We start from the raw sequence: 72,089 nt of genomic DNA on the forward strand, positions 1-72,089 counted from the left end.
GTGCTTTTCACTGGAAAATTTGTCGGACGCCGAAACGCGTCTTCTTCAGATCCAAATTCCCAGAAAAAGACCCTCTTCCCAGTTTCAGAAACGAAAACAAAAAAAAAACCCTTCACCACAGACAAGTGAACTGTAAGAAATGAAGCTTGACATCCAGCGAATAGATGCGCCAACAAAAACTAAATATCGAAACAAGCGACCCGTAACAAATGGAGCCTGGCATCCCTGGCATCTAGCAAATAGATGGCGCCAATACTAAGAAATTCAAATAAAAATAGATTTCCAAATTCAACTTTACCAAAGGAAATAAAAAATGCTACAGTCTGATTATACGATTTATTAACGTTTTGGATATTTGTAAGGAAATAAAAAACTAAATATTTTAGAGGATCTGGATATCTATATACTTACATCTTTACCTCTGTTAAATATGATTTAATTCTAATCTGACTCTGTGAAAACTAGGCTCTAAAATTAGTTTATGATTTGAAATAGTCTTTAATTTATGATTTCAAATTCTCTTTGTTTGCTAATTATTAATTGGAGCAACATGATGTAATTAGGTATTATAGGGAAACAAAATGTAGATTTTATTTTTTCATTATACTTTTATTGGATTACTTGAATTCTATTCGGAATATAACAAAAAATTAATTTTGAAAAATCAATAAATATTATTATAACGGAATTGACATAAAATACTTGAACGCGAAATAAAAACAAAATCATATCCAGCCGCATTATGTATTCAATAATAATTATTTTAGTATAATGCACAAAAAAATAAAAAGGAAATAGGTAAAAATTATTATATGCTAAACGTCCATTTAAATTTTTTATATAAAATCCATATTTTATGTTGAAAACTTTAAATATTATAATTATCAAAAATACTAAACCGTAAATACCATACGAAATAATAATTAATTAAATTTTTAATAAATAATAAATTTAATTTTAAATATTTTTTGTGTGGGTTAGTTAATTAAAAGGATACAGTTGGGATTGTAACTTTTTTTGTTACAATAGCAAAATAAAATATTAATTCACCACAATAAACCAAATCACTTTACCTAAAAACATTAAACGCGCGTTTTACAATAGTTCATGTTGGCTTCATCAACCGAAAGAACATTTGTTATATACCCATAATTAACTATTAATTGAATATTTATATACTATTTTCAAAGTTATTAAATAAAGAAATATAACTTATGCTGTAATTAGATCTTGCTACATGGATTTTTTTGTAAGTGATTAAAAAATCGTCTTTTTAAGTATTACGATAGTCTGTTCAATATTTATGAACAACAATTTTCTAAGTATATAAGTACCTATATTTTTTAACACGTGGCGTACTATTTTTTTAGTACACGTTTTATCTTACATTGAAATATGCAGCATATAGATTTTATAATCTTAAGATAACTGATACCGTTAAAAATGATGCATGATGAATCCTCATTAAATTTAAATTTGTCATTTATTTGATCTGAATGTCCTCCAAGACCGTAATCAATTCTATAGTTTAATTATTATTTTAAATGTATTAATAGTTAAAATATATCATATAATAAATACGCTCTTTAAAGAAATTCGTATTAATAACTAACATTCTGATATCTGTATTTATATGTTATTTAAATCACATGAAATGAAATAATTCCGTAAAGATACACTGTGGCTTTAAATTTAATAAATTATTTGGTAAGTATTGGTGAAAATAAACTAAAAAATTAAAGCAGTAAATATGGAATAATAAAAAAACTGATAATAATTAACATTTATAAATGTATGTTATATCAAGCATAAGCAATTCAACTTTATTTGGCGGCATTTCATTAGGTATTTTAATTCTTATTATAATATTACAAGAAACAGAGAGAGAATTTATTATGGTCATCGAATAATAGATATCATAAAAATACGAAAAAATATACATATGTAATAAGTTTCAGCAGATATTTTTAGGCTAACAAGAGAAAATTTTTTTATGATATTTCATAACTTTTATATTTACCCCGGTATACTAACATCTATCTTTCTCTTTCAGCATCCGTTCTCACCCCTTCGAACTTCCGCATTCTGTCGCCAGAGCGCGCCATCTCCCAGCGTCACCCTGTTTCAGCCGCTACAAAAACCACCTCCCGCAGCTACGTGCATTTGTCCACATGAATCTTAAACGTCGAGCTTCGACTATGCGCCGCTAGATGTCTAACGTCCTGTTGCCACGCTCGGAATATTTGCCCCCACCGCCGCGGCGTATTCCCCTCGAAGAGGCGGGGCAATAACCCCGCGCGCTATTAGGCGTGTCATAGAGGGGTATCGTTTCTGTCGGAAGAGAGGGGGAGAGGGAAATGGTGTGTGTGCGCGCCAAAAACAACGGAAGTGGACGACGACGGCAAAAGTGGTTACTGTCAAGTTGAATGTAGTTGCTACGAAGCTTTTCGTGGACTGTAAAGTTTTTTATGAGGATTTAAAAATGGAAATAGGTCTCTTTGATGGAACAGGTGCTAAGGTGATGTGCGAGTGTGGAAACGTCGAACCAAGGTAATTATTTTATGATGTCATTCTTAATTATTGCGTTCGTGTGCCGGCATTTGTTGGACGAGCTGGATTTTATTAAAAGGAATTTATTTTGACATTTTGAAATTCTTGTTGTGCGATACCTCTTGATATTATGCAATGTTTTAAACTGCGAATTTTTACTACTGGATAGAGGTATAATGCAGCAAAATAAAACACCACAATGCGCCTAAACACTTTACTTTTGCACTGGACGCGTGTTTTGCTAATCATGTTAGCATCATCAGCCAGGTGATTAAAACTAAAGTTCTATTTTAAATTAATGAATTTTAATCATGTGCTAATGATGATGCTAAACATGGTTGGCGAAATGCGCATCCAGTACAAAAGTAAAATATTTTGGTGTATTGTGGTGAATTAGCGTTTTATTTTGCTGTTGTAACACCAAAGGTGCCAACACCCAACTGTAAAATAATGCATCTTTATTATTATTATTTTAAATTTATTACTGTAATTGATTTCTCAAGAAATTTAATAAAAATAAAAAAAAATAAAAAGAGTTACTAAAAAAATTAACTGATATTATATTTAGGTATAGTTATTGTTATAATAAAATTTTTGTGTGTTTAAATAGATTATTATATTTAAAATTGGGTAATTATTACAATAAAAATAAAACAAAATGCCAAGTATTTAAAAACATATATATACACATATTAGGAAAAATTATAAAACATATAGTATAACACATTAGTAAGTTATGAAAATAATGCTAATTCCTAAGTGAGAGAAAGTTCGAATGAAAAGACCGCCTTGACTCTTAATCTTATAAGTAATATATATTTTTTAAATGCCTTACTAGTATCGAAGACAGTTCCTCATTATCATCAAATTTAGCCAAGCATAAGGAATAAATTTATGATTATATTTCGTTAGTTATTAAACAAATAACAAATAGAAAAAGGAATAAATCGTTTATCTTTTTTATGCCTCTAACTAACTGTTTCTTTTAACTTAATTGCCAACTCTAGTACGGTATATTCTTACCACTGTTTGCAATGGCATTAATCTGAAAAGCCGGATCTAGATATTGCATATCATCGGTTTCGAATTATAAGAAAGACAATTAATTTCATAATTATCATTTACATTTACAGCTGTAAACAGTGATATCAGATTAAGGTATTTTATTAACTTTTTTTGCTATAACTTTGAGATAACTATCAGATAAATATGGAATCTAGGTAAAACTATTCCCTAAAAGTACTTGAAAAAACATGTGTCGTGTTTTGGATTGGAGAAAGAATTATAAATATATACCTATAGAATTTAATAGTTACAGTGTATTTGTAATTAATAATTTAGACTTTTTTAAAAACCTTTTAATATTTAGGAAACGAGTTTCAAATAAATATGTGTCTTAAACTTAAAAACCGTTTATTTAAGAAACATGTTTTTGTAATATAAAGACGGCATATAGTACAATAAGTGCTAGTTTATTTTCTTATAAATTTATAACCGAAACTTTAGATGTTACTTCACTAATTCTCGAACAAAAAAGAAATATCTATAACGTCTAATTAACACGACTAAATAAACAAAAGACGGTCCTGAAACAATGTGTCGACGTGACACACCAGCCTGTGAAAACAACTGACAAAAGTTTAAAGATGGTCTCCCTCCGCTTTGACGCATATGACAGAAACCGCCGAAGCTTTAATTTAACGTGCTGAAAAAAGACAACATTATTATTAAACACACATGGTGGCTATATGATGTAGTGTCATTGTCCCCATACGTATGCAAATGAGAAGATGAGGGACCGGTATTCCATACTAAAATTTCGGTTACACCGTGTCTTGAAATATTGATTTACAAAATTGGATAAATAGTTGTGAATTTATAACAAATCTTAGCTACGTTTGTTTAATTGTAATACTTTTGGTTTAGACTATTTTTTTTATAAATATATTTCTTTTGGTTATATTGCTGGGGCTTCTTTAGAAATAATATGCTTATCATACTGATTTCCTTTTCCTCTTTATTACTTTGAGATTATTAAGGCAGCTTTAAGATTTTGATGGTTTGAATACGGAATATTTCTTTTTAAAAGCAGATATTTTTAACACATAATTATAGGCATATTTAACGTTCCAATTTTGATTTAAATTTTTATGTCCATTTTGGTAGACACTTGTAATTATTTTAAATTATCGGATTAAGAGTGAGAATGTCAGTCATGTCGGTTTATAATTTTAAAAACTTTCTTTAGTATTTTAGGGCAGGAAGTGGGTAATAGATGTTTAAAAAAAAACTTATTTATCAATAGCTGTAATAAAGAATTCTAATAGTTTTATTACCTGCATCGAATGGCGGTTATCACAGGAAAAACTGGTTTGATTCATCCGCATTTTTCGCTATGGCTCTATCTATATCATATCTACCTATACTGCCATTATATATAGTAATTGGTTTGTCTTATGCAGATGTATCAAATGTGTGGCTCCATATATTTTTTATCAAGTTTTCGAAGATGAATTAAAATTAATATTCCGTTGAACTTAATGATAATTATTGTAAATTAAATAAATTCCTATAATTATTTCAAAGCACAAATTTGGATATTTTTTACGAAAATGTTAATAGCAAATAATAGCCTAACGGGTTAATTATACGGATGAAAAGTAAGTTAGACGCAACTATTTAACAGGATAATAATATTTTATAATACCTATTTTAAAATTAAAAGAGGTCTTATAATATGTGAAATTATGAAAAATATAACTAATAAGTTATATAATATGTTGTATAACATAGTATCGAAAAAAAAAAACGGCGATCAAGCCAACGGAGGTTAAGCCCTTAGGTGAAACGTCATTAACTAGCCACGTACTCTTCTTTATATTGTAATGGCGCTTACTGCCAGTTGGCATTAAAAAGGTTTTAATTTAATTTTAGGTTTGAGTAAAAATGATTTTTAAATGGTGTACATTAAAATTCTTTTGACAAGCTTAAAATTGTAATGAACCCCAAAATTGTATAACACGCTGCTGCGTTTTGCGTCTAAAATGGTACTGGCATCATGCTGTATCTTTTATTGCTATCAATTCGTAGATCTTCAAAATAGATGCTTCATTTTATACGAAAATAGAGAACAAGTGTGGTGGTAATTGTTACAATTTGTGTCAGAAAATATTCAGATTTTACTCGTTGAAAGTTAAATTAGTTCATTATTACAAATTGTACCTCTACTAGCTATATTTTTTGATACAATTTGTTGTTACTAGACACCGAGTTGGGGAAGAATAATAAATTAGCTAATACAACAGTTGCGTGTCATATATTTACAAAAATCTAAGTACAGTGTTGTAGATTTTCCTATTAATAAGTTTTTTTCAGTGTAAGAATATACCTACACACCAACCCTCCTCCTCTCCGAAACAACAAAAGAAAAGAAGGGAGGGTTTTCTTTCTTTTGCTCTCACATGCACGTTCTCCAAACAGCACACTCACTCACACACACATCCAGCCAGCTTTCCCGTCCTTTCCATGCGTCGACCACTATACAAAACTCCTCAAGATATTTCCCCCTACGACAAACCGTTTTCTGATATACCGTTGTTCGTTTCCTTACAGATCTGCCCCCCTCGCCGCCACGCCGCCCCCACTCTCTTATCGGTAGATGGCGCAGCACGCAAGCCCGTTCTCCCGCCGCCGCCAACTTGGACGAAACTGTTTGCCAGTGCCCGTTCTCAGTCGCACGACGCAGTCCCACTGGAGCATGGCTCGCTCCACGGAGAAGGTCTTTGATCTTGCAGTTGGATTGATGGCCATGTGCTCCAACACACACAGACAGAACTTGGCACTTGTTCCCTCAGCCAGATGTACTTGTCGTTGACATCGACGATCCGGATGACAGTGATGATGCAGTGCGTGATCGTGTTTTTATTTCATTTAATTTCGTACATGTGGAAATCGACTGGATTGTATTCGTAATTTTAGTGCAACGCTTTGACTCTGCTGTTGCGCGCGTGGTGTTCAACAGGGCATCGTAATTATCTAAAATGTAAGTAATATTTTTTATAGCTATTTAAATTTAACCGCTATACTTGTTTTCGCTGCACTTTGTTACACACAAGTACCACTCGTTTGACCGCGGGCGTAAAAATAGAATGTGCTGACCTTGAGGTTCTTATCAATTTTCAAAGGCTTGTAATAATTCGTTTTTATTGGGAGAATGACGTAACGGATTTTAAAATTTCCCTTGCAAATTGTTCGTCAAAAGTTTGATTTCCAAAAAATATTCGGTAAAGCCAAATTAATTTCTTTTCGGCGTTTATACTTTAATGAAAAATTTGATTATGCTCATATCCTTTGAGCTCTTTTAATTTTTTATCATATTTGGACAGAATTTTCTTTCACGGTATATTTTTCTGCTACAAGTACTGAAATTTATAACACAGACATATTGTTTTATAAACAATAAAGTTGGAAAATAGGAATTGGAAATCAGGCATTTAACCAATATAATAACGTATTGACCATTGAAAATCGTGAATCGAAAATATATGTATATGTTGGGACAGCCCTGTTGATAAATATATCAATCATGATAAGCATGTAGAAACTCTACTTAAAAATGAGTCATTAAACTAATGTGTGATACAGTGAAGATATCATTACAAAGATACAGATAATGGCAAAGTTATCCCTCTAGAAACTAGTTAAAAATGATGATTAGGTTTCGAAGAACGTTAGTATTAATTCCAGGAAAAAGAATTTTACTAACCGAAAGTAAAATCACTTTATGGATCAATAAATACTATTAAAAACTATACCTAAAAACTAAAATTGCTATACCTAGGTAGTTGAAAACAAATAATTCAAAGCTTGGGTCAATATGACACGAGTTAAATTTTGGCACCCTTAATCATAAAGGTGACGATCCTCACCACTACTCGATTTCAGTAGCTGTTAGTTAGTTGCTTGTCATTCATTGAGTGTGGTAGAATAGGAGAATATCAAAGATGTAGAAATAGATAATACCAAAATGCATTAAAGCCGACATCGCCCGTGTACTTACAATAAACTTAAGGAATACTTAAGGGAATCTACATAATCCGCTTCGACATTACCTAAACAAAAACGATGTTATCTCTGTCCAGCCAAAAAGGATATAATGTCTATGGAAAATGTACCGACCCATAGGTACTGATTGCTCCAAAATATTGGTACAAATTGTTTATAATGCAGTTAAAACACCATAAGGAGGGTAAAAACAAAAGGCAGAAAAGTGAGTTGTCAGTTTTTATATTTTTGAGACTACATTTGATCATTTCTCGTTTTTTAGTACCTTTAGAGTGCATAAGTTTAAATCAGAAGCATGAAATATGAGTTTTAAAATAACAATATTTTTTTCTATACAGGTATATATTTTAAGACCGACATTGAAGTTTTTTGCTTTGAATAGTTTTAAGAAACTGTTCGCGTACACTTTCTGCAGTTAATAAAAAAATACACTAAAATGAAAGATCCTTTACGATTTATTTCTTAAAATTCATTATAAATTTTAAAAAAATCTATATGGATCAATCTGGTCAGGTACCACGTACGTAAAACTACGCTCAGTAATTCAAGTGTTAACATCCAATTAACCTGTGCTACTCATCATTTAGCTTGTACCTGTTGAGTCGTACTTACCGCACAATAAAAGTCTACAAGACTCCGTATCGCTTTTGTGGCAAATTGTACTGTGGTACCTGTCATCCCGCAACGAAATGTGAAAAGATCTGTCAATTGCGAGAGCGATTTAACACAGATTCGAGGGGATTTCAATAGAAAAAAGGCAAAGTGGGCAAATTCGTCGATAATCTAGGTAGAAAATATCGGATAATCGTTTGGGTGTAGTGGATGCTATTGAAAAGGAGCGCTGAATAGAATTGCTAGCGGAATTTGGATCTTGAATAGAGCCCGGCACACCCGTAGGTTGTGTAATAATGGGATGTGGCTTTGAAAAATGCGTTTTTGTACATTTCGTGCCCATTGTGACCGTATATTTGGGGTTTTGTCACGCACACAATGCCGTTTGTTAGTTCTGAATGGATATAAACAGATATCGGCACTCGATTATATCATAAACACGCTCACAGACCCAAATGATAATTTAATAAGCCTTTTCAGATATTAAATTGCATTAATGAATCAATCAACAACTTTATTTAATTTATGAAACTTGTTAAAAAGTGTCATCTTCATTACATTCATTGCGCATGAAATAGTGACGCGGTAAGGAAGTTATTAAAAAACAAATTGATCTTCGTCGTGGGTAAGAGAGAGTCAAAGAGATCTCGAGGGAAAATTTAGTTCAGATTGATGATGGTAACGACTCTTTACAGGAAATCCGGTGAATTGATCAATTTAAATTTAATGACGAATGAAGACGTTAACAAAAAAACGAAACACACTTTTAGTTTTTTGTCTACACAGATTAATAAGTTAACTGCTCGTTTTACAGTAAGTTTTTATTGCTGAATACCCTTCGACAGTCACTAAATCTAATTAAGAGGGAAAGTCAAAAAAAAATTATTTTCATATTGGAGGTACCGTTTATCGAAAAAAGAACTGGCGTCTAGTTGGCATGGAACGACGATCGTCAGACCTGGAGTGAATGGTTGTACCAGAAACAGACAAAAATCATTTTTTACACTGTTTACAAGGCGTTACCCTCTTCCATTTTATCATTATATATTACATAAAAAATGACAACGATCTTCATTTCATAACCATCGCCGACGCCGTTTGTAATAGGTTACCTCCTACGATAGGCGGCCAACAAATCTCTTGAATGGGGGAGAAACTCACCAGGATAGAGACAGGCGAAAAAAAGTTTATTTTTTTAAAGAATATTCGTCAAAATTCACGGCAGACCTGATAAGCAATGACAAAAAGACAGTTAAAGCTGTAGTGAGTCTACTAACAGGACATTGTACGCTAAATAGGCACCTAAAGCTAATGGGATTGACGGATGAACTCATGTGCAGGTTCTGTCAATCTGAAGAAGAAATGACAGAACATGTTTTATGATGGTGCGAAAGCCTGGCAAATGTTGATCGGCCATTGACAGAGAGTTCACTCTCCAAGTTGCTAGACATTTTGAAAAGGATAGGGCTGGTGACTGTAACATAAGGATCGAAACAGGACCACAATATATCTGAAAAGATCGCAGTGGATCAGGCCGGTGTCACCTCGAAGAATTTAATCTAATCTAATCTATATAGAGGCACATTATTATTATTTTTAAAGTATATGCAGATATCACTTTTCATTGCAAAATCCATTATTGATAACGTTTTATTTAAATTTATTCAAGAACTCTCAAAGTTATTCTTTAACGATTAAATATATATTATTCATTATTCATAATTTATATTCATATAGATTGTATAGTACTTCAGAACGAGTGAAGTAATGAAATTGCATTAAAAATATTAGATAAATTAGTAATTGACAAAAAATTGAAAACAATACTCTTTTCAAATAACGACTTCTAGGTAATGAGCGTCATGTCATTTATTTTCATACATCATTTATTTTAACCGAAAACTTTGTTAATAAGATCATTGTTTTACCCAAAAACAATTAGGCGTAGATGATATATTGAGAACTCCTTATCAAATATAAGCGAAAACAATAATTTAATGTCACAAATCGTTGTTTAAAGGAACATTGTGACCGAGGTCAATTCCCAATCTAAGTTGACATCACATTTAATAGTCGCAAGTAAAAAATCATCACGTTAACTATATGAAATGTCAAAGGTAATTGTCTACATGCCTCACGTCTAATCTGTCACGAATTTTACTCTGCAAAATTCTCGGAAGAGTGTCATCATTATTTTTAAAATGAGAGATGCAAAGTTTATTATGCAGGCACGGAGATTAAAAGCGATATTAACTGAGCGAGACCTATTTATAGGTATGACTCGACAGCTAGTATTTTAAAACTGATTAGAAACCACGTTATGCTTCCCATATGTACAAAACTTTTTTGACTGCAACTTGGATTATTTGTGACGTGATATATTATTCGTTAAAGTACAATAGTATGGTAATTTTAATAAACTCAACGAGATGATTTACCAAAATAAAGTAAAGTTAGGTGTAACTTAAGTATATTAATTAAAATTTTCATAAATATAATCATTTCATAAATAATAAAATAAATGTACTAGAAAGAAATTTTAAAGTTCATTCTTGCTTGTTTACGTACTCATTGCCGTTTGAAGGTTTAAATCTATACAGATTTATAATATGTAAAAATTGAAAATGCATAAAATATAAGTAATATACATTACTTATATTACCTTTGTCGTCTGTCTTATAAACTCCATCAGAGAGAGACCTTGGTGCTCGGTCAAAAAAACAAGTTTTACTGTTTTATCTCATGACTTATATTATCCTCAGGAGATAATTCTCAATGAGCACCTGTAGATTAAAGCTAAAAAATAACAGCGAATGCAGATTTTGTGGGGAAAATGGGGAAACACCAGAATACCTCAACACTGAGTACATCCAGATGACAACCATTCGTGCCATAAACGTTGGTACGACTGGTATTGAAGAGGGAGAACTAACCTCTGTAAAACTGTCTCAGATATTGGCTTTTGGCAAAGCCCTCAGACTGTATGATGAGTTATAACACAAGAAAGGGGGACACAATTGACACAATAGATCTGTAATGTCGCGATGATTAATTCCCCTCCCATATATTCTAGATTATATAAGGAGATAATACCGGTCAGTAGACTGATAGAAAGCATTTTCTTTACTCTAAGTTGCATTCTAGAATTGACTAAAGTAAAATAACTCTAGTACTGTTATAAGTCCTTATTTATAATCAATTTTGATAGTCTTTTTATCATAATATCGGTGAACTTTGGCTTTAAATTAAATCAGTGCACGCCGCTGCATTTCCTTGGTTGCATTTCAAGGTCTTTACTCTTGCTTGATATTTATTAGGCGGTTCGAAGAAAAGACGACAAGTTAAGCGGGCAGCTGTGTAATGCGGTTGCCAGCGACATTACATCAGGTCGATTTATCAGCCGATCTGACTAAAAACAAATTAATTTGGGTTATGTACGAGTTGGGCCGAGCGGAATCAAATGGCTATATGTACGGCTACAAAAGCCACATGAAATATTTAATTTCTATGAATAGCGTTTGTTTGTTTTTACTGTAGAAGGTAAGATTAGGTATATGCTAGTAGGTATATTTTTTTAAAATTGGTTTGTTAGAGTCTAGATTATACGATAAGTTAATTTGATGAATTGAACTGATAAGGTATTCTCCAAATAGTTACAATTTTATCTATAGTATTTTTTGCTTCTGACGATGGGAGGAGATAGCTACCATTTCCGATGTATTGTGATCCTCTTATGATCTTTAGGTGACATTCTCTAGCCTAGCCTTTCCAAAAAGTCTAGCAACTTGGACACTGAACTCTCTCATGTAGCTCTCTGTCAATGGCCTCTCTATCATTACCTAGGACGAAGAACCGTACATTTGCCAGGATGTCGCACCGACATAATGTGTCCTGTCGTTTCTTCTTCAGATTGACAGAACCTGCACATGGCTTCATCTGTCAATTCCATTAGCTTTAGATGCTTATTCAGCCTAATACTGAATGCTCTGAGATAACGCCTAAAACACTAGCTGGTACTATATAGATACTAGCTGATACCGAAAGGGCTGTGGTCAAACGGTCACTTTATACGAAATGTCGCTTAACTTCTATGATCGAGCCGAACTCAATGGCAAGTTTGCTGCAGTTGTATATGATATATCCATGGCAATATAGGATATTATTGCTATATATCTTAAGCCGGTCCTACACGATGCGTCCCACGTTGGTCCCATCGTTGTAACTAACATTTGGCAGAAATTTTGGCAATATTGCAATTGAGAAGTGTGCCTCCTACACAACGTAGTAACTATTAATGTGTCCAACGTTGGAAGGTGTTTGCCATATCGTGTGAGACCGGCTTTAGAAGGTACTAAATGTTAAGGTACTAATGCATTTTATAGTTGGAGGTGTATTTATTAGCCTGATAATAAGAAAATATTGTTTCTACATTAAGTCGCGTTTTATTTATTTAATCATTCCATGAATATACTAATTTTAACTGTAAATACATCTTAGTAGGTATTCAAGTTATTTTTAACTTTTTGTTGATCATTGCCTCACAAGCTTTAGAAAAAGTTTTTTAAGTACGCGTTACCAGATAATATTCTATACACACCTGATAAAGTTGCCGCTATTTGTATACACAACCACACACTAGCGTCAGACAACCCATATTTAGCCTTATTTATTTAGGGTAACGTTCCTTTTTTAAAAGTAAGAAAAGATAAGTGGGAGACATGTTGACGAGCAGACCCTATTAACGAATTTTTAAGCTTCAGTTGCTTTTACTTTTTAGATTATTACGTTGAATTTATCTTAATTGACGAATGTATTTTTGTTTCTAAATTAAGTAAAAAATCCCGAAATATTTATGGTTTTATTTAGAAGTGCCGATATACCGTTCAGGTCATTGAAACTGCGTCGTCTGGATTTTAAAGTGTAAGATAGTGATGCAGACCGCTTAATGATTCTTAAACAACCTATGGTTATCTTAACCAGATATGTTATCTTCGTTTATTATTTTGTTTCTCGTATGAACCGGCAACACTGCATGCTGCTTTTTATGTTGTCTCTCTGTCTGTCAACTGTTCGGATATTTTTATCTCTGTCGTATGCATTAAAGTACAGACCATGGAAATAAAGTGACTAGGACTAGTATATTACGAATATAAGGAAACATGCAAAAGAAAAACTGGTATTAAGTGAAGAAAATATATGTTAACAACGTATATAACTTAAATTGTTTGAATCGCTTTGCAATGTGTTATAATAGTACCTACTTATTTGAATTAATACGATTAATATAAAATATATTTCATATTAAATTCCGTTTTTCATTGATCAATAATTAATGAATAATAGTTAATTAGTTTTTAAAAGTAATACAAATCAAAAACCACCACTTATAGCACCAAATTTCTAATGCAATTAGAGGGCTAATAACAAATTTTGGCCAAGCTTGCCAAAATTTTAGGTCACTGTCTTTTGTGAATGTGTTAAAAATACAGACATAATTAATAATCAGGCGATTATCACTAAAGTATTTTTATCATAATGTGTTGAATTATGATACACATCTTCTTAATTGCTCTAAGTTGAACAATCGTCACAATACAATGATGAATTTACAGTTTATAACGTAGATAATTCAAACTGTGAAGTCTAAAATGTAAGAAAAATATTAGATAAATAAATAAACATTAATTAAGTAATAATATAACTAATTAATAATTAAGTATATAATAAACATAAGTATATATACTAATATATAAAATCCTTAAGTGACTGACATACTGATTAATCCTGCTCAAACCACTCAACGTAAGAAGCTCAATTTTGGCATACAGGTTGATTCTAGGGTGTAGAGGTTCGATAAGAAGGGATTTCAAGTTACAAGAGGGTGAAACCACCCCTCAAATATTACAATATTTTTTATTTAAAAAACGGTCAAGTTTACGAAAAAAACTCTTAAAACGTATATTTTATTTTGTTTTTTTACATATTTTTTAAAAATGTATACAGGGTGTTTCGAAAAAGCTGGTCATTGATTAATCACAATCCTGCTTAAAGCGCTTGACGTAAAAAGCTGATTTTTGGAAAACAGATTGACTTTAGGGTGTAGAGGTTTGATAACAAGGGATTTTTCGAAACTCGAATTCTAAGGGGGTGAAACTATCCCTCAAATATTAAAATATTTGTTATTTAAAAACCGGTGAGTTTTTCGGAAAAACTCTTAAACACGTATATTTTATTTTGTTGTTTTACATATTTTAAGATTTTTTATAAATTTATACAGGGTGTTTCATAAAATATGACCATTGAGTGATTACGATTCTGCTTAAACTGCTAGACGTTTAAAGCTGATTTTTGGCAAACGGATTGACTGTGGGGTGTAGAGAGGTTCGATAAGGAGGGGTTTTTCGAATCTCAAATTCCAAAAGGGTGAAAACGCCCCTCTAATATTAAAATATTTGTTATTTAAAAAAATATTATTTGGTTTTTTACATATTTTGAATTTTTTTAAAAAATCATACAGGGTGTTCCAAAAAGTTGGGTAATTTCTTAACCGCGATTCTGCTTAAACTGCTTGACGTAAAAAGCTTATATTTGGCAAACGGACTTTTCGAAAGTCAAATTCCAACGAGATGAAACTACCCTTCAAATATTACCAAGTTATATAATAACATCGCCATATTGTTTTTCTCATGCTGACATAAATATGAGAAAATTTTATTCAGTTTGTATGATAATGGAAATTCTTGCTTTGCTTTATCATCACCATTACAAATTATTAATTCGACGCGAACACGTAAATTGAAGTCGCTGGTACACGCTAGTTATTTATAAAATTTTAAAATGCTGTTTTTTGTAACCCGATTCTATTTTAATATTAATACAAGATTCACATTATTTTCTTCTACTACAGATGTGTTGCTGTATTAAAATTACTTCCCATAGCTACAGATGCCAGCAACCCTTCTAATATCCTCAGCGTTGGTCTTTTGAAGTAAAAATGCCGCCAGTATCTATGGTAGAATATTATCCAAACTAACCGCCCGGTTCAATGGTTAAGAATAAAAAACACCCGTTATTTTACCATAAATTTCGTATATATCATGTTTGCGCTATTATGTGCCTCGATGAAAAATTGATAAAATTTTCGGCGCAAAGGTATGGAGATTGGTAAGGGACCGGGCCATGGGAAAATTTGAATATACCCCGTGGGGTACGTCTGCTTGCATTAATTTACCCCTTGCATAATACGCCGCACAAAAGAGTTAAGAAAATATGTATATATACATTACAGGTATAAAAGGTGCGTGTGAAGGAATGGTTAGGCTCCATGCGGTCTTTGGGAGCCCTATTTTTTTTTCTTTCTTAATATGAAGCTGCGGTATTTATTAGGATTTTAATATATATTAAGATATAATGGCAAAATTTTATCATTTGCTAAGTGATGTTTTATTTAAAATTAATTTTTATATTTCATTCCATCGCAATACACCAAAATACTTCACTTTTAAACACTGGGCGCGCGTTTCACTAACCATATAAACATCATCACCAAGTGATTAAAACTAAACTAATATCTACAAATTTAGCTTTAATTTAGGCGCTCAGTTGGCACTGACCAAGCGTGGCAAAACTGAGTGTAATAATTAATTACCGAGCCTAGAGCAACAGGGAACAGAGAACTGGTAGGAATTGGACCATTGTCTCTGTTCATATTATCTTTACATTTATTTATTTTTACGCTCTTATGCATCTAATTGCCTGTAATTTGGGATTCGTTTGATTAATTTTAAATCAAAATCAAAAATATGATCTTTATCAACAATATGTTGAGAAATGCAAGATTTATCCGGCCTAACCGTATCTTATCTGAGCCATATATGTTCTTTAAATCTAGTTAATATTATTGATCTTCTAGTTTGCGTATATATTTCTGATTACAATCTTTATTTGAAATTTTATAAACATCCGACCTTTCTAGTAGAGGTGTTTTATCTTTAGGATTACTTGGAACTCTCTATCTTTAGAAATATAGTTTGACGTATCTTTTAGATAGAGTCCTTATAAAAATGGCAGTTGTTTTAACTAAGCGCAACTTCTAAACTTTTTTGAATTATGTGGAAGAAATATATGTATATACTATAAATTTTATATAAACTTTATTATTCTTTCAAGAATACCTTACTCTCTATTCTAATAATATCGATTCCCTAGTATCTGTATCTGAAAAGAGTTAAGATTACCATCTATAGTAATAACTGGCTAATATTTGAACACTGGTGATTGGTCACCTATTTTAGTTAAGGGTCCAGTGGAAAACCATAAGTGCTAATTTCTTAATTTTCACTCACCTATTTGACACACACTCTGACTATTTGTAGAGCTCAGATTTAGAATACATAGTCCACATATCTTGTTAAAAGATATAAATATAAAAAATAAAAATAAAAAAAAATATTTTTTTTATGAGAAAATTTTTTTTTTATGAGAAAATTCTTTGAACCGTTTAATGAAATTTTCTGTTATTTTTTATCAAACCTGTTTGATTGTTGACTCCATAATACTGCAACATCTCCACTTTGTCGTGGAACACAACAACTATAACCCTTAAGCTAGAAAAAAACTTTATATAAAAGTTGTTTAAAAAAAATAAATATGAAAGAAATATGTTCTTGGAATTATAAAAAGAACCGGACAAGTGCGAGTCTGACTCGCCCACCGAGGATTCCGTACAGATTTGTAGCTACATATTATTCAGATTTTTCTGTATGTATAAATTAGTAAAACTTAAAAAAAACTACGAAAAAAATGAGTCACCCATACAGTTATGACCGCGCATATCGTTGCTTAACCTCGATGATTGATTACATCAGTAGTTTGATTTTTTCACAGCTTCAAGGGACTGGAGACCTAAGTACATGGTTTTAATTTCAACTCGATACCTCCAGGCGTTTCCAAGATAAAGAGTCTTGATAGACAGATAACATAGTGATCCCTCAAGGGTTCCGTTTTTTCTTTTTGAGGAACCGAACCCTAGAAATCAGTTTAACCTACAAAATCCTCTCTTTAACTTTTGTCGCAGCACGAGAAGATCCAAAACATGTAACAAATCTCGCAATTGCATTCTTAAGCTCGGTACACACCCCCGAAACGGCAATTATTCGTCCAATTTGCATGATTTCGCAGGAAATTTAGTCGTTTGACTTAATTTGGCTTGCTCGGCTGGGGGTCTGAAATTAAGCGGGCCCCCCTCCGCTCTGTCGTCGCTTACCATTTGCATATTAGAGTGGGAATTAGGTAAACGACCCGAAATCAACAATTTAATTGACTGCACGAGGTTTGCAAATCGGCGCGCGTCCTTGTCTAGAGGTCGAGGTGAGCTGTTCAGGTAGCGAATATTGCGCATTTCGGTGCATACGGTACACGGTTGACTAATACATAGTGCTAAAATGTAAATTCCAAAAAAATTCTCAATCTATTTTGTTAACTATGTACAATATGCCCAAGAACATTGAATATATGGACCGTTTATTTTGAAAGTGGTGTAAGTCCATTTAAAAAAAAAAGATATGGCTAGTAATTTAAGCTTAATTTAGTGTAAAATTTTTGTTTAAAATGGAAATGCTTTGTTCAATTTAAAATTGGCCTGTGAAAGATTATGAAAGTGGTGTAAGTCCAAATTCCATAGCCAGGTGGCGGGGTTAGTGGTCATTGGCGGCTTCATAATAGAGTGCCCGGATTAACAAAATAAATCATTTTAAATCTACCGTCATTTCGTTATGTTTATTGGCCAAAATCGAAGCTTACAAATGGCGTTGATCTGGTTGAGGGTTATCAAGTCTTAAAATGGAAAATATCATTGAGGTAATTGATCATAAATTTTTACTCTCCGGACATTCGTATCTTCCAAACGATACAGATTTTGGGAATGGAGAAAAAGCAAATTGGTTGCAAATATGTTGAATGACATAAATGATATCATTATATATCGTTGACTAATTATGAAAGTGGTGTAAGTGCATTTGCAGCCTGGAAATTATATTATTTTGGTTAAATTCGCCTACAATAAATTTATACAGTCAAACTACATATTGATAAATTAATATGAACATTCATAAACTTCACAAAAATATTTTTTAATTGTCAGATCTGCTAACATTTATTTTTCTCAAAACAAAAGAAAATGGACTTGCACCACTTTCAAAATAAACGGTCCATATATTTGTACCCCAGAAGCAAACTAGTCACAAAACATAATTTTGGGAAAAAAACGAATTTAAACTTCTTTTATGAAGTTATTTTCTAATTACTCGTTTGTTTTAAACCTACAATAATTGTAATATTTGGTAAATGGACAACTTATTTTGAACTTAAATGAAATGCAAAACAGTTTTTTTAAATAAATTACAAATACCAACAGTCACTGAGTGACTTAACATAATTTGTATATTAAAAAAATATTTACAAGACTTAACTTATATTAAACTGATCTTATATTAAGTCCCTATTTATTCCGAAATGAATAAAGCTAAACCCTTTTAAGGCCAAATAAAAGTATATTACTGATATAATAAGAAAACATTTAACAGAAAATTGTAAAGCAGGTATGTATGTTGCAATTTGGAACCAATTTACTATCTTTATTAAGTTTATATTGACTAGCCTATAATAGCAAAACGACGAAAATCAGTTTTCGTCACTGTGGGTCCGTGGACATAACATACTAAATTAACCAAAGATGTTCGAACCAAACTGCGTTTACGTGACTTAACCTTATTTAGCCAAGGGTTGTCATCGGACTTAATTTGATTTTAAACCGACTATTTTATTTATTGGTACAGATAAGTAACTTGACATAAATATGCTAATTTTGGACTTAACATAGTTTGCTTCTATGGTACAGATATGGAAAAAAATACTTTTATTATTAAAAGTCCGTGCATTCTTTCAAACTCCATATATACTAGTTAAAATGTTCTTTTTGTATACTAGGAATCTTCAAAAATATAGAAATGACTCGAGAGTAATGTGGTTTAATTTTCCAAAGTATGTCTAACAGTTGTTAATTACGCAGAACAGATAATGAGGAATAAAAGATGTCATATTTAAAGTAATAGCCACCTACTAAAAAAAATGACATAGAAATTTAATTTCAATCATTAACCAAATGAAAAATTAAACTAATTGAATAGATAACTCAAATAGAAATGTTTTGTTCGTTGTAGATAAATATAACCATTGCATTGGATGCAGAGACTTTTATTAAGAATAAGAAGGAAAGTTATAAAATAATTGTTGTTTTCTTATAAGTAAATCTCTTATCTTCGTCAAAAAGAAATATTGAAATTTTATGAAAGAATATTAGCCCACGGCCACAAGCGTTTTTTGCGTTTTTAGCGTGAAGCGTCTTTAGCGACTAAAACAAAATAACAGGATTATATAGGAGTGGCCACACCAAAAGCATGTAACGTTCGACATGTCTCGCAAAAAACGCAAATGAAAACAAATCAGTTTGTTTTCTGTAGCGCCTTTAGCGTTTTCTAAGATGAGACCCCATCATAGGCGGACGTTGTATTTAATAATACAATAAAAACAAATTCAATGGTATGCATTTTTTTTCATCTTAGGGTATTATCTAAAAATATTTTTATCAAGAACATCTACTGTTTAGGAAGATTCTATTAAATTCAAAAATTTGAAGGAAATGTTTGAAAAAGTGTAGCTTGAAATCTTGAAAAAGTAATAAATTAAATATTTTCTTACGCGTAAAAAATCGTTTTTTATGCGTAAAAAGTGTTTTTTCTACGTAAAAAAGTTTTTTTAACAGAAACAAATAGTTTTTGACGCGTGACGCGTTTTTTACGTGTCACAAATAGTTTTTAAACGTAAATTTCTTTTTTACCAGAAAAAAAGTTTGACAGGTAAAATTAGTTTTTACGTGTAACAAATAGTTTTTTACACGTAAAAAATTTTTTTTGCCTAACAAGTTTTTTTTACCAGAAACAATAAGTTCTTGACGCGTAAAAATTAGTTTTTTACGTGTAACAAATAGTTTTTTACACGTAAAAATATTTTTTTTTGCGTAAGAAAGTTTTTCTACCAGACACAATAAGTTTTTGACGCGTAAAAAAATAGTTTTTTACGCATATATTTTTACACGTAACAAATAGTTTTATATGCGAAAAAAAATGTTTTCTACCAGTAACAAATAGTTTTATACGCGTAAAAAATAGTTTATTACGTGTAACAGTTTTATTCGCGTAAAATAATAAAAATAGTTTTTTACGTGTAACAAATGTTTTTTACACGTAATTTTGATTCACTTTTACAAAATTTGTATTATATTTTTGATAAACACGTGTACTGATCACAAATACACGTCGCGTCACTACGTATTTCTAAGCCGTTAACACGTTTCGTTACAACGAGCTCGTGTGTCAAAGCCGTCTCACTAGCTCGTATGCCACGGCCTTGAATTTTTACTCCCAGAGAGCGTAAAGAAGTTTTACTCCAAAATGTTTCATAAATCATGTCCTAAAATTGCATTAGCTACTAGAAATATTTACTATTCTATTATATAATTATAATTATTTATTATATTATAATTATGACAAGTACTAACCACAACACTACAATATAAAAAAACTATACACATATAAACTAAAATTCGTAATATAAATGGTAAATAATAATTATTATTTTTACACACACCACTGGCACTAGCAGTAGATTGTGTTTGTCTACGAATATATGCCCCTGCCCGTCCACAATTCAATCCCAGCATCTTCTATCTTCGTCTTTTCAACGCTAACGGCGCCGATCTCGCCTATCTCTTTCTCACAGGATTGATTGTAGGACGGGCCGGGAATCCACGAGCTTGCGACGTTACTAATTGACATCTTGATAGAAACTGCAAACCTGCCGCGTCTTTTGCGTGTTTTTAATGGACACAAATCGATAAAAACGCTTAAAACGGTAAAATCGCAAAAAGCGCTTGAGACGCAAAACACGCAAAACGCTAAAAACGCTTTCTGTGTGGCCGTGGGCTTAAGCAGAATCTATGAGACGACTTTTTTTTGAAACTGTTGTAATTTTTATGTTATTTACTCTAGTGATTTTAGAATTTAGAATTTAGAATGAGTGGGAGGGGGGTTAATCACTTCGACCTTACAGATCGATTGTGTCCCCCTTTCTTGAATCATAACTCATCATACAGTCCCAGGGCTTTGACAAAAGCCAGTATCTGGGACGGTTTTATAGAGGGTAGTTCTCCATCTCCAATATCAGTCGTACCAAAATTCATGGCACGAATGGTTGTCGTCTCGGCGCACTCAGTGATGAGGTGTACTGGTGTTTCACCATCTTCCCCACAGAATCTGCATTCGCCGTTTCTTTCGTTCTTAGTTTCAATCTACTGAGGTGTTCATTGAGGAGACAGTGTCCTGTTAAACCCCGTGACAATCCGAAGATTGTTCTTACTCAGACCCAGGAAGATCTGTGATTTTTCTTGATCATAAGCCCTCAGAAACTTCTTCGAGTGTCTTAGGCCATTGCAAGATTTCCATTCCAGGTTGCGGATGGAATATTCCAAGTTCTTGAGTTCCGCCTTGAGTTGGTTACCACTTGGAAAGCAGAACGGTTCTGGTCCAGTTAGTGGAGTGTTCGCTCCTTTCCTAGCTAGATTATTTGCTTTTTCATTGCCTTCTATCCCTTGGTGAGCAGGCACCCAGTGTAGGAGGACTTTGTTACTCTAGTGATAGAATTTGTTTATGGAGTCTCCTGAGAAAAAAAAATCGAATGATTAGTGTAAAATATATGTTTTTATCGGCTGTTGAGCTTTTAAACTTAGAGACGCATTAGATAAAGAACGCGTTCTACTTACATTGATTTATATATTTTTATTTTCAGAACCATGATATAGAAATAAAAATAAAAATCAATACTTCAAATAAAAATATTTTGTAGCAACAAATAATTATATATATAGAAGGGGCATTAAAAATGTCAAAGTAAAATATTAAATTAAACGAGGAATTTAATTTTGCCAGACATTTTTTGTGCAAGAAAACCTAAAAACAAAGATTTTAAGACAAAAAAATTATGGCTGAGGACATATGGACATTGTTGATGGTTGTTTTCATTTTGAAATTCACACACAGACATAGACTATTCTAGGTTGGTATTCTATTTCTTCACATTTAGGTGGCTGCTGAAAATCTTGGCGGGAATATCTTGGACACAAATTGCATAAAAAAAGATTTAGGAAATATATAAAATGGTTTAATGTATAACGAAACATCAGTACGTCAATAATAACTTCTATTTTTGGTTATCCTCAACCCACCTTGTCAGCCCATAAAAACGAAACCCCAAAACGTAACTTAAGCTTATCCACGGAGATAATTATTATAAAGCGTTGGGTTAAATGCGGCTTCGAGATTTCTTAAAATATAAATATGGTCTGGTGAAAATCCAAACAATCTACCCGGCGAGACGACGGAGCAGGTAGAATACCGAAGGCGGGAGGGATTTTTTTCAACCACCCCAAAAGAAAAAGGGTAACATTAAATTATATCTCAGCGGCGGCACAAAACATCTGGCAGGCATGTTAATTTATTGACGGTTTTCTGAACTTTTTCGGAGCTTCATTAAAATTATACCGTCGTCGTGGTTCGTCCCTTTTTTTAGGGAAGGCCGAGATTCGGCGATTTACGACCGTAAATTAGACGTAATAGAATTAATGTGGATTTCGAAGTGGAATAACCTCCTGTGGCGGCTTTAGATACCGTTGATTTGACCGTAATAATATTAGGTATCTGGAGTATCTGGTATGTTTATTAGGGTGTCCGTTATTTACAAAGTTGATCATTTCTCTCACGACACCCTCTATATTTTTAGTTTATTGTCTAAAATAAAATAACAGACCATTGTAAACCCTTAATATTTGTAATAAATCTTGGCCCAAAGACGATTCATTTTCCATTTAAATTAAATAGGAATTGCCACTTTTTTCTAATAATTTTATTTTTTTTCTCTCGATCTTGTTCTCTCTTAGCCATGACAATCACATATTCTTCGTACAGAACTGAACGCTCTACAAAAAAGGTCTCTTACAATTTTTCGATAGACCTACTCCTTCAAAAGTTATTATATACGGTTAAAGTTAACCACTCAGTAAATTCCTAAATTTTTCAACTTTTTTGACAAATTAAAATACACCGTAGGCGTATTTTGATTGCGTTGGTTAGTCTCTGGGCTAAGCTTAAGTTTATTTTTCTGTATAACTTATCGGTTGCTACAAAGTTATCCATTTAATAAAAACCTGAAATGATTCCTGTTGTCTTTTAAAAGGTGGACATTCAGACTTATTGTCATAAATCAGACGTTATGGAATGAATGCGGATTTCAAATAGAAATCACTTTCTTTTACGGTTTATGTGCGATTGATTTATTAGAAGGAATGTGGAGAATGTTATGCGACCAACATTACTTTATTACTTGTCTTTGAGAAGCGGGAATGCTTGAGAAAGCAATTATGTCAATTTTGAGAATAATAACCATATAAGTTATATGGAGGAAAAAATAAAACTGACCAACCGTAAACGAAATACAGGTGAGCGTATTTCATTTCAATCAAACGCAGAGTAATAAAGACATTGTCATTTAGTTAATAATTTACGATTTAAAATAACTGTTCTTATGCAAAGCAGCTTGAGTTCAGCTTGGTTTTGTTTTAAATACTCACTGATTTAGATATTTTGCAGACTTTGACAGAGTGATAGTTGGTCATATTTTCTGTTGAAGAATAGATGTCTTATTTATCTTTAAAAAATGTGTTAGTATTAAATAAATAAACGATTAATTAAACGTATTAAACGATATTAGTATTTGTTATAACATATTATATAACAACTCAGGGGCTGGGAACACCCACAAAAAGAAAATTCCACTTCTCCAACTCACAGTGGATGACAAGAATTTACAACTTTGAGAAACACCTCACTGTAGTATTGAGTAATAAAAAGGATTGGAAGGAAAAAACGCTTACTTAGCATATAAAAGACCATACCATAACGTGGTATACTGATGCTTCCAAAACCAAAGCACGGACAGGGATAGGAGTATTTGGGCCGAAAACTAAATACTCCGAAACACCCTATTATACTGGCTACCTACCCCTGTATCCTTCAGGCAGACATTTACGCTATCGAAAGATGCGTACAATTTATCTTAGATAGGAACTATCGAAAACAGGAAATTGCCATCCTATCCGATAGTCAAGCAGCAGTAAACGCGATCAACTCAGTAACCATCAATTCGAAGTTGGTCAAAGAATGCCTAGAAAAGCTCAACATATTAGGCAAAGAAAATAAAGTGCTCCTACTCTGGGTGCCTGCTCACCAAGGGATAGAGGGCAATGAAAAAGCAAATGATCTAGTTAGGAAAAGAGCAAACACTCCACTAACTGGACCAGAACCGTTCTGTTTTCCAAACGGGAACCAACTGAAAGCGGAACTGAAAAATCTGGAAGACTCCATCCGTAACTTTGAATGGGTGTGCTCCAACGGTCTAAGACATTGGAAATAGTTCCTCAGAACTTACGACCGAGAAAAATCAAAGGTTTTCCTTGATTTGAGTAAAAACAATTTTCGGATTGTCACGGGGTTTCTAACAGGACACTGCCTCCTCAACGAGGATGGAGAGCTGGCCTCTGTGGAGCCGTCTCAGATACTGGTTTTCGTTGAAGCCCTGAGATTGTATGATGACTGAGAGACTAAACATTCTACATTCTACATTTATTATAACAGTTACTTATAACACCAATGGGATTAGTTGAAGGGTAATGACTGTTGAAGCACAGAAGGAAATATCCTGAGTGATTTTAATAGGGATATGTGTCACTTGCTGTGTATACTACGTATTCAAATAGCCGTGATACATACAAGATTTTCCCCAAAAAAATCCTTTATGGGTATTTCGCCACTGCACTGCAATAAAATCTACACAAAAAAATAGTTATTTTTTGTAAACACTTCTGCGTTAAACCTAAACGGACACTGCTTGTCAGAAGTTATGTTTACAGCTATACAAATTTGCCTAACAAAGAAAAAAAATGCTTAACGTTTCGGAAAGTTTATCTCTTTCCGTCGTCGGAAGCAAAAAAATAGAAAGAAAAAAGAAAAAAAAAACTATTTAAAATATTTAAATTCAACTATTCGAGAACACTTTACTTTTTTAAAACAGATACGTCTACAAGAAACCGTTGACATTATACAAGATTTTATTTTTCAGTTCATTGTAAAGATTGTAATCAGAAATATGTTGGGCAAACTAGAAGATCAATATTAACTAGATTTAAAAACATTTAGCTCAGATAAGATATGGTAGACCGGATAAATCTTGCGTTGCCGAACATATTGTTGATAAAGAACATTGAATAGATCTTAATAATTTAAAATTAATTAAACAAGTCTCAAATTACAGGCAATTAGATGCATATGAAAGCATCAGAATTAATAAATGTAAAGATAGTATGAACAGAGTCAACGGTCCAATTCCTTCAAGTTCTTTGTTCCTACTACTCTAGTGGCGGAAATCTAACTGTTGCGCTCAGTGGGCTCTGACTCGGTTGGCTAGATTTTGCCACGCCCACTCGGTGTCCACTGAGCGAGTATATAAACGCTCAACTTGTAGATTGTACTTTAGTTTATAATCATCTGCTGATGATGCTAACATTGTTAGCGAAACACGCGTCCAGTGTAAAAGTAAAAGTGTTTTGGTGTATTGTGGTGATTTAGTGTTTTTATTTTGCCATATTTTTTTTTTTTTGATAATTTATGTTACAAAATGTATCACCGAATTAAATCGTTTACTTAAATGTTTAATGCACATAGTAATCTCTGTTTTGTATTGTCTGAAACTGTTTACGAAGGACTTTTGTACATGAACTGGTGGGTATAGGTACTGTGGTACTGGCACAGTACTGGTGGGCACCATAACGTCCTGTAAAGCCCATGGTCGTTTAAAATTTGTTTACATTATAGTATTTTAAGATCTGGCATAAAAAATATTTTTTCTTTACCATTTTTAAAATAAATTGATAATAACCGAGTTAATTAACTTTGAAAATTAATAATAGCAACATTTTCAGAGCCGCCGCTAGGCGCGGCGCCGACAGCAATCGATAATCAGCCACAAGTACCATGCAATTACCAGGATATTGGTTTGTTCGATACCCAGTGTTGACACATAGACTAGAGATTTAGAAATGACTTGGAAATTTCAGATTAAAAGTAAAAAAAAATACCTAACATTAAAAAACGGGAACCGGTAGATAGGAGATCGATTTAATTAGGTTAAAGCGTCGTCTTATCATTTTACCTAAACCTAAAACTCCAACACTTCATTTCACTGCGATTCTTGACACTACACTTAATTAACCCCGTGTATTTGACACAAAATACATTTATAATATGCCATCTCAATTATTTAGGATTATTTTCTGAGAATATAAACCCCTTGATATTTCTGTTTGAATAATTTTTATAGGCTTGCCTTACATTTGACAATTTTTTTAGTTTTGTCAGATATTTTAGCATTCAATCAACTGATCTGTTCAAACGTAAGTCAAATGTTGACTATTTACATATCTAAGAGAGTATAAACATACAGAATAAAACGCGGAAGGTTGCACTCTCTAAAGCACTATAAACAAAAATTCGGAAACTGAACAAGCGGCACTCAAAATGATTTCCGGAAAATGTCAAGAAAAATATAAAAATTTCAAATTTTTTTTCGCAAAAAAATCTCATGGACGTGTTCCTGGTGCCGAAATATACTACCAATTAAAATACTTGCACTTAGGTCTGGGACACCCTGTATGTAATAGAACCACAATAATTGTAAGCACAATAATAATAGAACCAAAATAATTGTAAGCAGGTCACAAATATTATTAGCTTTTACGTTAACATTTGAAAAAAAAACTATAATAATTACCCTTAGATTCATAAATAATAAATAATAATTTCACATCAGCAAACAACATTTATTAAAATGGCAATTATCGTCTAATAAAAATTAATTTTGTTTGTATATGTGTGCAATTTTTTTCTGCATCGTGTTTGTTCAAAGGCAATTGGCTCCTTTTTTCCGTACGGTGCATATATGTATATGGAACTTTCAATTATTGCACGCAATTGCCGCATATTTAATGCAACACATAAGTACGTAATTGGGTAATTTTGTTTTGCCAAAGTGGGTATCTGAAGGAGGTTATTAAAAATATTATTTTCGCGGAACTGTTCCAACAATTACCGTACTCATAAATTTCAGCGTTTATGGGGAATGCAACTCGTTGAGTATTTATTACGAAGCTTGTCCGGTGAGAACGACAAATTGTATGTGATTAGATATTTGTCACCTGGATGACATTCGTTTACTTGTCAGATAGTCTAATTATAATTTACTGGAAACAGGGATGTGTTGGATGGAGTTAGTTCAAGTCATTAAAATTTGAATTAATTTAAGAGAACTAAAAATGAGAAAACGATATGTGGTATTAAGGAAAGACTTATTTTGACAACTTTGACAGTTTTAGTGTCACTGTAGATTGTAGATTTTATGGGGCACGGAGTTAATCACCGCAACCTTGTAGATCTATTGTGTCCTCAGGGCTTTGACAAAAGATACTGAATTGGCGTTTCCCCATTTTCCCCACTGTATTTCCACACTGAAATTTGATTCGCCCTTTTTTCTTAGCTTCATTCTACTGAGGTGTTCATTGAGGAGACTGAAAACCCCATGACAATCCAAAGATTGGTCTTACTGAAATCAAGAAAAATCTTTATATTTGTGTATTAACTTAATAGTTCTACACTATCTAAACTTGAGTATGATGATGTTGTCTATAACTCTGCCAGGAAGTCTTACCTAAAATCCTTGGATACAATACTCCACCAGGGGCTACGATTATCTTTGGGTGCCTTTCGCACCACACCGGTGGAGAGTCTTTATGCCTTATCTGGATATTCTTCCTTATATAATAGAAGAATTCTCCATACTCTCAATTATGGAATATCCATTAAGTCAAAGCCTTTTTGATTGACTATGGTAAGTTCTTCGACTTACAAGACAGTGAAACGTATACTGTTCATCTAAAATATCAACGCCCCATTAATATAAGATACCACCTATTTTCCTCCCAACAAAACATTCCTAATATCCCTGTATCCACTTTTTCCGACACACTACCCCCTCCATGGAAGGATCCTATTTCAGTTTATATGGAACTTTGTAAATTAAAAAAATCTGAAACATCCAGATATCTTTACAAAACTAGTCTAATACAAATTTTAGACGAAAAATATCGTGACTATATTTGTTTTTACACAGATGGCTCGAAATCTGACCAAGGTGTTGGCTGTGCCTTTTGCAGCCCGGTTGCTAATAAAAAAATCAGATTACCTAATTTCTCTGGCATTTTAACAGCCGAACTCACAGCTATTTATCAGGCTCTTATCCAAATTCGGAGCATGCCACCGATTGAAGCATTAATACTATCTGATTCACTTAGTTCCTTCAACAGTATTGCTTCTTTAAACCCCAAAACTCTCTAACCTGCAGCATTCGAGATCTAGTATATAAACTTACTGAAAGAAACTACAATGTTAACTTTATGTGGATTCCTGGACACTCTGACATTGCTGGTAACGACCGAGCAGACAAACTGGCTAACGAGGCAACGCTCTTACATAATACTGAAGCAACTCCATCCGTTGTCGATTTCAGAAATTTTCACAAAAAAGTGTTCTTCAGTATACTTCAAAATGAGTGGAACATCCTCGAGGGAACTAATAAACTTAGATCACATATGCCACTTCTTGTTGGAACCCTTACAGTTATTAGAACCCTTACAGGACACTCATATCTTACAAAATCATATATTATCAGAAATGAACCCACTCCGAAATGCACCTTATGCAATGTCAATGAGACACATTCTGTTTGAATGCTTACCTGTTGCCTCCCATAGGTCTAGATTCTTTAATGCTGTTACCTAGGAGAAGATTTTCGCGCCTTTTAACATTTCGAAGATTAATAAAGTTATGGAATTCTTAGACAGCATCAACATAACGAAAAAACTTTAATTTCTAATAATTTAAAATGGCCTCATGTTGACTAAAGCTTGTTATTGAGCGCTAAAAAACCCTCGCTGTTGACGCGTTCTATAAACCAATACCCTCTCCCTCCCCCCCTCTATCTCTCTCTCTCTCTTTGTCTGTATTTGTCTCGTTCGTAAGTCTTTAAAGTTGTAAAGTTGGAGTCTTCCGGTTCTTGAGTTCCGCTTTAAGTTGATTTCCACTTGGGAAGCAGAACGGTTCTCGTCCAGTTAGTGGAGTGTTCGTTCCCTTTCTAGCCAGATCGTTTGATTTTGCATTATCTTCTATCCCTTGGTGGACTGGTACACAGAGTAGAAGGACTTTATTTTCTTTAATTTGTTCTGCTTCTCTAGGCATACTTTGACTAACTTCGAATTGATGGTTACTGAGTTGATCGCTTTTAAGGCTGCTTGGCTATCGGATAAGATGGCTATTTCTTGTTTTCGATAGTTCCTATCTAAGATAAGTCGTACTACTATATTTCGATAGCGTAGATTTCTACCTAATGAATGCTGGGGTGGGGTAGGTTCGCATTAGTATGCAGTATTTAGTTTAGTGTCATAGTAAGAGTTTATGCACATTACACAACTAAACTATGTGACACGTGTTTCGCTCATACGAGCATCATCAGAGCTAACAGGAAAGAACCCAACTAAATAATAAAAAGTCATCGTAACTTATAGAGATACAATTAAAATCACACCACACACGTTCACATTTTACATATTCAACCAAAACTGAACTTGTGTGGTGTGATTTTTTCTGTAAGTTACAAGTACCTTTTTGTTATTTAATTGGGCTCTTTTTCCAGTTGATGATACTCGTATGATTTAAATTTGCAAATTATGCCTCTTTGAGAAAAAATGGACGGCTTCTTTAATTCTAATATCCAGAAGACTTATAACTATTAATAACTATTTAATTAAATAAAATGTATTCTAAAAAAATCCTAGATTTATTACAAAGTCTTTCAGTAATATATTTGACACTCTTATGTTTAGAACTATATTTAATTATAACAAACTTGATTAGTCACTAGACGATTATTCACCAGAAAACCACGAACGACACAAAGCTTGCGTCCACGTGCACATCGTAAATTATTTGCCAGAGATTTTTTTTTTGTTTAATTAATAATAATTATAATAAATAGTGAAAAACCCATGACTGTTTTTGTAGTATTTTTGAACAATTTTATTTTATATTTTATGAAAAACAATAAAAAAATAATTTTAAACTAATTTAAATGGCTAAATCATTCCTATTAATTTCTAGTTTAAATTTATAAAATTATATCTCAGAATTAGCTAATTTATAGTTCAGAAAAAGAGTCTACCTAATAGAATTCCAGTAAAGTATAAACAGTTTAACATGATATGTCATACAAAATGGCTTATCGATAATATTTGTTTTTCTACTAATTTTAATTTGTCTGTAAATTCATTATCGATAATGAGAAAGCAAAGTTCAACTTTTTGTTATTTCACTGAAATAATTAGTCTTTGATCTTACCATCGCCAAGTGATAACATATTTAATGATTACTACCAGTGGTTTTATATCTTTAGGATGTTATATTTTTGTAATAATTTGAAAAACGTTTTTCAGTACTTTTTGGAGTCATATACCTTAAATCTATATTTAAACTTAGGTAACAAGAAAATTATTAATACACGTTTAAATTAGAGGATTACATGCAGTAGAGATTCTATTAATTACTGGAGGAGTATGGTTGGTTTCTTAGGACTTACGACCGAGAAAAATCAAAGATTTTTCTTGATTTCAGTAAGAACAATCTTCGGATAGTCACGACGATTGACAGACAGTCTCACAGTCTCCTCAATGAAAAACTCAGTAGATTGAAGCTAAAAAACCAGAAAACCTCATCACTTAGTGCGCCGATACGGAAACCATTCGTTTGGTACGCCATAAGCTTTGGTACGACTGATATCGAAGATGAGGAATTAACATCTGTAAAACCGTCTCAAGTATTGATCTTTGTCAAAGCCTTGATACTGTATGATGCGTTATAACTTAAGAAAAGGCGACACAATAGATTTATAAGGTCGCGGTGATTAACTTCCCCCTTCCCAATCTACAATTTACAATGGTTGCTTTGTATATTAGTGTTAAAACACTTTATTCACTTACTATTTTCTTTCTGTATAATTTCGACTTTAATCAAGGTCACAAACAATTGAAGAGATGTGTTTATATCTATGATGGGGGGGAGGGGGGAGGAGATTTCTATATTAAAAAAAAAGGGACAAAAATATGCAATGCTAAAAACCAATTTTTAGTTACATTTCCTTTTTTTGTGTTTAGGTTTAATCATTTTTTTAGTAGAATACAGTAGAATCAATGACAAAGAGGTAATAGGATGGCATTCATGCTGAGAACGTCGAGCGTCGCGTAGCATCGAGGCGTTCAATTCAGATTGGTCAATTCGACGCCCGACGCTCAGCAGACGCTAGCGCAACGCCAAACGCGACGCTGTCTGCCTGAAGGGTCTAATTTAAGTTAAGTGAATTGATTCCATTTCGACGCTATGCGGACGCGACGCAAACGCGACGCAACTTTCGACGCTCTCAACCTGAACGTACCTTTAGAAAGAAATGAAAAGAATACAGACAAAAAGCATTTATTTAAAAAATATTAGGATGTAGTTATTATTGTGTAAACTTACATACTTGATACTATTAAATAAACAAATTAAATATACACAAAATTCTCTTATCGAAAGAAATATTAACAGATGTAACCATTTTATATACACTATATTCATGTTCCTAATTATTTTTTTTTATAATTGAATTAATCCATTATTCCAAACATATCTAATTAGATTAACATTTTGATTTTAATAATTTAACTACACTATTCATTTAATAGGCTATGATAAGCCATTGTCAAAGAATTATATGGAGGATTTAACACCCAAGTTATTAAATATTATAAAAAGGGTGCGACTGGTAAGAACTCAAAGGACCATGAGAATGATCTGAAAGCTATGTCATAAAATTTAATTTAATAAACTACTATTTAAAAACATGAGGTTTATGCATGTGCCTACATTTCACTGGTTTAAAAATCATGTAAGCTAGTGCTTTCGACATAAATTAGCATCTATCTAAAAATGTAGGCAAACCGCTGATTCGAATTATCAACACATTTGTCATAGTTTTCAACCGACTTTCTATAATATAACCGGAGGTTAAAATATGTCAAACACGTGTCGGAAATATCTGTGGAAACTACGTAAGAGACCCGCCATAAAATAACTCGGTAAACTAACTATAGTATGCAAATTAAAAAAAAGTTATTTTAACGTTTGTAATAACCATAAAAGTCAGACGGTTGACAACATGTTTAGTGTGCGCCATATGTTAAAGTTTAAAATGTACCAGTTAAGGCATGAGATAGTTGTAAATGTGACATTTATTTCGTTGCCATTTCGTTCGGTTAAGCTCATTCAATTCAGATACAAATTAATGTTTAAAAATGGCAAATTGTAACAAAAAATAACTTAAATTAGTTAAATAGTGTCAATATTTTTGTGGTAGGTTTATTGTTAGGTTATTTATGTAGTATATTTTTCTAAAAATAAACGGCAATTAAAGTAAACACTGATTTTTTAATGCGAGTGATTTTTTTTAATGACATCCATATATAAATCCATACCAAATAAACTTTTAGTTACGTCATCGAAGGCGCGATTTAAATTCATTATTGCCAACCATGAACATATTTGGCGCCAGCTTGACCAAATGAAATTTAAATTTCACGCTGACGCGTCAGGTGGTAGCTCTGTTGTGATATATGTCAAGTTGTCATATTTATCAACTGATATTTTGATTTGTTTTTGACAGTTTATTTTTTACTACGAGTTTTTGGTTTAAGTGAATTGTGTTGTCATATTTTAAGCCTATTTTTTTACTAACAGACCTTGTAGTGGAAATTGGTGTTTTAAGAACAGCTTGTAGTGCGAAGTGTAGTAGATGGCAAAAAAAAACCGTTCCAAAAAAAAACGATAATAAATGGCCCTTTATGTCCTTTAAGTGATGTTAGGGAGATGAGTTTCGTTGATGTAAATAATAAAGGTTTACATATTTATCATTAATTAATTAATTTTTGTATCCTAAAATATCTTGATTAAAGGAAAAGATTGTAAAAGTGGGCAAAAAATGTAAAACACTGTACCAGTCAAGCTTCATAATGTTACTAAAAGATTATGTGTGAAAGTTAGTGGTATGATCCTATAGTTATGTTTCACTAGAACTTGAATAATTGAATATTTTTAATTAGCTATTGGAAATCTATAATATTGAAATGTTGCTAAACGAGTAAAGAAACTGTTAGTAATCAAAGTACCACACTGCACAAAATAATTATTGTCTTCAATTTTTTTTCGTATTTCCTAAAAGATTAAAACACAATTATTGTGTAGAAAACTACACTTTCGTTCAAATCCTCACCGCATAGCAAATTCACTATTTGATAATAAAACCATAAATAATCACTGTTTATATAACTTAACAGGATATTTATGGAAATTTAAATAAAACAGCTTAGTGATAAATCTTATCATTACTAAAATATACAGTCAAAATTAAATACCTAATATTTTAATTACAATTACTAATTGAAAAATTAAGTATTCTAGAATGAATTAGATTTGGACATAAAAAAAGGTAGTTAGTCACCGCGACCTTACAGATCTATTCTGTCCCCCTTTCTTGAGTTATAACTGACGGCTTTGTGAAAAGCTTGTATCTGAGACAGTTTTTCAAAGGTTAGTTCTCTATCTCCGATATCTGTCAAGGTTCGTGGCATGAATGGCTCTCATCTCGGCGCACTCAGTGATGAGGTGTTCTTGAATTTTCCCATTTTCCCCACAGAATCTGCATTCGCCCTTGTTTCTTAACTTCAATCTACTAAGGTGTTCATTGAGGAAAGTGTCCTGATAAAAACCCCATGACAATCAGAAGATTGTTCTTACTTCAATCAAGGAAGGATTGTAGGATTCCCATTCTAGATTTCGAATACCTGGTTATTGAGTTGGTTGCCAATTCAAGTTGGTTTCCGCTTTAAGTTGATTTCCACTTGGGAGGCAGAACGGTTCTGGTCCAATTAGTGGAGTGTTCGCACCTTTTCTAGCTAGATGGTTTGCTTTTTCATTGCCTTCAATCCCTTGGTAGGCTGGCACCCAGAGTAGGAGGACTTTATTTTATTTACCTAATTTGTTCCGCTTCTCTAGACATTCTTTGACCAACTTCAAATTGACGGTTACTGAGTTGATCGTTTTTAATGCTGCTTGACTATTGGGTAAGATGACTATTTATTGTTTCCTATAGTTCATAGGTAAGATAAGTTGTAGGCATCTTTCGATAGCATTTATTTTTCATATCCATCTCTCATTGGACCGAGAAAAAACAGAGTTTATCGACTAAAAATAAAAAATAACTTTAAAGAAAATATTTGGCCTGCTGCACTGTTTGGTTTGCTCACCTAATTCGGGTTGTACAATTATAAGATAGAAAACCTACAAATGACCCGATTTTTCAACCAACATTACAAACGAAATAGTGAAACTGTGAGTCAGGAAACCGAACAAAATGCATATTTTTCTTTTTTGTGATGTAAATTATGGTTACATTGCAGATGTTTATATTCACCATCTTTCTATAGATGGAAAGAGTTAATTATTGGTTGTCTCTGCATGAGTGAAAAAACAAACCTCTTCCAAAATTTACAGAATTAGAACCCTTTACTAAATGACCTGGCCCAAAAAAGAGATATCTTAATTGCAAACTACAAAAATAAACCAGAAAGAGCAGGTCGATTTTAATTGTTAGAAACGTAATATACAAAAACGTCATTATTCATTTTAAAAATCTATTAAGAACGCTAAAACGCGATTATCATTAATTTCTCTACCCAAATGAAATAATTAGTAAAACTGTTGCGTCAAGAAACTTAAAAAAATGCATGTTGTTTTTTTGCGACATAAAGTATGCTAAAGTTGCAGATGTTTATTTTTGCCTCGCAATAACAGTCGTCGTTGTTTGTTGACAGACGGGCAAGAAATAAAGTAAAGGAAAAAAAGCTGAAAATACTTTAACCATTTAGAACCGGTTGGCCGAAATATTCTGCACAATCAGCAATCAAGGCATCGGTGTAATAACGTCACAAATGCGATGGCTCATCGTGACTCGCGATTTCTGTCGACTGTCGACAATCCAGTCGATTCGTCGGAGTTTCGTAGTCCGTTACTCTTTTTCTTTAGGAAGAGGCGATAAAAAGATCGATTAAAACAATATAACATTAAGAAAAAAGAGATACAATGACCCGTATAATACATCGTAACGTTTTTCTTTCTATATTTAGTAGGCCGATGCTAAAAACAATTAATTAAGTTGATTGTATGCTAAATTGTTCTTTGAGCTGTTTATAGTTCGTAATAGCTTCAGTAATTATGGCCTAATGAGGCTTTTTTACTTTAACTAGTAAATTTGTTAATTTTACTCAAAAAAGCGTTTAGATGGTATTTTATATATTTATGGGTAGAAATATATTATAAAAGTGCTTAGTGCTGAGTTCTTAAAATTTTATTCATTTAGCATATTATATGAGACACTATTATTTTGTTTAATATAATATATCAAGCAAATTATTTTTATTGTTTTTCTAGAAATATTCTATTTATATAAATAACAACCGGGGGGGGGGATTTTTATGGTATATACGTTTACAGGCATGCATATTTATATATAAAATAATTTTTATGTAGTTGTATTGTAAGTTATTAAATTAATTAGTGCTTGATTGTTCTAGTCTACTGGATTTTAATGCACTTGCATGAACTACATTTACTACCTGTTTCTAAAGAAAAAATTCGTTCGATAATTTGTAGCATTTGTTATTGCTATTTTTGGATCAATTATGTAATTTTAAAAATGATTGAAGCATTTAGTTTATTTGAAAATTACAGTTTTCAGTACATTATGAATTAAAAAAGACGACTTATTTGTTTTATATCAGTGTCCCATCTATCTCTAGTATATGACATTATAGTTTAAGAGCTGGTTACATAAAAAACCTTATAATCGTTACATGGCTAATTTTTGTTATGAAGTCTCCTTATGTGTAGCCATTACGAAATAGTCATGTCTGCCAGCGCGATCCCGGGGCTTAAAGCGGGGGCGGCCAACCGAAAGGGTGAAATTTTGACACTAAAAATATTATACGGTACACGAGTTATAATTGCGAAAATAGCTTTTATTTATTATTAAGGAACGTGAAAAATTGTTGGCAGACATTTTTCTTATTGCTAAAATGCCGGCAGGCAACGCGTTTTTTATGTAGCCAGCTCTCCGTCTATTATTAGTCTATGGCTTCTATGTTATAGTACCTACGTCGAAATTAGACAAAAGCCTTTAGTTATTTAATTTTAATTGGTTTAGGAAATATAATTTAACATTGTGAAAATTATAAGTTGACAACTTAAGATTAACTTGCATTGTTATCTGTTCAGTTTTAATATAGAAATAGAAGCAGTTTTTTTAAGTTAGTTAAAAACAGCTCGCGCAAAATTGCTCAAATTTGGCATACCCCAGTTTTCAGCATACCCAGACCTTTAAAAACTCTATTTACAACTTTGCTGTAAAATTAATAGGTGCGCCAATATTTGGACAGTTCAAAATGTGCCAGGGATTTCCTAATGTTTCCAAAGCCGATGTACCATGCATTGTTAGGCATGAAAAATATTAGGTATCTTCTGATTAGCATATACTACGAGTATGTATGTATTTTTTTCTCACGCAAAAAATTTAAATTACTGCTCACAGGATACATTCTATAATGGTCTATCAAAGGTACCTTTCCTAATCCTTTTTATTTTCTATTAGTATACGCGGGGCATATTTTAAATCAGTCTACCGTACTATTTGCATACGTTGAATGAACTCACTTTCCTTTACAACTAAACTACGACTATGTTTTTCCCATACGCCAGGCAAGTAAACTGACCGTTTTATACGAATCTACATAATTTAATTTGCCTCTCTACGTATGCAAGGAATTTAGGTAACTTATTTCCTCTTACGCATATAAACGCAGACTGGCATACGTTCACATATACACTCACATGCATATACGCGATCTGGTTTGACTGTATAATGAGCTGGCTACCTCTCATACATAACCCATGGTGGTTTATTTATTTCCCACGTCTTGCAAGATATACCGTGTGGTGCATCGGAACACGGGACGTATGAAATCCCATATAAATTTTGAAAAGGTCAAATATTATCTCCCCAGATAATTTTATACAGAAGTTGTCTTAGACTTTTTTGAAGAAGAGTTAAAGTTGTACTTTCGTCTAGAATTTCATTACGTTTTGAATCGGAATTTAAATGTTATTTGCAAAAATCTATCTTCAAATTACTAAAATTTACAATACCTTCCAAAGAAAGCTACAATTAAAATACCAGCAAAATGTGATTTTGTCATTGTCAAATTCGATATCTTCTTCTTGTCTTATGATGACTCTGCTACAAGGGAATCGCCAAAATTCGATGTCACATTTGTTTACAAAATTTTGAAGGTACTAAATAGAAAAATTTTGTATAAAATAATCATAATTTCTACAATTCCTGAAAAAGTTATATAAGTATATATGACATTAGTATCCTATTAGTCTCCTGATAACCCTATACCGAATAAGGCAACAGTTTAAAGAATAAACCAGAGGTTTGAAACTAAAGGCAAACTATTAAGCATATAAGGAAGTGTGAAGATAAAAATAATGAACAGGATGAAAACAACAATGATTTGAATATTCTTCTCCATGTTGAAGAAAAGAAAAACATTGACTCCCGTTTGTTGGGGAGCCAGTAGGAAACGACCACAATATTATTCTTCGAACACTTAAAATCATTAGCTATTATAAGAAGAAATTGGGTTGACTTTAGAAGAAATCGGGTTTCAAATGGATGATTGTCCTGCAAACAACTGCCTTATATTTAGTGAATATTGGCAAGATGCGTTCAGAGGAAACATAAGTGGGCAAAATCGCACCGTTAGTTGGGCTGCCAGTACTCCTAATCTTTAGCCCAACGACTTCCTGTGAAGCACACTCAAAAACCGTCTTTATGGGCATAGTAAATATAGAAATTTAGAGGAACTAAAAACGCCTCCTCTGTGGAATGCGAAAGATTCTCGCTTCAACAGCTTTGTATTGGGAGGCGTGAATTTTATAATCATTTTGAGTATTGTTTGGCTGGGAATGGAGGATTATGTAAACATTTTATTCATTAATATAGTTGTTTAATAAAGTTTCTTTAGTTACAAATATTTCTATTACTTCTTAGATTATTGTACGTGAAATTATTACGTATATGGAGCGAGGCCACGAGAGTGATCGAGTACTGAACAGCAAACAAGTCATACACCGCGAATGATATTCTCAATTCAACTTTAACTTAGTTAAATTTGAATATTAACTCTTTAGTAGATGGTAATTCCAAATCAGAGAAAAATTAACCATCCTCCAAACTACCCAAATTTTTGTAAACAAAAACGTGACATCGAATTTGACAATGACAAAATCATATTTTGTCGTTGTAAGCGTATTCTAAAATTCCAGTAACTAAAAGGTAGATTTTTAAAAATATCATTTAAATGGCTTTTCAAAACAAAATTAAATTCTAAATCAAAATATAACTTTAACACCTCTTCAAAAAAGTCTAATACAACTTTTAGAGATGGATATAATAGATATCTGACCTTTGTCAAATTTACATGAGACTTCCTATGTACCGTGTTCTGATGCTCCACACGGTATATACCAATAGGTCTAGGGAAAAAGGTGACAAAAAATCCCAAGTAGACAACTGAGTAAATCTTTAGTATATATCAGACTTAAGTCGTTACCTGTTTTTTTTTTAATATTCTCGAAGACCACGCAGGTGTGCGTTGGGAACCATAATCCAAATACGTATTTTTTATGTTAATTTCCACGAAGATGTTGAATTTCGTCGTTGGTAAATGGATAAGTGTTAATATGTTACGCTAAGTGTGTTTTAATTTTCGGATTAACATATATATTGTTTTGGACAAAAAGATTTTTAGTATTTAGATGGTAGCACGGGTATTAAGTAATGGCATTAGAGGAATACATATTATTTACAACGAATAGCCATTTATTCAGCTTTAAACTATAAAAATTTGAATTTTATTGCGTGTGTTAAAGACGCCTATTAAATAATATATTTCTTTATCGCCGAATAGCTAATTCATTAGAGAATTAAATATTTCAACTATGGATTTAAAATAATCTCTTTATTGCTATATAATTTATATTAATGATTTTTTTTGTTTCAGGATATTTTACACAAATAGGAGTCATTAGGATCTATAAAATTCTTGCTGCAGATTATTCAAGAAATGACAGGTATGTTCTTTTTGTTAACTACCTATATTTTATAATCGAAAATTATAACTTTACAAAGTACATTTCTATTAAAATATAATGCAATGTCAGTTTTCTCTGCATATTGCACTTCTACAAATATACCTTACGAAAATATTTGAAAACATGCATTTGAACCTTAAACACCATATGTAACCAAATATTGACTTACGTTGAGAATTTTATTACTGGTGTTATTGGATTGATCGGTAAATATTATGTTATACGCTTGGGAAATATTGCAATCTATTTATTATCCATATAATAATGTATTTACGTATTATCAACATCATCTTATATTTTTTAACTAGTTGTTTAAAATATTTTTAAAATATATTATTTATTTATTTATTTATTACAACAACTTTTTTCTCGATTAAAATGTCTAGCTTTTTTTGTATCAGCTTCACATTGCGTTTTCAATTGAGCTATGATCGCTTCTTCAGTTTTCTCGTCGATATTTCTTGCTCACTATCAATTAATTGATCGCCAACACATGCATTACATCGAGCATTATATATACATACATATGTCATCAAAATATCAACCCGTTGAATACACAGTCTTGTATAGCAAACGTTATTAAAAAATTTCCCTAATGCTATCATGGTCCCTATTAGACTCCGCAACGTCAATATTTCGAGAATAAAAAATCGGTGCTCTCCACCTTTTCGGCAAATTAAAGCATAGTAAAAATCAGGAAGGTACACCGATTAGCATGCCGCAGAAACAACCGTGGCAAGAGTAATCGTGTGCCAAAGTGGTGACAGAGTCTCTGCGATATCCTTGTCAACAGTTAAGGGTTAAAAAGTAACAACTGTTATTTCTAAATAAGAGTTCCGAAATAACAGATCGTTAAATAGGTATCACCCCGTTCTTAAGAGTCTATTTCCCTAGTCCGAAAAAGTAGCAAAATAAGCGTTCGGCATTTAACGTTTTATGTAAAACTGGCTAGGTATTTTTACACTAATGAAGAAGGAAATTAAAGATAAAGGATTATACTATATCCGTATTATAGCACACTTTTAGAAAACTTTGATATTTTTAAGATTTTGATGGTTAAACATCAACAAAATATTCCTTATGATTGGACTAAATTTTCTCGAAAATAAAGACATAATTTAAAATTCCGTTAAAATACGGAAATAGATTGAAGTTTTGTGATTACACTGATACATAATTTATATGGTTTTGTAACAAATTGCTCGCTATTATATGGCAAATGCTGAAGCTCTGCAAACCTTAGACAAGCCTTAAAAAAAGCACGAGGAATTTATGGTGTGGCTTAAAACGACAGGATCGGGCTAAGCCTTCGCAAAGGCAGATTTCTGAAATATAATATATATTTCCTTCGGCCACACACCCGGTTTACCCGACCCCTGAGAACGACCCGAACAGTACAGCGTTATAGACTCTTAATACCGCACACGCTTATCCAAATCGTGAAAACTATAAACACAGATATGCCAATTACTCGGCGTATCTCCCGACCACCCACTTCTAATTCCCCCGACGACTCTTCGAAAATATCACGCCGAATTACCCCCTCGGCTAATTCCGTCATTATTCCGACGTGAGCTCCCTCTCTCCATGTCGACTGTGAATTGACAGTCGAAAGAGGAGTGGAGGGGGCCGCCTATCAAAATGGGTGACGAACGAGTCAACGGGGGTGATAGTGGTTAAAGCCCTTCTATCCCCTCGATCCCGTTTCCTACTATCCACCCTCTCTCTTTCGATCATCGCGGATGACGTCATCGATCCATCATGGCCTCCCGCTAAATACCTAATGCGATTGTGTATGATCGAATCGGGTTTTAGGCCCGTGTGTGCCCTCTGATTAATGCTTGGTGAGGATTGTCGTTTGGCAACGTAAGAATAAATGAATATAGCATTTGACGTTTACCGAGTCTTTTAAACGATATCGGATATAAAGACATAACCGTCTTAATGTTTCGGATGACCAGTTTTTTTATATGATAATTTTTATATAATTTATCCATAAAATTATGAAAGATGAAGAAGAACATGTAGAAGTAAAAAATCACTGAGAAATTTACATTCGTGGATGTTGTATAATATATAATCCTACTAACGTCATATACAGGGTGTTTCAAAACAAATGCGAAAAATTTCAGGGGGTGATTCCTTGTTTAAAATAAAGGGTGACACATGCAAAAAAATTAATTTGGATGTTTAGTTTGTTTAGAAACTTTTTTATCTCTTGTATTTTTTTGATAAAACTCACCGATTTGAAATTAAAAAATAAAATGTAAAGCATTACATGTCAGGACAAAAAACATTTTCTGATAAAGAATCTAGTGGGCTGCTGTAATTTTTTAGGAAAAAATCTAGTCGGCCGCTGTTACTTTTAGGATGTTCCTAATATTATTTTATTTGACATTACTCTACTGCAATACGTTATTATCTAGATGATTATTATTATCGTTATTATCACTAGATTCTTAATCTAAAAATGTTTTTTGTCCTGACATGTAATGCTTTACATTTTATTTTTTAATTTCCAATCGGTGAGTTTTATCAAAAAAACACAAGAGGCAAAAATGTTTTTAAACAAACTAAACTATCCAAATTAAAGCATTTGCATGTGTTTGATAAGATTTTTATTTAAATTTCGTTAACAAGAATGATAGGGGTAGTTTATTTCAACCCCTTCCACTCATTTTAAAAAAGTAAAAAAATTACCTGAAAGTGTGTTTTCATAACAGTAATGCTTCCATAAAATTTCATTAGTCTCTCTCTTTTCGTTTTCAAGATAAAAAATAAAAACATTATTTTTCCGCCATCTTTGTACCGCGATATCTCCCTAATGGTTGACTTTTGACCCAACGTTTATAAAGCAAACTATCCTTTATTTTGAACAAGGAATCACCCCCTAAAGTTTTTCGCATTTGTTTTGAAACACCCTGTATACAGCACACTAGTTCAAAGCATCGTATGCTATGGCAGCAGTTTTACGAGGTACGGCAAAAGGTAAGGCCGCGCACCATGGAAATGACAGAAACAGATTTCTGGAGACGGCCACAGGTAAATCCAGAAGAGAAAGGTATACGAACAGCAGAATACGAAAAATTATGGGGGTCAATCGAACAATAGCTGATGACATAAGACCTAAACAAATAATATGGTATGGCCACGTACTAGAATGCCAGAGGAGAATCTTCCAAAACAGATCCTCAACTGGACACCAGCCGGGCGGCGAAAAAGGGGTAGACCACGCAAGAGCTGGAGAGAAGGAATAGACAAAGAGCTAAAAGAACGAGAGCTCGAAGACGACTTCTGGCTAGATAGGAGGCAATGGCGACTGGGCATCGGAAAAACGTTTTAGAACTATATAAACATTAAGAACAATCTTCGGAATGTCACGGGATTTTTAACAGGACACTGTCTTCTCAACGAACACCTGAGTAGATTGAAGCAAAGAAACAACGGCGAATGCAGATTCTGTCGAGAAAATGGAGAGGAGTACGATGAGTTATAAATAAAAAGTAAACGGTGTAAGGTTGTCTTGGAAAGAACGGTCAATGATATTTTTACAATGGTGGTTCACAATTATGTGAAATGGACTAAAATTACTGAGGCTGTAATTTTGTACAAGAACAGAACAGGTTGTGGAATCTTATCTCATATACACGATTCCATGTCTTTGCCAAATTGCGCTTACGAAATGTATATAATGGATTGTAGTTTGTACTGATTGAGGAAAATAAAACAAAATTCACCACAATACACCAAAATACTTTACTTTTGCACTGGACGCACTTTACGCTAACCATGCTAGCATATTCAGTAGATGATTAAAACTCGTTGAGTTTTAATCATATGCATCATTCTGAAAATAGAAAGTAATTTTTTTATCTTTACCTTCGTGGCAATTCGGTGACAATTTAATGAGGAAAGGCACGGTTGTTGTGCTTGTTTTAGTTTTGCGGAAACCAATTTGGCAAATATCCCAAGCCTCCGAGGATTTATTTCGTACGTCAAAATCTGCCCAGGCTCAATTTTTAATAAAGTGGCATACATCGGAAAGCCAATTACCCTAATAACTGGCCAGCGTGCTTCTCATTTTCTCAACCAATCATCTGTTTCATAACAGTTTGGGTTGTCGATGAAGTTCGATTGCAACGGTCATCACGAAATCATTGAGTATTCACCAAATCTTATATGAAAAAAAGTTTATACTACAAAATACTTAGTTACATTACCTCTACAGGGTGGAGAAAATTTATTATATTTAATTAGAGACATAAAATTGCATGATATGAGAAGAGTTATTCTAATTTTCAATTATGTTTTGAACAGAACTTGATAATATAGAACAGATTCCTTTTAGTTTTGATTACTAATCTATTAAAAAGATTATTTTCAGTTATGAAATATGATCATACAGGATTGGAATTAAAAATAATATGGGGGATAAATATAGCTGTTACTTTATATGAAAAATTGATCGTCATTCTAAATCAATTTGAAACCTTTTTTTCGATCAGATAATATTTCTTTAAGTTATTTGTTCTTTTTTATTAAATAATCAGATAATAGTACATTGATTTTATTCTAGTTTATATTTTTAAGAAATACACTTAATTTCTGGTGAAGATGGTATATTTGTCGTTGAAAATAATGAATTTTCAATAAAAATGTAAAAATTCGTTATTATCATTACAGTGAGCATACTGAATGAATTTGTTTATGAACGTACCTAGGTATGTACATATAGGTTTTTGAAGAATCTTCCTATTTATTACTATGGAAATAAATATAAATCACTTATAATAAACATACCTATACGTCGCGAATTTAACGTATTTTCTAGTTTCTTTTAATTTGATGTCTTATTGACCCTATTTTTGTATTTATTAATAATTTATAGAATAATAAATTATCAAGACTAGATTTATACGTATGCATTTGAAAGATATCTTTGTTTTCTTCTAACGTCTAAATATATAATTCTGGTTTTGTAATAAAATAAATTTATGAAGAGAAAATTTGCTAATATTTTAACGATTACATCAAAACAAATTCGAAAATATAAAAATATGCCCAGATAACCAAAACTAAAATAACATAAAATATGTTTTTTTACCAGCATCCATCATTTTATAATATATGAATATTATAATGTAGAACGGTATGTGACGGAAAAAGAAAAATTTGGCACGAACAAATGTTTGCTTCCAGTTTAAAATAACAAGCAGTAAATTATGAACGATACATTATGAAAATATGTCACTTCGAACTGGAGAGTGCATCGGGAATCACAAAGAATCCAGATCATTTAAAAATTACTTGTCAGTCAAAGTAAAATATCCTTAACAAATTTAAAATTACTATTAAATTAACTGTCCATAATTAATTCCAAAATAATTTTCTGTGAATTTTAACTTGAAAACATTAGAACATTGTGGAACATTTAGTAAAAATCGACATAAAAATATAATATTTCTATGAATACAATATTTTATTTTTCATGTCATTTCGATATGTTATGGGTTTTCATTTTAGGATTTATGTGTATTTATATCTAAATATCCTCAATTACAGAATAAATTTCTCTTTCTACCTGTTTTATATTTATCATGCTGTATATATAAAACCGATATTGAAATGCAGACAACATGCAGATGACCTTGCCACAAGATTATTGTTGCTATTTGCAGTTTTTACAAACATTGTTTGTATATTTTCTTTGACTATAAAATGTTGAATAAAAAGGTACAAAAACCCAATTTTCCAGAAATTAATTGACCAATACAAGCAAATTATCAAAACAGCAGTAGGTCTAACAACAGGCCATTGCAAGCTCAATAAGCTATTCAAGTTAATGGGATTAATAAATGAAACCATGCACATGCAAATTCTGTCAATCTGTAAAATACGCGGCAGAACACATCCTATCTAGTATGATAGTCTGGCTAATGTGTAGTTTTTTGCATGAAGCTATAATAATCCATTGGCAAGAAGAGCTATAGGGAAAATGAATGTTCAAAGTTAGTGCGTCTTGTTACTTTTGTTAATCCTGCATTCTTCAGAAGGTTTAACTTGTATTATAATTATTTATTCAGTTAAAAAACACTTTTTAGATGAGTTCAACTACGCTAGCGAGTATAGTTTTAATCACTGCTCAATTTGCTAGTGAGGCATAATTGGGACTATTTCGGCTATAACGAAATTTTTTAAAGGTACATAATTATAATTTTAGAAGATGTTCATAAAGCATTTAATCACTAGTTGATTAAAAAAAAGTATATCATTAATATTGCAATTATATTTTATCCTCTCTTAATTTTTTAATTATGTAACGAGCACTTTGTTTACTCACTTGTTTCGTCGAACTGCTTGGATCCATTTTTGCTTTTGATCAAATCAGTGTGAGAAACTATGAAGCCATAAAATGTTGTTTCGGGAGAGTTGAATATCAGGGAAAGTTGAGTTATTGAATGTTATTGCACCCAAAAACACGTTAACATTTTTTCGGCGATTTTATTAACATTTTTTGAAATTGTCACTACACCACACGACGCGACGCCTGTTCCAATTCTTTTTCACTTATTTTTTACTACCCGAAACAGCGTTATATCACACAAACCTCGTACCTAAGTGTTTTATAGTCTCAATAACTGCACTAACAAAATACTAAAATACTTAAATATTATGGCAAAACCACGATTTCAATATTATTTTAATGTAATCAACATGACGGCGGCGGCCGCGGCGGCGTGAAATAGGTACTGATAATTTCTGATTTTTGCCATTGGAGCGCTGCGGTCGGAATTTGTTGAAATCAACTGAAATGCACCAATCCTATAGTACCTCCTGAATATTAAAATTTTATTAAAATTAAGTTAGGTTTGAAAATGACGTTGACAACATAAGTCATGATTTTTGATTGTTACCTGTTGTTACCTGAAAATGCAGTTTTTCTCAAATTACTCAAAATCGGCTTGTCCAAAATTGTTCAAATTTGCCAAACGTTAACCCTTAAAAAATCTATTTACAACTTCGCTATAAAATTAATAGAGGAGCCAATATTTGAACAGTTCAAAATTTGCATGGCATTTCCTCTTTCCAACGACGATGCACAACCCGGTTTGAATTAATCACAATAGCTTATGCAAACCTAATTTGCCTTCCAGATGACAGTGTCAAAATATTAAAATTAAAGAAGTTACAATACGAATATAGTATAATCCTATATCTTTAATTTCCTTCTTTATTTGTGTAAAAATACCTGACCAGTTTTATAAAAACGTTAAATGCCGAACGCTTATTTTCCTACTTTTTCGGACTAGTGAAATGGACTTTAAAAATACAAAAAAATATTACGCCAGGGCAGTTAGTAAAAATAGGGGAAGTTTTGGCAATCAAGCTGATTTTTTCACAGATGATAGTACTCATTAACAGTACTCTGTAAAAAAAAGTTACACCTCCTAGAGCACTTGCTTCCTCCGCCATGTTGAATTACAAATGGCGTCTGATCCTATTCTTTAAAAAAATCGTAGTCTTCTTATTTATTAACCGATTTTCGTCCAGTAAAAATCATTACCTTTGTTTTGGACTAAAGAGTGAAATAAAAATATAAAACTATTTTGACAGATTGTTTTTCTGTCAAAAATAAAAAAAGGGAAATTAATAAAAGAAATCGACTTGCTTTTCTTCAATTTTTTTTGAACCGTACTCCGTAGCAAAAAGGGTTAAAGAATATGCGCTCTTTTGTTCTGATTTTGAAACAGTCCTTGAGTTTATGATAGGTTGAGTAGTGCGGGAGATATAGTGTATAGTGTATCCTTACAGCGTTTTCAGATGGAGCGGAGCGTCCGCGAGGGAGCGTCCGCAATTTCGAGGGTACCATGAGTTTATATGAACAATTTCACATGGGCGCGTATGCTCCGTCCGACGGAGTTCGTTCGACGGCTATCTTGAAAAAACACGACGGACGGTCCGTCACGGACATGTGAAAGCGCTGTTAAGGATACAAACAAAAATAAAACTTATGCAAGATGTAAAAATACTTTACTTTTTGCTCGATTGACATAAAATAAAAACAGTTGCCTTTGATTTTAGATTAAACATATGAATTAAAAAAAAACATTAAAAATAAATTAAAAAGAACAGAAAAAATTGTTATTCTCTATAATAGATAATAATAAACACTGAAATTCTTTTTATTCCAACAGAAAAGTATAAATTCAACTTTTAATAGCTTTTAACTACAAATACATAATAATAACTTTTTCACATTTGTATTTACACGTCACCATCATCTATTTCCACTTCTTCATAATCAACTCTGGGTGCATTTAGATAGGCTTGATTGCATTTTTTACACAAAATTCTGCATTTCCGATTATAAGAAGCACAAACAGAGTTTGCTGTGCAAAGACCTATGCATTTGCAAAAAAAAGTTGCATTAGGTGTTCGGGCCCTGGAAGTTTGGTGTAAGTCACTGGGAAAAGCTCATTGCCACGTGCAAACCACCCCCACTCAAGTGGATCTAACTCGTTTTCTCTCCAGCTTTGTACTTGTAAATATACTCTAAAAACGTGTTGATTATTGGAGTCTTCTGTGGGAGGAAGATTTGCCAAATCAAAATTAGATCCCAAACCTTGTGTTCTCAAAGTTCAATTTTGGTCTCAATTTTTTTTGGAAATTTTCGTTTTTTGCCCTTTTTTTAAATATCTCCCATATCCTTCATTTGTCTGTCATTAGTGATACATTGTTGGATAGAGCATAGGTGGTGCTCATTAACGAGAATTATTTTACTTCTTAATATTGTACAGTAGTGTGAGTGTTGTAGAAATCGATCCAAAGTCAAAAATTTGCAAAATCTAAAAATCCTAAATATTTCGAAGATGATAAATTCTAAAATGATGGTTGACCCCTGTGTGGATAGAGCTTGGAGTGCCCTACAATTGCCCCATTTAAACTGTGTTTCTAAAACGAATAGTTTTTGAGATATTTCGAATAAAAATTTTCAATTGTCGATTTCCTGAGCATACCCCTGTGAAAAAAATCGATTTTTGAATTTTGAAGTGCGTTAAAATATCAATATCAATAGCATTTTTATCTTTTTTTGCCTTATCATATATTTTAAAAAAATCGCGAAAATTAAAAAATCGGTTTATATTTTTTTGTCGTCCTGTATACGACTTTTTGACAAACTTTGTTATAAAAATAGCTTCTCTTCCTCCTTAATATGGCGTTTGTTTAATAATAAATCGGTTAAAAAATAAGAAAGTTACAGTATTTAAAAAAATATTGTGTCGGCCGTCTTTAATTCAACATGCGGAGGAAAAAGCAAGCCTCCTAGAAGATGTAACTTTTTTTTACAGAGTACTATTGATGGGTACTATCATCTGTGAAAAAATTAGTTTGATTGCAAAAACTTCTCCTAAAGGCCATTATTTCATCTAACTGCCTTGGCCTATATTGTAAAACAAATTCCATGCTTCTCATACGATTTATCTCGCCCCAGTAACAGATGCATATAACTACTGTGAGCGCTCAAAGCCGGGCCTTGGTTCGTTCCCTTTCATTTCCCAAATCGCGAGCGATAATATCGCAGCGGAATATGCTAATGCCGGATGCCGAACGGCTCTCGCCCAATTTCTTTTTATCTCCCATCGGTGGAGTACGAGCGCGACTCGCGAAACATGGCAGCCCGGCGACCGGTCCCCCCGACAAATTGCAGATTGATTCGGAAATGAGAAACAGGCCGGCCAGATATTAGCGGTAATTCGGTTTCGGGCACCGCCCGTGTGTACGTGGTATTTTAGCGAAAATCACAAACCCCTCACTCAACCATGTTCGTGTAACGAATTTCGGTGAGTTTCCGATAGGTTTTTTGCTTCTTTACAAGGTTTATATTACATTCTAGAGATGAGCAACCGAGGGGCAAACAAAAATGCGCTGCCAAAAATGGTGTACAATCAATACCAATTTTGGGAAAAAAGTACCAAAAATACCAAATTATTTCCAAAAAAATACCAAATTAGGACCAAAAATACCAAATTAGTATTGTTCTTTTTAGTATCTAAAGAATTTAAGATATTTGGAGCTTTAGGGCCTATTCATGTCAAACTACGATAATTAGGTCAGAAAAACATATAAGCATAATTCGAGTTCCAAAAAAGTACGGCTCTAGAACGGTTTAAAACAATCGCACTGTCTGATTACGACAATCATTCATGTCAAAAGTTGCAAAAATAATATTGTGCCAGTGTTTTGAAACGTTCTAGAACCGTACTTTTTGAGAACTCGAATAAAGCTACTGTCATGACACGTTTAAAAAGTCATTTTAACGGTTCCATTAACATCGATACTTCAAAAATTTATAAAACTTTAAAAAAAGGTGATAAATACGTTAAGATTAAAATGCATTATTTATACCTAGATCTTGATTTTTTCTAATTAGAGGTAAAGTTTTTCTAAATTAAAAGAAACCTTCTTTTACGAATCCATATTTAGACACAAAGAGAATAAATTCTTCATAGCCAACGGGTTCCCATTTACTTTTTAATTAAAATTTGAAAATCGACAATTATTCTTAATTACATTTTTTGCGTTTCCCGCTGTTTTGCTTTATTTCAGAACTTAAGTAAGAGGCCGAGAATTCCGTTAATTAATTTTCAAGAGCAGATAATTAGATTTTTTTTATTTTCCTACCTGTAAATACATCTCAGTTTTAGTGGGAATTAAAAATATATTACGTCTATCCAGAGCTGCAAGCTGACAGAAAACTTAAGTCTTCTTTGAATCATTTTAATAACTTAAGTCATTTGATTTTAAGTCATTTTTCGAAAGCTGACTTAAGACTCAAAATTTATGTATTTTTCAAAATGACTTGTGATTTAAATCTTTATTTTTATTCCGAAATAGAAAAATATTTAAGTCTTTTTAGAAAAGACTTAAGCCATTGAAAAGATTTAAGTCTTTTTAAAAAAGGCTTAAATGAAAGCTTGAGAATGGAAACTGGAATATATGGAAATTAGTCAATTTTTTACCAGATGATTTAGTAGAACTTAAACAATTTTCAAGGCTGTAAGTATTTTCTGTTGATTTTCACCACTTTTGAACAAGCTTATATCTTCTTCTTCTTTTTCTTCTTGCAATATGGTTATCCCTGCGATCCACAGCCTCGATCTTTCTTCCTTGATACAACAAAGGCTTCCTTGATACAGGCTGAGCTTATTCAGGTAGCACTTGATAGCCCTATGTATTATCAAGAGACCTGATCTGCACTTTATTCCTGCTAAACATTAGCAGTTCCTTTGTGGCTTTAGAATTAGGTCCTTGGATAAAGACCTGTGCCTCTGACTGTTACTCCAGCGGACAGTGTTACACCATACACGATTCAATTTCAATTATTAGTAAAAGTTATGAATAAATCAAAACATTTTGAATAAGTACTTCTTATTTTTATCATTAAGTATATTCTGGCATTCTAAAAAGCCTCATAGTCCAAAATAACATTTTGAATAAGTACTAATTATTTTTATCATTAAGTATATTCTGGCATTTTAAAAAGTCTCAGTCCAAAATAAGAAAAAACTAGATGTGAAAAATACTCTCTTACTTATAAATTATACGCTTATTAAAACTTCTCGTGGTAAATGCAGGCACACCACCATGCACAAGCTCGTTAAGACCTTTTGAAAAATTCAAAACACGCTTAAGAGCAGATAAGTTATATACCACCATAATATCGCCATGCCGCATCCCATATATCAATTAAAATTGAAAGGTTTTTGAACAAACTGATGAAGCGTTTTATAATTAATTGAAATTCTTCCTATCGCATAATTTTGAACATTATTACAAGTACATAGTTTATAAATGATATTTTATATCTGTATCAGTATAGTCAGAACAATTTGAGTTTGTAACATACGTTTAAATCCAATAATTTATAATCTTACTATTAATTATGCAGTGCAGTATAAAATTACTAAAGTCGAATTTTTGCTGTAAGAACATTATGAATTCGAAAAAAGAAATTATTTCATTTACTGTGAAATATAAGAACAACTCCAATTTTTAATAGTTGTACCGGTTTCTGTGATAGCTTTTTTATTTAAGTATCAATCTCAACTTGGAGAAGATACATTATTATTTCACTGATGGAGAAGTTGATGCTTGCAAGGTAATTATTTCTCTTAAGATGCTAATATGTATAATCAGATAAAGTATAATCAAGCAGAGTTAATTAATTTTTGAAAATTAGGTATCGTATTTTAAGATTTAAAAAAAATGAATTACGAAGGTTCATAAAAATATTCATCTACAGGAATGATAACATACAATAATTATTCCATTGCAGGTATATTTATTATTTCAGCGATGATCAATTTTTTAAGAATAATTGTCGATTCAGCATTCAGCACCATCAAGCATTTTAAATTTTTAATATGGTTAAAAAAATACAAAGAAACCTATTTACAAAGTTCATAATAATGCATTTATAAATAACACTCGTTTGTGCTATTCATATATTTAATAATGAATAGCAAAATGTTATGTGTTCAAGATACTCTCAAGTATCCAACAACTTCAACTATTTCAAATAATAAAGGCATTTTGAAAAAGCAATTAAGAGATAAAAAACGCTGATAAGACTAACAAAATATTGATCTAATAACAATTTGACGTTTATACTATTACGTCAAAAGCAACTTTTTTCCAAAGCCTACCATGACTTCACTGAATCATCGTTTCTTGTTCATTGTTATTAATATCTTAATTATTAGATATTAATACCGCTGGTATTATGGTATTTCGTCGATTTCAAAATGAACTAACTGTTTTTATCTTATTTTTTTGTTAGAATGGGCATAATTAAGAGGGCTACTGATACCGTGTTGTAAAAATAAGGTAATTAAGGGATTGTTTTTTGGTATTTATTATAATTTTGCTAATATCTTCGGTTTGAAAGAAGATATCAAGATGCGGTTTTCGCTGACTTTTTAAGCTTTTACTACTCTTTACTATCAGCTAAAATTACATATACTATTGCATTTAATTTTTTTGAAAAAACGCGCAATGTTTGTTTAATTGTACAACGCCCCCTAGCGTCTACGTTTAAAAGCTTATTATTATTATCTATATGGTACAATATAGAGTAAGAAACTCCCTTTTAAACGAGCCCTCGCTTGTTGGATTCCGATCATCCAGTCCAGAGTTATTAATATTTAAATAAAAACAGGTCTAACCTGCCCCCACCCCTTTATTTTGGTAGATATTGTAGATTGTAGATTGGTAGATACGGTAGATTCAAAATTTACTGAAGATTATGGATCTATTACTTATAGTACACCTTATCTAGGCAAAATTGTGTAAAAACTCCATTTTCATATTTTTTGTTGCAGTTGCGCCCCCTAGCGGTCGTTCTACAAACTTGATAATAATTTCCAGAAATTTCTCATAGCTCCTTTAGTCATAAATATTTTTTTCCGTAAACCCTACGGCTAATACTTTCCGATATACAGCCGAGAACTATTCTTAGTGGGACACCCGGTACTATATCGTGATAATTATATCGCGATACATAAAAATCGTCCATATCCATATCCATATCATTATCAATAAAATGATTGATTAAAAAATGGAACAAATTCATAAAGTCAGAAATTGAAGGTAGAAAAAGATTCAGCTCAATTCAAAGCACTCAAGCTTTATTCAGAACCTCTAAATTAGTGGAATAACTGGTTTCAAAACGTCAAAATTAGTAGTAGTAAGTTTCAATTAGATGAAAAAGTTAACAAACGATTAACTTTTTCCACTAATTATACTTCAAATTTGGCGAGTAAATATCATTTTGACTTTTTATTATCATTCTTCAAGGGTTAGAAATATAAGTACATACCTCTATGGTTAGAAAAAAAAGTTGATTGTTTTATAACCTTATGGCTTATGGCTTATGGCTTTCTCTAATACAACAGACTTCTGCAAGCTGTTGCTAGGATATTCTATTCATTTTAATGATATTTTTTAGACATAGTAAATGATCGTAAACTCTTAAGTATAATTGAAACCACTAATTTATTCCACTAACTTTGGCGTTCTGAATGAAGCTTAACTCTCATATTATATTATATATATTATATATATTGTAATATAATAATATGTATTGTCAATGATATAATAAATAACTAATATATTATATGTAGTTTTTATATTTGTTTTGCATATGGAAATGACGATTAAACAATATAAAATAGCTTCATATTCCATCTGAGAATAAAGATATTTCATTTAAAGAATAATCATCAAAATTGGAACACATGGAGCAACAGATGGAAACACAACATAGACAGAAAAGCATATTGGACAAGACAACTTAAAGCACATATAAAAAACTGCATAAATCAGAGTCATGGAGAAGTTAGCTACTCTGAATCAATATTTATTAGGACAGGAATTATTTATACAAAAATGAAACTTACCGATTACCGTCCAAAATGCATCTACGGTGACCACGATAACGACACAGCAGAGCACACAATTTTAGAATGCAAAAGGTGGACCTATGAACCAAATAAATTAATGGAGGGTATACATACAGGGGAACTAACTTACTCCAACTTGGATCTAATGATGCTTAAGTCAAATGAGAACTGAAAAGCAGTCCGTGAATATATGGAGGTGCTGATATCTACGAAACAAAACGAAGCTAAAAAGTTTGGAGAGTAAAAATCATTTAATGTACTTACCATACTGCTCAAGTGCCCTAGTTTCACGGAAATGCTCCATGTTCAAAGCTTTTAATTGAAACTGCCGAAAGGTAGTTCCTCGGGAAGATACTCAAGGCGGTTTTGGAGGGTTTTTTTAATCGGTAAGGTACCACCCCGACAGTACCACTTCGGTCTCTGGTTTGAAGATCCCCCCCCCCCGCCCCACACAAAAAAAATCAAAATTTGTCAATATTCATGCTATAATTAATTGAATTCGACTTGAACATAATTTAATATAATGACAATGGTGGCTGATCTTTAGCGAAATTAGTTAAAGCCAGATATTAAGCATTACAAATTTACCTCTCTTAGTTGATATTTCCGTGACGTTACTTAACGTAGAGCCTATTATCTGCGAAGGTACTGTAATATCACAAATTATCTCCCAACGAGCAGTTTTATACCGCTTCCAATAGTGGTCGTGGACGCTTCCAATCTGGTACGCGGTGGAGAGCCTAGAAGCTACCGCTTTCCCGTCCACTTCGGGCTTTAAAATATAAAACCGGCGCTCGATTACGTTACACGAGAGCCGCAATGGCGTAATTGGTCCGATTAAAGCAATATGCAGCGATCTACTTTATCGGCGCACTGAAATCGGTCTCCTGGTAGCCGTTTTGCCGCCTCAACACGCCGACTTCAATAAAGCGATCACGTTTTCGTGGTTATGGCAATCTTAATACCCCTTTAGATATGTTACCGATTATTTCGGTTTTGTCGTTTCTGTGCTATTTTTCCTATTCAATGTACAGGGTACACCAAATCGCGTGCACCACTATTTATTATACGAATAGTATTATCTTTCTTCTCATGGAACTTCTATTTATGGCCAAACATTAGGGTGAGCCAAAAAACTAACCTATCGAATTTATGGGTTAAAATGAACCTAATAAGAATTTTGTAATACGTTAAAGTATTGTAAATAAAGCAATAAAAGGATCTAAGTACAATGTTTTCAATAAGTTGATATTTAAAACTTACCCTTAAATATAGATTAATTATTATTTTGATATTTGAATTCGAATTGTGATTCCAGTGATTTATTGGACTAGTGAGATAATTCTGCATCGTTATCGTGCTTTTATAGGGTTCTGGAACAGAGAACAATTCAAAAATGTATTTAAGCACTATACGCTACCTATCAGATATATTATATTAAATGAACGATATATTAAAACAAGCAGCTAAATATATTGTTGTTCTTTTTGTTGCAGATTACATCGTAATTGGGATTATGATTATAAATGGTTTGGTGTTATGGATGAAATTAAAAGTGTTGTCCTGTATACTTAGTAACTGATTTAGTTGGTAAGTAATAATTATTAAAACATTCAAACCGCAAAATATCTCAGTTTTGAAAAGTTAGTTTCGAGAAATGCGAAGATATTTTTAATGTTATTCATTTAAAGTTACTTTTTATAATATATTGGTTCAGTATATTTGATGTTTTCTTGAAAACTATTTTTTTTGGAATAGAAGATACATGTAAATTATTAAATAATGTTTATACCTTTGTGGCGGATTCATTTCTCCAAAAAAGTCTTTTGGATATTTCGCCACTCGCACTGTGAATATCTAGAAAATAAAATAGTTATTCTTTGTAAACATTGCTTCGTTAGTCCAACGAAGACCAATTTGTCAGTGGTATTTTACTAATAAAACAAATTTGCCTAACGGACAAAAAATGCTTAACGTTTCAGCAAGTAAATCCTCCCATCGTCGGAAGCAAAAAAACACAGAACAAAGAAAAGACTACTTAAAACATATCACTACGACTCTTTCTCACTCATTCTAAGTATATTTTTGTCCGTTAGGCAAATTTGTTTTATTTTCGTGACTGAAAAATTGGTCTCCCTTGGATTAACGCAGCGGTGTTTACAAAAAAACAACTATTTTCTTTGGTAGATTTTCTTTCAGTGCAAGTGCTGAAATACCCAGTAGACCTTTTTGGAAATATACATTATTTTTTACCACAATATAATACCACAAAATCTTTTTTTATCTTATTGGATTCTGTAAGTAATATAAATATTTTATCACACTGGCTACACTAGTAATGTTAGCACCTTTAGCGGATATTAGAGGATTATCATCTAAAACTAAAAATAAACTCTGTTCAAAGTTAGCAAAATATATTAGTCGAATATGACGTCAATGAATTTTGCACTCTTGCCGTGGGAACATGATAAATGTTTCACCTGTCACACTGTTAAGCACATCTAATTTGCAGTTATATAATTATAATACTGTTTTTGTAAACTATATTATAGTTAATTGGCCTTATGAGGTTTCAAGTGGATTAAACTAAATTTCCTTGGAAATTACGTTTTTGGAGTAAACGGTTATTTGTAGATTGTATGAAGTTAATCACAGCGACTTTATAAATCTATTGTGTCCCCCATTCTTGATGTATAATTCATACAGTCCCAGGGCTTTGACAATATCCAGTATCTGAGACTGTTTTACAGAGAGTTCACCATCTCCGATATTAGTCATACCAAATTTCATGTCATGAATGGTTGTTGTCCCGACGCATGCAGTGTGATGAGACGACAATATGTTCTAGTGTTTCTCCATTTTCCCCACAGAATCTGCGTTCGCCGTAGTTTCTTAGCTTTAGTCCACTTAAACCCCGTGACAATCCAAAGATTCTCCTTTACTTAAATCACTGAAAATGTATGATGATTGTACTCGGTCATAACTCGGTCATAAGTTCTAAACCGTTACTTAATAATAATAGTTGTTAATTATACTGGTATTGTCTGTCAACTTAATGAAACAAATATTAAATATAAAGAACCAATTGAATTGAAGTAGAATTTAGTTTTGAATAATTACTAAGTGGTGTATATTATTAGTAAGTGTGATGTAATTAGTAATAATTGTAAGTGGCTGTATTTCTTGAGCAATGAGATTTAACTCCATTCAGTCTTACTTGGTATCAAGATTTTGCAGGAGACTTGTGTGATGTTTCTCTGTATGTTCGTTAATGTCAAGTATTTTATAGCATAAATTGAGTGCTTTGTATTCATTTTTATTTAAGTAGCTTTTACTTCTCAAACTTTAAGTCGCAATTTTAGTTTATAAATATAATAACCTACCGAAGCAAGATTTATTAGCTTTGACACTAAGGATTTTCATATTCCAATATGTAGTTGACGGACAACAGAGCATGCTTTCTAATCATTAACCATTGTGTTGAAATACACTCTTTTTGTTGAACACAAATCTAGTTACGAAAATAAAACAAAACATTTACCTCACTTAAATTATAGGCTACGGTATCTTAATATTTTATCGCGCTATATTTCCGCTACTTAAAAACTTATTAATCGCCAGATTTTTTTCAGATAAAGAAACGTAAAGTATTGTTTTATGGCGCTCGAGCAGTTAGAAAGTTTGAAAACCTTGACAGACACACCAACCAATAAATTATAGAATATGTCCCAAGAATAATATAGAACGAATATTGCTTAGGCCAGTTCATTTGAATCATTAAAGGTCGACGGCTCTAATTTGTATAATTAAGCGTGGAACAAAATTACTTTCGAATTTTCTATGGGATTAGGATGCGGGTGCAATTACCTTAGTTGTTATAATTGCTTTTGTACGCCACAGCCGCCGTAATTAATTTTTTGATCTCTATTCTCTATATAAGGCTAGCTTTTACTGAATATAGAACAAATAATATGTATTGCCTGTTTTTGTTTATATAACACTATCCGGAGTCGTAACACAAATAAACTATTGATTTGTATTTTGTCATTAAATGTATTTAGCATTGACATTTTCTATTTTACTGAAAAAAATATATAAAGAAAAAACTACAATAGTCTTAGATTTTTGTAAACATATGACATACAATTGTTGTATTATTGTATTAGTTAAGATAGTCTTCAACTCGGTTTACAATCATAGTGCCTAGTAAAACCAAATTGTGTCAAAAAATATACTCCAAGTCAGTAGTGCTACAATTTTTAATAATGATGTTCATTTAAATTTCAACGAGTATTCTCGGAGACAATTTGTGAGAATTACCACCACACTTGTTCGCTATTTTCATATAAAATCAAGCATATTTAATTATTTTGGAATGTTTAAATATCCTACTTAGACGCAACTCTTCTCCCTATCTTTTGAAGAGTACTGTGATTTCCTCTAAAAGTGAATTGTATATTGTTAGAATTTTATTTTATATTATTTGTTAGTATATTTTAAACATTGCAATTAATATAAAAAGTAAGATAACGTAAGTAATATAAAATAACGTTAAAGTAATATAATATGTACCTTGGAAGTAATTATATATCGAAAAAATATGGCGAAACTCGTTGAATTTGACACTTTATGTCAGTTTAATAATATATGTTCGTACTCTATGCTTAGATGCTTTTATGCCAATGCTTAAATGATTTTTTTTATATTGTCAATAACATCGCAATAATTAATATTTTTGTCACGTTTGAAAAACATTTTACGCGAGTTTGGTATAACTAACTACCTGTATTTATCCAAGGAAAATTTCTTGAATAAATATCTTTCGAAATTAAGAAAAAAATGTCACAGATTAGTGATGATTCTGTTAATAAGAGTGTGGTCACAAAAGCTGTAATAAAAAATTGCAATGTTCTTGTTAAATCTGCGAAAATTAGTTTAATGCATATAGGTACTGCTGCAAGAGAAGTGGTATAATGTGCAACTCAAGATGATATGACAGTAATGTTTGTGTGTCTGTGGCAGTTAGCCCGTGTGTTTTAATTAATGTATTTTTGCGATATGAACGATAATATCGTTTTGTATAATCTGTAAACTAAATACCTGTTGCTATCGGCATAAAATGAGGGACTAATAACTCCCTATTGATTAATTCATTAGAAGGAGGGTTCAAACAGGCCGTAATAAAACTCTAACCCCTCCAGATCATTATCGTGCGGTCGCTAATTGAATATTTCGTTCTTCTAATTTAGAACCGACTAAATCCGACCTGAAACCGACGGAACGAACGAATTAAGAAACCCGTCATTAATCGGAGCGAATCTAATAAAATAATGAAGTTTGGTTACGCTTCATTTGTTGGCGGCTTGTGCCGAATTGTACTTTTGATTGCTACTACCATCGGCTTCGGGCAGTTCCTCGTTACCAGCCAAGAAATTAATTTAGTTTCTCATTTGACGAACACGCACCTTTGACAAACCTTCAACGACAAAAAATAGGTTGGGCCTAGGTGATTTGCATATTTTAGAGGGGTTGAAAGTTCAGGCCAGAGATGTTTCTGTATATATAGACTACTTATTCGAATTCAATTTTTGATGACGATCGCTGGAATTTTCCCATGCTATTTGCATGTGAAATTATAACTTAAGTCTATATTTTTTATTTTAATCGTGATGATATGTGAGTTAAGCCGCCAGAATGACATAAATCAAAATAATTACCATCAAGATAGGCAGAATTCAATTTAGGGACCTATTTCTTAATTGTTAATATAAATTTTGGGTGGTTAAAATTCCTTATTATATTATTAGTATTTAATGCAGTGTTATTGACTCATATTTCTGAGAATATAATACCTCAAACTATAATCTACAATGCTCAAATAAGTTAAAATAATTTAATGTATATTTGAAAGAGTTGTAAATGATGTGGTTGAACGTATTGACATCAAAACAGCATAGATTGTAGATGTATGGGAGGGGGAACTTAATCACTGCAACCTATTGGGTCCTTCTTTCTTGAGTTATTATTCATCATACAGACTCAGGGCTTTGACAAAAGCCAGTAGCTAAGACGGTTTTACAGAGTTTAGTTCTCCATCTGCGATATCAGTCATATCATAGTTTGTGGCACGAATGGTTGTTGTCTCGACGAACTGAGTGATGATCTGTTCTGGTGTTCCCATTTCTCCCACAGAATCTGCATTCGCCGTTGTTTCTTATCTTCATTTACTAAGGTGTTCATTAATGAGAGAATTTCCTGCTAAAAAACCGCGACAATCCGAAGATTGTTCTTATTTAAATCAAAGAAAATCTTTAATTTTTCTCGGTCGTAAGTTCTGAGAAATCTTCCAGTGTCTTAGACCGTTGGAGGATTCCCATTCCCAATGGAGTATTCCAGGTTCTTGAGTTCCGCTTTAAGTTTGTTTCCATTTGGGAATCAGTACGGTTTGGCAGTCTAGTTAGTGGGGTGTTTGCCCCTGTTCTAGCTAGATAGTTTGCTTTTTCACCACCTTCTATTCCTTGGTGGGCTCGTATCCAGTCTGGGAGGATTTTACTTTCCTTGACTAATTTGTTCAGCTTTTCTGGGCATTCTTTAAATCCTAAATTTTCTTTTCTTTGACAACATTTTCAAATATGTCTTGGACTTTCTCAGCACTTATGACAGAGAAAAATCGAAGATTTTCCTTACTTTAAGAAAGAACAATCTTCGGATTGTCACGGGTTTTTTAACAGGACACTCTCTCCTCAATGAACACCTCAGTAGATTGAAGCTAAGAAACAACGGTGAGTGCAGATTCTGTGTGTAAATGAGGAAACACCAGAACACCTTCACCCCATCAATGAGTACGCCGAGACGACAACCATTTGTGCCATAAACTTTGGCACGACTGGTATCTGATATGGAGAACTAGCGTCTGTAAAATCGTCTTAGATACTAGCTTTTGTCAAAGTGCCAAAACTCTAAGGTGAGTTATAACTCAAGAAAGGAGGGAGGACACAATAGATCTTTAAGGTCGCGATGATTAATTTGCCCTACCAATACACAATCACTTGAACTTTATTTTTTCCAGATGAACATTTTCTTAGCTGTGATAATTTTCGAGTATTTTAATACAAAATAATTTACTTGATTCGTTGACACTTTAATGAATTTATCTTAGTTTAGTTTCATTTTTATATCAATTAGAACCAATGAAACTATGAAATGAAAACAAACTCCTCAATGTACATTCATTATTCATTTTATATAAGTATTTTAAGATATAATTATATTCATTTTAAAAATCTTCAAAACGCTATATGCAGAATTCCATTTTATTCATTGTATTCTAAAATATATCCAAAAGACTATGGAAATATGAATTTATCAAATTAAGAATCTTGAAATTCGTTTCAAAATACAAAAGAATAGTTACATTACTATAAAAATGGATAAAACTATATTTATTGGGACAATTTTTAATTATTAGGCCAAGGAAAATTTAAATTGAAAGAAAAAGAATGAGGACGCACTAAAAGGTGAATCATACGTACCTAAAATAATTGAAACAATTAACAATTGGAATTATTCGACTATTGCACGTTTTATTTTATGAATTCCCCGTTGAATCAGTTACCAGATAGGCTGTCTACGTACGCAATGGTACGATTACAGCCGAGTAGAATGCACACTGTGGGACGAATACATCCGATGTAAAAAACTACTGTCAGTAGTCGACCAACTGTTGAAAGATTTACGTCGTCGTTGTATCTCTGCCGTCGTTTAAAAATGCATTTTACTGAACAGACTTCGTGTGTGTGCGTTCTGTATAGAGGTGCAGCCGTTCGGAGGACACATGTGTGTGTTGCTTGGAAACCCGAGGTTAGATTTCATTTATTATTCGTTTAGTATATTTTTAGTTAGTAAGTTTTAATTAGCGTCTGATTTTATTAATTTCAGTTTTATTTTGTTGATTGCATTTTTTTCTATTTTAATAGTACCTACTACTGTATTTCTTTTAACTTCAGTATTTCGTTTGGAAACAGGGATTTAAATTGTTTTTATCATTAGTTTAATTTAATATCTGTTTTTATTAATGTGAATTTTTATCTTTCATTTATAATTCAATTTTATTGACTGCTATTTTTATCTTTCATTTATATTTGTATTTGTTAACTTTAATTTTAATTTTAGTAAGATTATTTTACACGAAGCTTTTAGACGAACTTTTTAAGTATATAGTGTTTCATAGTGCATATTCAAATTATAATAAATTTGTATTGTTGAGTGTGGAGTGAAGATGCTTGAAAAAGTTTGTTACGTGTCTCTGTTAGGTATGCAACCACAATGCAACTGTAACTCAAATTTCAAATATTTATGATTCATTAAATTGACTTCAATTCTTTTTAAGATTTTTTCTCTAAATTATTCACACATTTCATGTGAAGCTTGTGTAAACGGTAGAAGAACAGTGTAATTTACTTAAATTTACCCCAATGTTTATTTTTGTAGGTATTTTTTTAATGTATGATGCATCATACATTACAAAATTGTGACACCTTTAGGAGATAAATATTCTAAAAAGTGTGTAACTGCAAGTCAGTTTTCGAAGCTTATTTTCAATTAATTAGTTAGACTTAAGCCTCATTCAGAACCTCGAAATTAGTGGAATAAATTAGTGGTTTCAATTAAACAATGCTTTAATTTATTTTATTTTTATTTTTTATTTTATAAAAATTTATGATCATTTAAATTATATACAAAAATACAATTAAAATTAATAGAATATCCTAGCAATGGCTTGAGAGTCAGTTGGGTCTATAGAGAGAGTCTAACAATTAGCCTATAAAACAATAAACTTTTGATTTCTAACCACAATTTCTCTTGACGAGGATGATAATCAAAGGCCAAAATAACATTTCTCGCAAATTAGTGGAAAAAGTTAAAAGTTTGTTAACATTTTGGACTAATTGAAAATTACTACCACTGAATGCTTACATTGAATTTAGAGGAACAAACTTCTATGCTAATTGAAACCACTAATTTATTCCACTAATTTCACTGTTTTGAATGAAGCTTTAATTAGGATAATCACGTTTATTTTTAGCTCTTTTTTTTTGAAGGCAAATAATTGAGAAGTCTAAATATTGAGGATTGACTAGAATCTTAAACATAAAATTTTATTTATTTAATTTGTTGACTATTCTATATTCAATTTCGGCATGATTCATAGCCTCCATTTCATGTTAAAAATATTTTTGATCTTTGCTGTATCAATTTTCACCAAATTGGAATAAACTAAAGACATTTCCATAAAGAAGTTACCAGAAAAAAAATAATATGATCAATAGTCATTTCAAGTATCATTTGTAGATGCAGATTTGTTAACCACAGTTTTATAATTGTATTTTTCTTATCCAAATATTATTGTAATTCAGAATATAATTGTTTTGTTCTGCAGCATGTACTTCTTGGTCACATTCAAATGATTTCATACAGGAAACCACAATATCCCTTTTGTTTTAAATTAAATGCTAATTATTTAAAGCTATCGGAAACGAGTCAATTTGCATTAAGAAATACAACCTCTAATTAAATTAGCAGTTACAGTCAGTCAACAGATTAAGGCGACAAAAGAAACCATTGCTAATTTCTCCAGTTCCAGGAATAGAAAATTTCAAGCTTGAAATTAAAGCTTATAATATATTCCTAGAAAACTCTTAATATAAATCCCATAAAATATAATTTTTTCAATGTTAATACATAATATATTTTGTTGAAATTAATTTCTTTTTTTGTCTTAGGTGTATTTTGTTATAAGATTTAATCGTTGAATTTGCATTGATACACCCCTGTTATAGATCAGCGATAGTTCCTTAATACTTGAAGCCACCATTCTTTGGTTTGTTTTGTAACTGCGTGACAATGGGCACTTACCGTATCCTCCAGGCAGAAATCTACGCTATCGAAAGATGCGTACAACATATCTTAGATAAGATTTATCGGGAACAAGAAATAAGTCATCTTATCCGATAGCCAATCTTCGAACACCGTCAATTGGAAGTTGGTCAAAGAATATCTAGAGAAGTTGAACAAATTAAGCAAAAAAATATAGTCCTCCATCTGTATGCCAACCCACCAAGGGATAGAAGACGATGAAAAAGCAAATGTTCTAGTTAGAAAAGGAAATTCCACTAACTGACCAGCACCGCTCTCTCTCCCAAGTGGAAACCAGCTCCAAGCGGAATTCAGGAAGCTGGAAGACTCCATCTGTAACCTGAAATGGAAATTATTGGAAATTAATGGAAAACCATCTAAAAACAGTCGAAGAAGTTAAGGACACTGTCTCCTCAATGAACACTTCAGTAGATTGAAGCTAAGAAACAAAGGCGAATGCAGATTCTGTGGGGGAAAATGGCGAAACATCAGGATACCTCATCATTGAGTGCGCCGAGACGACAACCATTCGTGTCATAAACTTTGATACGGCTGATATCAGAGATGGGAAACTCTGTAAAACCGTCTAAGATACTGGCTTTTGTCAAAGCTTCGAGACTGTATGATGTGTTATAACTCAAGAAAGGGGAACACAATAGAATTGCAAGGTCGTGGTGTTTTAAACCTTCTCCCATACATTCTACAACTACGCATGACTGGTTGAATTAAGAAGATATATGAGAATCCTACTGAGAGTTTGGATCCATTAAACTGTGCTACTTGGAGAGAACTGCCAAATAGGTTTGAGTTAAAGGGGTTTTGGAGATCAAATTATCCAGAGAAAGTGCATATTATACCACTTTTGGATACCGCTACAAGCCTTATCGTATTAAAAACAAATACCAAGCGCTCTAACCTGACGAGACCAGATATAAGTGACATTCAGACTATTAAAGAACAAAGAGACCCAACCACCGTGTGATAATGATCGAGTGCATAAAAGGCGCTTGATAATTAATCACTGTAATATTCAGACGTTAGAGGAATATATTTTACAATGAAGAAAATTCTTCAGAACTTTGCAATGAAATTTCGGACTTCGCCAAGAGAAAGAGTTACAAAATTTTGCAACTGAAGATGTTTTGTTTCAGATATTAGTATTTTTTGTGACAGTTGTATTAGTGACAGTTGTTGTTTGTCATTTTAATTAAAAACTATATTTTTTTCAGAGTAGTTAGACAGACTTTAAATAATTTTTATGTGAACTATTTCAAAGTTTTATACTTGTCAAAGTTCAAAGCCCTTTTCATAATATATTATCAAATATCAGATAATAAAAAACTTTTTGATAATGGGATATATTTAAAATCTCATACAAAATCAGAACAGTCAACTAAAGTAATCAATGTTACAATTATAGCAGATTCGATTTAACGAAGCAGTAAATAGTTGTAAAAATTTGTTGAAGACCAGATTGATAAAGGTGAATTAAACAAAAATTTCGGTATTGATATTGAATTTAGTCTAAAAGATACTACTATTAAAATCCGTTTTTCTAGAAAAATATTGAAAATTGCACATTAAAAAACATGTTTCTGAAATACCGCAGTATATACCAATTATATATAAAAAAAACTAAGAGACCTGTTAAGTATTAATGCATACTGACGAGTAGCATAAACGTACCGACAGGACTGCCAACATTACAAACCTGAAGAACCAGAAAAACGTCCGCATCCGATTCGACTCTTTTAGATTGGCCGATAGTTGTGTTTATAATTAAAAGCAATCCTACTATCTCCATTCTATATATGCTAAATCGTATTCAGCACTCGTTTAGCATTCTCTTGTTAATTGCTTCGAGACGTAGTATTGATTATGCATTATGTTGATAACGTAACGTGACATAGTTGAAAAGATGCGCATTAGATGCAAACGGGAGAAACAGGTGCAATTGGCGGGGGGATTTATAGCGAATTTATGTTAATTGATGAATTAATTTTCGATTTGATTTCGAGAAAAGTTAGCGACGGTTCATTACGCACCGCAACCTTGAAATCTAAAGAATGACGTTTATTTTCGAATGCGTTAACAGGTTTTGAATTTTACGAATTTCAACGTCAATTAAAGGAATTAGAATCGAAGGTTTTCCAAATTCATTCAAAATATATTGACTCATATTTAAATACTTGGTCATCTTCAAACACATAGATATAGATGTATATTGTATGGGAGGGGTTGAGTTAACCACCTCGACATTATGCACCTATTGTGTCACCCTTTCTTGAGTTATATCTCATCATACAGTCTCATGGCTTTGACAAGGGCCAGTATCTCGGACGGTTTTACAGAGGCTAGTTCTTCATCTCCGATATCACTCGTACCAAAGTTTATGGCACGGATGGTTGTCGCCGCGGCGCACTCAGTGATGAGGTGTTCTGGTGTATCACCATTTTCCCCACAGAATCTGCATTCACCGTTGTTTCTTAGCTTCAATCTACGGGACAAGAGTGTCCTGTTTTAAAATCCCATGACAGTCCGAAGATTGTTGTTACTTACTCAAGCAAAAAAGATTTTTTGTTGGTTGTAAGTCCAGAGAAATTTCTTTGAGTGTCTTAGCATCGCATCACAAAGCATCGCATCGAGATGCCCCACTATATTTGTACGCTTAGGCCCCGGGAGGATTCCCATTTTACGGAACTTTACGGATGGAGTCATTTAGGTTCCTCAATTCCGCATCAACAGATGATTAAAACTAAGTGGCTTTTAATCATCTACTGATAATGCTAAAATGGTTAGCAAAAAGCGTGTCCAGTGTTTAAAAGTAAAGTGTTTCGGTGTAAGTGGTGAATTACAGTTTTATTTTTCTGTTGTAACACCAAATGTTCCAACCCTCAACTGTAATAGTATAGTTCTAATAGGTCTATATTCTTTATACATTACAAAAGAATTTAAAAAGTCGCAAAGACTTTTTAATAATACCTGTTGTATTCCTCCAATTTGTTATATCTCACTGGCAAATAAATTAAATCAAGTAGCACGAAATACATTAAAGTCGATTATTACAATTAGCCTCTTAACACTGACATATTAGATGGTGCTTTCAAAGTGCCTGGTGGCTTTTAACGAAAGTGTAGCTAAAGCTATAAGGCCAGTCCGGGGCAGCGCTATTAATCTTATATTAATTGCTAACGATACGGATTCAAACTGTGCAGGGAGTTGCTTTTATCGCATTTAGAAACCTGTGTTTTGAATCGTTCTATTAGTTACACGGTTACAGTTGGATTAAAACGGGTTTGTTTTTTATCTCATCCGTTAAGTTATCTCTTAAATTCATTATCGATGAGTAGTAGAAAATTAAACTTTAGTGTATTTAGAATGCACAATAAAAATATTCATTTTTATTTCTAAAGTGTACAAAAAATATTATTTTAATTTACTTGAAAGAGACTTGTATTCATAAATCTAGAAAAATATATTTTACCGAGTATTAGTAAGTCTACAGTTAAGCACTAAGATAATCTATACTAAATAATAGATGCAATTCCTCATAGCAAAGTGAATGCAATGCAAAGTGAAGACTGATTTATGGAATTTGTTAAAAATATTAGCAATTGGTTGTATTAACAAGTTCAGAGAACAATTTTAAATTATATGAGTGATATTCTATGTATATGAAACAAAGTCGTGTTAGTTACAACATTTATAACCTAAGAACGACTGGACTGATTTTAATAACATCTGCTTTGGCAGATTCATCCCCATCCCTAAGAGCAGAATAACTATTAAAATATCGGAAAAATTGACAGAATAAATTATGTAGGAATTAATTTTTAAATAAATTTGGTTTGAACAACCTTTTAACATATTTATAATAGTTGATGCCTACTGTAAATCTGTGACATACTTAGACATTACAGAATAGAAAGTCAACTAGAGAAAAATAGTTGGGATAATAGCATATTATATATACATATATCAAAAAAATTGTATTTAATTGTATATTTTTTGTTTCAGATGGGCTGTTACAACCAACCACGGCGCCACAACGAATCACTGCAGAACTATATATTATTAAGGTAATTTCTGTTCAATGGGAATTTTTAATGATTAATATTTTCTAGTGATTTTAAGTAAAAAGATATTAGTTGGGGGCACTTTTGGCCACCCTGTAACTTCGTTGTGGATAAAGCAAAAATATTAATTTTCACTATACATGAGGACAAACTGTTAGCTGACTATATTACCAAAATATCTAGTAATTATACCGCATAGTTTATGAATTATCGTTAGTTAAATTTCTTTAATTTCGACATTGACTCACTGACAGATCATCAAAATTCTACAGTACTTCTAACCAAGCTGCAAAAGTAGTAAAGTGTTTTGGTGTATTATGGTCATTTAGTGTTTTATTTTGCTGTTGTAACAACAAAGGTTCTAAACCCTAACTGTAATAATCTACCCCACATTTCAATTACTAAGTAAATCTAAACAGTGCCATTAAGAATAAAGTTTTTTTAATTAGTAGAGACTAGCATATCGTGCAATTGCCAAGTCATTATTATAATTATTACAGAAATAGAGATGACTAATATTGATACTAACAATTTAAAACAAAATTTTTGAATAGGTGCTTAAAGAGAAACCAAATAAAATAAATGACTTGGTTTTACATGAGATCTCACAACTTTAGTGGAAAAATTGTGTTGCGAGACTTGACATTTCTTACATTCTATGTTTTGATGGGATATGTTCTTCTGGATGCAACTAAAAGGTCCACAGCTGCTGGTCTGGTTCTCTCAACCTCAATATTCACCACAGTTTCATAATTTTCCAAATTCTATCGGAATAAGATGGTAAAGGTTGAAGGTCATTACATTTTTTTATCTTTTTGGTTGTAGAATAACTGACTTATATGAAAAAGATTACCACTGATACGATGATCCCTATTTAAATACCGATGATTGAACGTAATGACGCCTTAATATTACAAAAACTCCAAACTGGAACAATTTTTTTCAGAAGATGTAATATTACCAATATATACATACATATTTATTTATAAGCAATGAGTATCAAACAACTTTAAATCAAATGTTATATTGTCCGATAGGATATAATAACTTCTGGCCAATTAAAATAAGGCTAACAATAAAATCCAAGTTCACCAGCGATTACTGTAGTTATAAAACTCTATTTGAACATTAATCGAAATTAATGTGGAAGCATTAATTGTTTCTTGATATCATTCTCGCTAAATGGTCGTAATTTTTACGTTTGCCTCCAGGGAAGTTGGTTGCAAAGGCAGCAGCCAGAGCAACAGCAACGATACTTGTTAATTGCTTCTTAGGACTGGTTTTTCATTCTGAAATTGGATAGTCGTATTATTGGACTGCAATATTTTATTTGTCCGTTTCTAGTACAAAATTGTTTAATTTTGAATCAAAACGCCAACCAATTTACTATAAAAAAAAATCGGTCTCACCGTTAATGTAATATAATATTGTTATATTAAAATACCCGCCCAAAGATTTTACTGTTCAACACCAAGGATCCAAAACTTTGGTACTACAACAATAAAATATAACTCTAATTCACCGCAATACACACTGGTCAACACTTTGGTCAGTTAATGACATTAAATTTTTTTAAATGATGCTATTTGACTTGGATTATTGCAAATTAATAAAATTGCATTTATTGTCTCATCGGGGAGACCGAAATCGACAAAATATCAACAGGACCGACAACTTTTAATCGCCATTAACCAGACTACACAATTTTGCCAACAAGAGAAAAAATAATCAGTGGCGCACATGTTTATTTTTAGAAAAATATTATATTAATAACCCATATACACGTTCCTGGTAAATATGTCGACACTTTTTTAGCAGTAAAATATGTGGCACTTACAGTAATTTTTCCCCTCAAAATTTTATTCGAATCTCTAAAACCACTTGGAAGAAAATTTTAATAAATCGAAAAAAAATACTTTACCGCCTGTAGCTACGAAATAAAGCAGGCTCGGACCTATGTTGATATAAAAAATAAATGTTTCCCTCTCGAGATGGTACAAGTTTTTTGAAATGCTCTGTATATTGCACTGGATACTGAACTAAAGTTTTTCCAATATTATTGTTTGCAGAATTTTAATTATATGTAATTGAGTTAATTTTAATAAGGCATGGAGAGGGGGGTTAAAAATATTAAATTATGTTAATATACTACTGAATGTTCTACAGATTATAAGCAATAAACCTGGATAAATTAAAATATTATTCTCTGTTTATAGGATCGTATATTACTGATTTTATGCTCCAAATTTTTAACGTCAACAAATATGGTATTTCGATATATTTTAACTCGGCTACACCTGCTAAAGATTTAGATTTAAATCATCTTTTATTTGAAAAACAACTTTACGACTTACCATAAATGAAACGTGTACCTTAAAGAGAAACAAACACGTTCAGGTAATGTATTTGAGAAGCATAAATATCAGCCCAGAGCTTTTTAGTAGAAAAGGAAATCATATAGTCAGAGATAAGTGGGTTGTAATATAACAGACATAGAATTACATAACCCGTGGTTACACAGGAAATATACACATAATTGGTTTTCAGCTGTTGGCCTTTGATTTTGATTTTTGAGTATTTTTTTCTGAATATCATCGCATTAAGAACATATAGGTTGACTGAACTGTATTTACTAATGAATCGTATTTAACATCATTATTAATAATTTATCATACATATATAAAAAATAGCAGTTACATAATATATTTCAATGTTTAATAAATCTGTTCGTATAAAATTTGGTAACGATAGCCATATTTCAAAAGTTTAGGCATTGCCTGTTATACGTTTATGTCTTTTGGAAGATTACCAAAAATTTGTCTTCTAAAACTAAATTTACGTTTAAACATGCCATTTCAAAACGGCTATATTCCTTTCATTATTCGACATAAATAATAATGAACAGAAATATGACAAGTACACATTTAAAACAAACATAATACATAGTATGTATATTAGAGTGCTCGTGAAAAGTAAGAGTAATGTTTTATAGCTGATATATTTAAGTCTCATTGGATTAGAGTTAATAATTAAGTAATTTACTTTGTTCAATTTTTTAATTTATTTTGTAGAACTGTGAATAATAACCTTGCTGAATAAATAATAAGCTAATATGTAATATTTGTTCTTCTACTGTGGATATTTGATAATATACAACTAAATACTTTTTAGTGTCGCTGTTTTCATGCAATAATTTGAGTTCTAAACCTAAATAAATATCCCAAATGGAAACCAACGTAAAGCGGAACTCAAGGGCCTCGAAGACTCCATCCGAACACTAAGACACTCGAAGAAATTTCTCAGAATTTACAACCTAGAAAGATCAAAGATTTTCCTTGATTTAAGGCCCAGCCCCCACAGAAGTGGTAGGGGCTTATGGCATAGTAGCGGTATGGATGCAGCGTGGTTGCGATCTGGTGTTTTAACGCATACCGAGGTGGCAAAAAATAGAACGAGATCCGGCATAAGGTGTTTGTATATTTAGTAAAGTGTCGTCTTCAGAGGACGAAGACGTACTTGCATTAGTGCACTTAAATAATATGTAAAGAAAACGATATTGAGTGCATACCTCTTGCAAATTTCGTACCAGGCTGCATCTTGAGCATTTCTATTGCTGTAGTCTGGTCGATTATAATCGGATAAACATGGTTTTGGCTCAATTAATTCGACAAAGTTGATAATAAATTGTAGATCGTCCCGTATTTTTGAATAACACAAGTCTTTATGACGAAATGCCTTGTACTGAACGGGCACGCCACCGCCACGCCGCTTTCAATGCGCCA

General features: G+C 32.2%; 1 long non-coding RNA gene across 1 annotated transcript; it reads left to right on the plus strand.

Annotated features, from left to right (window-relative positions):
• Window positions 1-5,358: 5,358 nt before the first annotated feature.
• On the plus strand, window positions 5,359-55,905 carry LOC115879949. The gene is made up of 3 exons (XR_004049782.1): window positions 5,359-6,592; window positions 39,764-39,833; window positions 55,813-55,905. It is a non-coding gene; the product is annotated as an uncharacterized LOC115879949 (long non-coding RNA).
• Window positions 55,906-72,089: the final 16,184 nt, after the last annotated feature.

This window comes from Sitophilus oryzae, unplaced genomic scaffold, assembly GCF_002938485.1.
Source record: "Sitophilus oryzae breed Bouriz unplaced genomic scaffold, Soryzae_2.0 scaffold_1590_pilon_pilon, whole genome shotgun sequence".
Lineage (NCBI taxonomy): Eukaryota > Metazoa > Arthropoda > Insecta > Coleoptera > Curculionidae > Sitophilus > Sitophilus oryzae.